Raw genomic sequence first — 72,089 nt, forward strand, 5'->3', positions numbered from 1 at the left:
AATAAGTGCAGGCCTCAGACACTGCCTCTCCTCAAAATGGCCCCTTACACCCCAAGCACATGTTGCCTGTACCAGCCAGCACTCAAGATGGCCACCACCACCACCCACATGGCCAGTCCACATCAACAGTACAACCCCAAAAAACAGAAAACCAGCCAGAAATCACCACAATCCAATGCCATCCATGATGTTTACATTAAAGAGAGTGAGACCACACCACAGGCACACTCAGTCCATGCACCACCACCCCTGGGCAAAAGGCCACACCAGCACCCCCCCAAAAACGACAAAAAACAATAAAATCAGCACAATCCCAGCCCATCCATGGCCTCAATTATGTTTAAATTCAAGAAGACACCCACAGAAAGACTAGGCCCATGCAACACTCACCACCCCTGGCCAAAGGGCCCCACCAGCAGGCCCAAAAAAACGACAAAAAACAATAAAATCAGCACAATCCCAGCCCATCCATGGCCTCAATGGTGTTTAAATTCAAGAAGACACCCCTCAGAAACACTAGGCCCATGCAACACTCACTACCCCTGGGCATAATGGATGAAAAGTAGGCAAAATAAGTGCAGGCCTCAGACACTGCCTCTCCTCAAAATGGCCCCTCCCTTACACCCCAAGCACATGTTGCCTGTACCAGCCAGCACTCAAGATGGCCACCACCACCACCCACATGGCCAGTCCACATCAACAGTACACCCCCAAAAAACAGAAAAACAGCCAGAAATCACCACAATCCAATGCCATCCATGATGTTTACATTAAAGAGAGTGAGACCACACCACAGGCACACTCAGTCCATGCACCACCACCCCTGGGCAAAAGGCCACACCAGCACCCCCCCAAAAACGACAAAAAACAATAAAATCAGCACAATCCCAGCCCATCCATGGCCTCAATTATGTTTAAATTCAAGAAGACACCCCACAGAAAGACTAGGCCCATGCAACACTCACCACCCCTGGGCAAAGGGCCACACCAGCAGGCCCAAAAAAAGGACAAAAATCAGCACAATCCCAGCCCATCCATGGCCTCAATGGTGTTTAAATTCAACAAAACATTTGTATCATGCACCCCTAACCAACCCTGGTCCTACTGGATACTGTGGCTACCCACAATATAATTTATTTAATGTTCTGAAAAAGTTCCAAAATTTTACTTGCAGCAACTGTAATGCCCCAAACAAACTTACTTGTGAAAGTTGATTTCTAATCCAAAAGTGATCCAAAGACAGTCAAAAAGGCCTCAAATCCAAATATCCAGCAGCACCCACAAAAAGTAATCCTCCCAGCTCCAGATCCAAATGAAAGTGACCAGGAGATGGACAAAGCACTGGGAGGAGCCTGCTGGACAGGAACAGGAAGTTGGAGACTGTGGGGCACTTCCTTCCTCCCCCCCCCCCAAAATGGACTCCTTGCAAAAAAAAAGGCCATGCAAATGTCAACCTGAGGAGTGATTCTGATAAAAATCATAATTTTCTGAAGGTTTATCCTGTTTGCTGGTGATTTTCTTGTGCGAAATTGCAAAATCTCTATTTCGCACGTGCGAGATTGTTCCTTTCCGCCGCAACTACATGTTCGCAATTGCGAACTCTCGCGAGGTGTGCTGTGCAAGGTGGCAAGCCGCGAGTACGTATTCGCGGGCGCTAAACTCCCGCGGGAACACGCAGCAAGATCTAAAATGGCGCGTCACTCGCAAAGAAAAACAACTCGGCAAACGCTAAATGACGGAAAGTGAACGCCGTGCACCACGCCGCGCGCCGCAACCAAGCAAAAAATCCGCCGCGAGCGGATTCACGGATTTTCGACAAATTCGCGAGCGTTCGCGGATTGCGAATTTGCCGAAAATCCGAAGAATCCGCGAGCGGAGCGGATTTTACGCCCATGCTTAGTGAGTGCCCTATGGTGGTGAGTTTATGGGGTGGTGAGTGCCCCATGCAGTTTGTTTTAGGGTGGTGAGTGCCCTATGGTGGTGAGTTTTTGGGGTGGTGAGTGCCCCGTGCAGTTTGTTTTAGGGTGGTAAGTGCCCTATGGTGGTGGGTTTGTGGGGTGGTAAGTGCCCTGTGCAGTTTATTTTATTTCTGGAAGTTTACTAGATTTTCATGCATTTATTGTTATGCTAGCTAGTGCCATTTATGCTTGTTTTAATTTTTTCCGAGGGAGGGGGATGGGCAATGCAAATGTTAAGTTTGAAAATGCATTGCTTATTTTGGGAGATAATGTCTTTCTCTTTAGAATGCAATGTAAATGCTTTCTTTTCACAATGCATTGTATATTTTCATTGTATATTTTGATGGTTGTTCACATTTCCTTCCTTCACTTGTGAATTGTTGTTTCCCTAAGGAAGCGGGATATGTTATACTTAACTTGGGTGACTTCCCTGCTACTCAGCTGGTGTGGCTCTTGGAATGCCTGATGACATAATAGAATCCTGGGTGCCTGGCTTGTGTGGAGTGGCAGTTGATGGCCGGCAGGCTGAGTGGCAGGGAGGCCGCTCCTGGTGGTGTATTTGTCATCTTGAGTTATTTACTTAAAACCTAACTTGGAACTAAGCTTTATTAAATCCAACGTGTTACATATACCTGGCTCAAGGACTTCTTTAATTACAACAGTGTGATTACGATTCTAATGTGTTTTGGATAGTACGAAGGCCATGTGTGGAATCTCTTTTGTGGTGTGCCTAGTGTGTTGCTGCGGTGTGTGTGTGTCGCGCAAACGCTTTACACATTGCCTCTGGGATAAGCCTGACTGCTCGTGCCAAGCTACCAAGGGGTGAGCAGGGGTTATCTTCAGCATGTAACTCCCTTGCCCTGCCTAGAGTGGTGGATTCTGCCTGGCTTAGGCGCAAGCCCTAGCCAGCCACAAATCTAATTTCTTTTTATTTTTTTTGTCCTCATTTGCCACCCAAATTCTAAACAAGCAATCTGTTGAGTTTAAAAGGCTTTGTGCTGCCACAGTTATATCAACTGGAGGGGACAATAGTGGAACCTGGACCTAGTCCCTCAGCAACTAAGCCTCAACCACAACGATCACCGGGATAAGAGCCATACAGAGGTAACCGTAGTACAGCCAGAATGTTGGTGTAAGCATTTATATACCGTTTTGCCATATTTCTGGGCTTAGTGGCTTAATCATTGAACCTGGGGACAAAAAAAACCCAGATACTCAATGATCCCATCTCAACAAACGCCAGAAGGATGTTTTCTCTGGGTTACATGCTCTGGCCAAGTCCAATTTAGACACCTGCAAGGTGGCATTATACCAGTCAGTGATAGTAGGGGGAGAAGGGTCTTTCCATTTCTTGCATATCTCCCTCCTAGCAAGCAAAATAGAGTAAAAATGAACTTCCTCTCAGAAGGGGGAACTCCTTCCACAAGACCAAAAATTACTGATACAAGACTCAGGGCAATATTGGAGCCAACCGATGCAGAAAGACAGCTGCTTATATCATTCCAAAAAAGAGACAGATGAGGGCAGTCGAAAAACATATGAGTGTCAAATCTAATTTCTAAATATATATTTGTATGTGTGTGCCCTGAGGAAGAATATAACTAATGATCATGTGTAAGACTCAGTTAATTTCCCTTTTCGAGTTCCTTCACAGACAAGCATCTCCAATACATCAGCTTCCCCACCTTAACATCGGCTGTGAATGCTACGCATTCATGCTGGCATTGACGTTGATCAGAGGTGTGTCACCTTCCATGCCCCCTCACGCCTACCGGGCAGTGGCACACGCCATTTCCCCCCAAAGATATTGCTCAGCCCAAGCCTTAGCTTGGCACATCCGGCCTCTTAAAAACAATCCGATCACCAGGACACATGATTATCCACATTGTATGCGATTCTCTGATTTGGAGTATGCCGTATGTTCCTCTCATGGCGCATTATTACAATATCCCATACTGGAACCTCCAGGTGCATTGGTCCAACTGCACTCATGGCTTACAAATCTAAAATGTTTTTATTCTTTAATATAGTTCACCAACTATGCTAGTATGAGCCGGTATGACCCTCCTAACACTTGTTCATTTGCTGTTTCAGGGTCAGTCCCATGAGTATGTTTCTCCTTAATCTTACACATTGGTAAATGGTAATTCAACTATTACTTTAATGGTCTTTGTTTTCATTGGCCCTAAGTTGCGGCAGTATCATCAGTGATACATCTATGGATCGACCTATATGTATATATAAACATTCCCTGTGAGCCTGATACTGATAGGGCCGGTTTCCACACTACCAACTTACTCAGGAACCCTCCACCGATAAACCTCTGTTGCCTGCTGAGAAGTGTAGAGGGGAGAAACAACTTATTTATACAGTCTAGTCAACTTTAGATAGAGGCTTAACTCTGAAGAACCACTGACTCCCACGTTCAAATTAGTGGGTTCATTACAAAGCCAAAAATAACGGGACATGCAAACACCTCAGGACAAGGTTTTAGAAGTACAAATGTCCTAATACAAATCCGAAACTATGGGCAAGAATAAATCTTTTGAGCAGGAAAAGAATGCCAATCTCCAGAACCAGGACTCAGTCAATAATTGCCACTACATCGAGGTCCGTCTTCATCTGCGGTTGATAAGGAAAAAAGAGAAAGAAAGCCATTAGTCTATCCTTAAACTCCCACTATTGTGACATCCCTACTTAGCATTCCCCAGGCAAGATCAGGAAAAAGGTCAGCGCGTGAAGACTTCCTAAGAAGTACACTCACGTTGGGTTAAGTAACCAAAGCTACAGAGCTCATTCTAAAATTCTCCTTCTCCCTCCCTCTCTCTCCTCACCTCTTCTCCTTCCTCCACCCTCGGGGCTCTGACCCTAATTCAAAATGCAAAAACGCAGAACATGCCCACTGTTGCACCAGGGTCACCTCATCCTCCTGGGCACTTCTTATAGGTGATTTTCCATCTAGCTCGATACTCCCAGCTACTGGCTCGATGACCTTGATTCCCAGGCCTCCTCCAGTGTGAAAGAACACCGACTCCCAAAATTAGCAACCTCTCAATGAAGTTAGGTTATAAACCTCATCAATTATAAGGTTTAGCTCTCTTTATGTGCTGTACATTTTCTTTAAATTATATCTTTCTTACTAGTCGAACATAGCCATAGTATAATTATCCCGTTGCAATGGCTGAAAATTGTGGGTTAGCCTTTGATGACAATGAGGTACAATCTATACTTTTGGACAACCCCAGTCTATTGAATACTATACCTCTAGTGGTTTGCAGGGATGTATGACATTACAACGCATGCTTTAACCACGCATGCTGTTACAACATGAAGAACCGGGTTATTTAGAACCCGGCGGCGCCAGGGGCATGCCCAAAGTCTTCGGGTTCACCTGTCTTAGAATACAGAGACACAGGACTCTTTGTGGTGACGTCAAAGATCGAATTTATTGACTGCAGCCAGTAACAGAAGTCCTAGAAATCATCACGGTATGAGTTCTCAGGAGACTGCTCAATTTTACAAAGCAAGTCATTCCTTTTTATGCCAAAAATCACATTCCAGACAAACACCTAACATTTACGAACTGTCCAATCACATGTATCCACACCAAAAGTATCGCATGACGATAAAACCCACTTTTCAATGGTCCGGCCCATGATCGATCATCGGACAAACCCAACATTCTTCTTTAGACAGGCCGAACAAACCCATAATAAAAAGGCCACGACCCATATCATAAATAGACCATAACGAAAGAAAGAAACAGAAACAGGTAAGAGTAGGATAAGGCATATTTGTGTGTAGTAAAAACTTTACGATGTCCTGCGCTCTGATCTTAGTCTTGATCAGCTAGCGGGCAAGAACTGGCTCAGCAAGGTCGGCTTCAGGCAACGAGGTCAGTTCACTTCGGGTCATGTAAAAGTCAGCACAAACCCCAGCAAAAGGGCATGAGTCTTAAAGACTCATTCAGCCACAGTCATCGGCCTATGTGAGAGCAACCACAAAATGGCTGCCTTACACAAAATGAAAACTATGGTTCGGAACGGAATCTTCAAATACACTGTGAATCCTTGTGTGTAACATGGCGAAAACACTCGTACTTGCCGAACTCATTAGTTACGGTTCATTGTTACCAAAATCGTAACGGAACCATGACATTCAAAACACGGGTTCAGATTTCACGGAACCTTAGACGCAGTTTTTACAACGCATGCTGTTACAACGCATATCGCTTTGGGGTGCTGGATAGTGAATAGTTTAATTTACTATTCCAACTCCAGTCCCCGTGGATAGTAGGAAAGGTGTTGGATAGTAAATTAAATGTATTCCCTATCCTAGAGCGCCCCCCAGCGCAATGCGTTGTAATGGTTTTCATTGTAAAACCTGCGTTGTAAAAGCACTGCGTTGTAAAAGTTTCGTTGTAAAGGATGTTTCCCGATTTGCAGCAATGAAGACGAGTGGGCAAAGGTTCTGGGCCTTAAAAATCCCACTCAGGCACGGCTATCCATGGGGCCATTATGGCCGAGTACTTACGGGGCAATTGTGCCCCTACAGGGCTGATAGTGACTTATGCTCCCAGGCTTTTTCTGAATGACAAGGAAATTCTTAAGGATTGGTCTCTGATAGATTGGAGGTGCACAAGAGATTGGCTTATCCTCATTATTAAAACTGCTAAAAGAGTTGTTGATACTATACTTATTGCGATTCAAGTCTTAGAAGCCCAAATAAAGACTACCATTACCAGTACCTTGTTCAAAAAAAGCCAAGAGGAGACTAACAAAAATAACAAAGAATTCAAAGATTCCATCTTATTCACTGAAATAGAGAAGTTTAGGAAAGATCTGGCTAGATTTTCTGTAGAGAAAATGTACCCGTACACCAGTGATTTGTATGTACCATCTGATTTCAACAAAAAACGAGTGTAGAGGAGGGTCAACGTATGATACTTCGAGTTCTGATGAAATCTCCAGCAACTCAGACCCTTGAACTAAAAGTAATACCTCAATGAGAGGTCAAGGTAGAGGAAACCAACAAAAGTGGAGAGTAGGATCTAGAACCAATTCCCTCAATGGTGGCAACCTAGTCCGTGGAGTTATGGAGACCCGACCTTTCCACAACAAATGGGCCCCTTTGTCCCGCAACAGTTTCCAGGAAATTTCAGTACCCAGCCTTTTTTAGGTTTTGGCCGAGGTCGATACAGGGGCAGGAGACAGGGGGCAACAGGCACAAGTACACTGGAACCCCCTACCACCACCTATGAACCAGAGGAGCGGCAAGAAGAAACCCCAAGACCAACCGGGGACCAGTGCAGAGACAGCCTCGTTATGAATCTTAGCTCTAGAACATTAACAGAGACTGAAGAGGCTGTTCTGAACAGAGGCCTAGGATTTGTAGCCACACATGTGGATGACCCTTTTCAAACTCACATTGAAATGGCCAAATTTTTTCGCAAAATTAGGCTACATTTTTTCTTTTTTAAACATACCAGAGATGAGAGGGAAAAAACGGATACTAATACTGGCCTCAGAAAGCAATCTACTTTTAATCCACCAACACAAGGAATGCCTGCCTAAGTATTAGCATTTGAGCAAGCGGTGGAGAAAGATATCACCACACTGTGCCAAAGAGAAAATCATTCCTTTGTCAACTTACCTAAAATTGAACAACAAGCCCTGCGTGTCTTATGTCTGATGAAAACTTGACAATCAAACCAGCCGATAAAGGTGGGGTGATTGTCCCACTAGACACCGCCACCTATCGGGCAGAGTGTCTGAGACAATTGGAAGACAGAAAAGCGTACCGTCCTCTTACTGTAGATCCAACAGAAAGAATTGGAACTACCATTACCAACATGGTAGAAGAAGCCATTGGCAGATGGTTGTATTACATCACAAGAGGCAGGATTCCTGCGCACTGAGCATCCTATCATGCCCTAATTCTACGTGTTGCCAAAAGTGCATAAGGTACAGAGACCTCCACCAAAGGGCCCTATCATCTCAGGAATAGGTTCTATTTTAGAACCTATGTCTACTTTCGTAGACTATTTCCTGCGCCCTATGGTTAAGGAGATGCCGATCTTCCTACAAGACACCAAAGATGTTCTCCGGTTTTTACCTGAGATTGAATTTGATATCATGACAGACCATCTGGTGTCGTTCGACGTAGAATCGTTATACACCTCTATCCCTCAGGATGAAACCTTGGAGGTGATTACCACTCTACTGATGGAGAGAAATCTTGATTTTATTACTCCGGTCCAGTTTATTATGGCATGCGCCAGTCTTACCATGAAGGAAAACTTTTTTCGATTTGAGGACACCATTTACTTGCAGACTTCGGGCACAAGTATGAGAAGTGTTTTCACTCCAAGTTTAGCGAATTTCTATGTCCACAGTTTTGAGCAGGAACACATATTAACATCTACAAATCCCTTTTGTGACTCAATACAAGTTTGGAAAAGCTATATTGACGATATTTTGATATTTTCGTCATATGGCGAGGAAACATTGACGACTTTCAACTGTTTCTACAATGGCTTAACAGCAGGAATGGATTTTTACGGTTCACAGTTGAGCATGACAAAAACCAGTTGGCCTTTTTGGATCTATTAATATCAGCCACCCCTTTGGGTCTTGAATCAGAACTATACAGAAAACCCATGGCACGTAATTTGTTGCTATTTTATGATAGCTTTCATCCCTAGTCCCTGAGGAATAACATTCCACATGGCCAGTTCTTGAGAATCCAAATGAACTGTTCCACGAAGGATGGATTTACAGAACATTCCTCTGCTTTAGCCGAACAGTTGAAATCATGGAAGTACCCAAAGAAGTTGGTGCGCCAATAGCTGAAACGTGCAGCTAATAATTACAGAGAAGCATTGCTCGAACCTGCAATACCAAAAGAGAACACACAAAGACTGACCTTTGTTAACAGTACAATGTCGAATGACATTCAGAAAGTCATCCGCAAGCACTGGTTGATTTTAAACACGGTGACGGGACAAGAATCCATACAGCCCCCTCTCTTTGCTTTTAAACGAAGTCCAAATATGAAAGATCAGTTGGTGAATACAAGACCTAGAAGTAGAGTACAACATGCTGTTGGCACACTGTGGGACCTACCAACTGTACAAGGCCATCATTCATGTGGGATGTGCGCAGCCTGCCCTCATTCACATAAATCAGTCACTATAGACATAGGTACAAGTCGTCCTTGGCAACAGAAAAAGTTCACTAACTGTAACAGTGATAAATTAATATATATGATCACTTGCCCATGCCAGTTAAGATACGTAGGCATGACGACACGTAAAGTTAAGTTACGAATTTCTGAACACAAAAGCACAGTACACTGTAGAAAACAAGAGACAAAACTGACAAGCCACTTTCTGGAAGCAAAACATGGTTCAACTGATTTTGAATGGACGGTTTTAGAACAACCCTTCATCCCAGACCATGTGACAGATATTTATAAATATCTGTTAGTTAGGGAACAGAAATGGGTGTTCAGACATGCGGCTGATAAAGAGGGTCTGAACGATGAGGTCCCTTGGATGTCACTATAAGGCCGGCACGTTAAAAGCAAACACACCACTCTGTAATCACACCTTTTTTTGCTAGACATCTTGCAGGGGCAGTTCTGAATAGATGGTCACACAATATACTGATCCATGTCACACAGTCCTTATTTTACCTATTGATAATGCAGATTGCATATACCTTTCTTGAGAGGAATTTCTAAATGTTTCTCCGTTTATTTTAGACAGGAGAAACAGTTATCATTAGTCGCAGGACCGTTATGAGCCAATACTCCGTACCTTTGGACATTATGTAGTCCATATTTAAATGAAGCAGGTCCATGCAAGATTAACAATATTGTCAATAAAGGTTTTTTGCATAGGTGGGCTTGTGACGGTTGTCATCTTATCTACTTTCGTTTTTAGTAATGGGAATGTTAGTATTGCACAGCGAAGATATAGTGTGCTGCTCTCGACAAAATGTGGGCAATAAACACGTAATCATCTCGGTGTGTTATTCGTTCAAATAGAAAATAAACAATGACTATAACAGCCAATGTATAGGAGACCTTACTAGCACGTAGCTAGCTCCTGTATAACCAAAAACAAATTGTCAATAAAGTTTTGTTGAGGGGTGAGACCCCGATAATTTCCCTTCGTTTTATAAATAGGACTGGTATCATTACACAGTGAATGATTTAAATAAATTACCACTGGTAAAAACAGATCATCTCAGAAGTTGATTGATATTTTATGATGGACTACTTGTGATTATGAAGGTGTACAACCTTTACAACGCAACTTTTACCACGCAGTGCCTTTACGACGCAACTTTTACAACGCAAACCATTACAACGCATTGCGCTGTGGGGCGCTCTAGGATAGGGAATATATTTAATTTACTATCCAACACCTTCCCTACTATCCACGGGGACTGGAGTTGGAATAGTAAATTAAATAAATCACTATCCAGCGCCTAAAAGCACTATGCGTTGTAATGGTATTCATTGTAAATACCGTGTTGTAAAGGCATGCGATGTAAAAGTATGCGTTGTAACGTCATACATCCGATTATGAACATCTGATCCCTTATGCCAACATAAGGATCACCTAGACTCACTTGTGAGATATATGATTTATATCAGGGATGGTATATTTTTTTATGAAATGCACAGACTCATTGTAAGAAGTAGGTCATGTAACATTGGTTATGTCTATGCCTTCTTTGATTTTAACAGATCAGTGAGCCGCAGCCAGGTGAGGTGAGGCCGTACCCTCCTGCAAACTAGGTAAGCGGGAATAGCTATATACTATATATAAAAATATATGTATACTGCCTGTTGTTGATCTTGATGCAACACGTACAGATGGTAATGATGCCAGATTAGGATGTCTATATATAGAGACACCAATTTTCTCCTTTTGGCTTTCCTTTTTGTGACATGGAACCAACATTAATTGTGCATCCCACAGCGGCTGAGTACTCCACATACAGGAGGAGTGACCAGACACCTAGGAGTCCAGGTGAAACGGTTCATTGATTTTATTTTATTATTTTTTTCACATTGAACTGTTCTATTGCAGTAGCAATTATTGATAAAGGTCATGACGAAGGCAGAGGATAGTACTGTCCTGATTTACTGTTGAAACATGTTGACCATATAATCATAGTGGCAGATATTTGTTAGAGCTGCCTTTCTTTTGCACTGTTTTTAATCTTGGGCAATTGAGCGATAATAATAAACTCAACTTACTCAATTTTAACTCACCAATCACTTCACATTTTTCACGCACTGCATTTTTTTCATTTTTTACCCATCATTTGACACCATTACTTAACATCTTTAAAGGGACACTAGATTCTAACACCTAACAAAGGTACAGGTGAAAATTTTTTAGACAGACAATCAGACTTCAAACATAAGAAAAGGGGGAGGGGGAAAAAGAATTACAAAGAAGCCTATAAATATACTTAAACAAATTTATAAAGACAATTATAATATATTATACATCATTTTTTTTTAATTCCACAAAAGAACAACAACGCTCATGAAAAAGTGTTGGCTTGAATTGTTTGTCTTTGTCATGCCAACACATTTTCATGAGCGCTGTTGTTCTTTTGTGGAATTTAAAAAAAAAATTATGTATAATAAATTATAATTGTCTTTATAAATTTGTTTAAGTATATTTATAGGCTTCTTCGTAATTCTTTTTCCCCCTCCCCCTTTTCTTATGTTTGAAGTGTGATTGTCTGTCTAAAAAATTTTCACCTGAACCTTTGTTAGGTGTTAGAATCTAGTGTCCCTGGTTCAGGGTTGTTGGACAGCCCCTGTAGTTTGTTAATAAGGCTTATCTCAGAAGCAATGTGTAAAGCATTTGTGCATGCATACAGTAACACAGCGAAAACACTACAAATGGACACCACAGCAGTTTAGAAAAATAAGCAAAACTTTATCTAAACCAACAAGACCAAAAATGACAAAAATCCAACATGCAATACTCTTAAAAATAGTTACTGTGCAACATAACCTTTACATTGCAGGAATAACGTTGAAACACACTTCCTCTGTCTCTGAAGCTCCTTCTGAGGCTACCGTAAGACTGAACAAGACCGAGTCTAACAATTCCAGCCAACCACGTCCATACGGGTTGACTAAAGCATTGACAGACTCGGAGACAGTACCTTTCTTGTTGCGCCCAACATGAGGATGCGAGTCGGTCGGGGCAACCGCCACGGGTGCTATGTGAGAGGGAAGTGTTGCAGCGTGCGGTTTCCTCACTGATCGGTGCAGGCAGCTGCTCGTTGACAAAGTTGTTGAGACCAAGGCTTGCATTGCAGGGTGAGACGGTGCTCGATGCGGTGCTGTTAGGTCACGGTGCGGCGATGGAGCCGGTTGATGTTCAAGTCGGGCAGCAACAGAGTCGCTGACATCTGTGCAGTGAGTAGCGAAGCGGTGCAGAGTGCGGTGCCGACATGACGCGGTGCAAGAAGTGGCTCATTGAAGAAGTCAGTGAGACCAGGGTTGCATTGCAAAATGAGGCAGTGCTCACTATGGTGCCTTCAGGACATGGAGTCTACGATGGACTCGGTGATGGAGTCAGCTGCTCTTTTCTTCTGCGGCGACTGGAAGCAGCGGAACCAGAGAGGATGGTGAGGCCTTTGCTGTTCCTGAGACCTCATGAACAGGGGGCAAGCTCCACTTCAAGTCCATGGAGATACTTTCTCAAGCAGGATGCACACAGAGTTCCTCTCCTTCGCAGAAACAGCCACTGCAGGCCAACCCCAGATAACACACAGCAAAGGGGCAGTACTACTCCTCTAGCTTATCCAGATCTTCTCCTTGGCAGAGTCCTCTTGAAGTCCAAAAGTGATCTAAAGTTCTGGGGTTTGGGCCCCGATACTTATAAAGCAAAATCCTTTGTTTTCTGATGGCAGAGAAGCCCTGTGCCCAGTCAAAACCAGTTCTGTCGTCTCTGGTGCAGCTTCCTGGCAGGAGGTGGAGACAGCATTGTGGAAGGCAGATCAGGTCCATTCAGGTGAAAGGAAATCTCCTCCTCCGACTCTAAATTCAGCCCAGGTCTATTCAGCCCAGCCCTGACTCATCCAGACTCTCTGGAGCCACTGCACCTCCCAAGTTCCTGCCACTCCAACGCTAGACAGTTAATATACATCCTAGCAGAGGCATACTGTCTGGCTAAGCAAGAAAAAAACTATGTTCTAAAAGCTCCTTTTCTATCCTATGGGATCAGATAGAATACATTAGTGAAAAATGAAATTGGCAGTATTTCACCATCAGGACATGCCACACACCCCAGGGCAAGTCCTACCTTTCACATACACTGCACCCTGCCCACAGGGGTACCTTGGGCCTACCTTAGGGGTGACTAACATGTAAGAAAAAGGAAGGTTAGGGCCTGGCAAGTGGGTGGATTTGCCAAGTCGACATAGCAGTACTAGACTGCACACAGAGACTACAGTAACAGATCTGAGTCACATTTGCAGGCTGCTTATGTGGGTGGCATAACCAGTGCTGCAGCCCACTAGCAGCATTTGACTTTCAAGTCCTGGGCACCTATGATGCACTGTACTAGGGACTGACTGGTAAATCATATGAGCCAATCGTGGAAACACCAATCCATAACAACAATTTACAAAGAAAGCACTTGCACTTTGGCACTGAGCAGCAGTGGCAATGTGCCAAAAGCATCTAAACCAGCAAAATGAAGTCCAACACACAGCAAAAACACAGGAGGCAAAGGCAAAATACAGGGGAAACCCATGCCAATGATGCCAGGCCTGGGTGCCTTAGCTAAAATGAAGGTGTCTTATGGGACTATACCTTCCCTCTTTCTTCGCTTCTTTCTGCAGGGCATCAAGGAGGGCTCCCTTAATGTCTGAATTTGCATAATTGCTGTATGTTTACAGGCTGATCTTTGTCATTTGTCGTGTTACAAACAAAGAAGAGAGTAAGGGAGTTCGTTCACTCGAAAGTGAACTAGAGACTTCTCCTATTCCCCTGGAGGAAATGTATCAAAAACAATGAGAGGAGTATCCCCTATGAGGTTGAAGAACAGACGTATCTGGAGGACCGGTTTTTGGCAAAAAGGAGGAAATTCATCCTTTTGTTTAAAACCCCTCACTCACCACCTAGTGGTGACATGCTTCATCATCGGGGTCCACCTTGGCGTCCTAGCGACACCAAGGTGTGCTGCGACACCTGGACTACAGTGGAGCGGGTTGTGACTGTGGGTGCAAAAAAATAAATGTTAAAAATTGTCCTGGTTGTACTCAAAAAATTAATTTTAATTGTAGAGCAACTGAACAATGTTTAAAAATATAAGGGCGAGATCCTGGTAGGGGGGTTACGACCAAAGGGATCTCTATATGTGTTGAGTGGTCAACATGTTTCTACCTTAAGGGCTATTGCCCGGTATTCGTCAGGACCAGAGTAACAGGAGGACAGGAGGTGCGTGCTCCCTAAAAAGCACACCCGTTCCTTGATCCCCTGTGTGCCTACTGGCAAAAATGGCCAGTGGTAAGTGCTGCACAAAACAATAAATGGGCAGGCGAATAAGCAAAAAAGACCTGTAGGGAGAGAAGAATGGGTAAAAAACAATCAGGTATTGAGTGATTGACTTACTCTCCTGTAACGTCGTGCAGTTTCTCAGTGAAATGGAAATATAGTGCCAAAAGAAGGGGGGGGTGGTCTCCAGATAAACATAATACCGTCGTGATGGAGTGAGATATTAGTCAACATCTAAGTCAAGGAGTAGGTGCACACGAGTTGCATGCTGTGTAAACACGACACTGCTGGATAATTATATCGAGTATATAAAGTGCCGGTATCGAGGAAATACTATGGATCGTATTTATCATGTGGTGCCTTTGCTACTTGCAGGGTGATAAGTAACATAACGGTTCCTCTGCCATTGTGGGTGAAAAAAAGGTGGGGTGATCTAAGGCATAGCGGTAACTCAGTGGTGCTATATGTATTTTGACAGCATCTGACTCGTACATGCGAGTGAATCACAATTAATTAACATACATGACGAACATACATGTAACACTGAGGGACAAACATCAGCCAAAATGGCATAAAACTGGGCTTACTCGGATAAGAGCTCTCAGCGCTTCAACGGGCAGGGCGTAGGGTCAATGCCTATAGCGTAACATATTTCTGTAAGGTTAAAGAAAGCGCGGGCGTTGTAAATCTCTGTGCCGCTCAAGGCGTTCTAAGAATGGTGAGCGGTGCCCTCGTGGACCCGGTACTAGATAGTGTACCCGGGTGCTAGTATCGGGATTCTACTTACAGTTACTGGCATGGGAGATCAGGTTTCGACCTACTCCTCGCGTCCTCTGCTCGGCTAGTAGTTGCGAGGGCAGCTGGACGCGGTAAAGAGGAGTTGGCCGTTTCCGCATTCGGGCGCGGCCTGGGCGGGTATGGGGGCGGGGCTTGCAGTACGTCATGGCGTGCTGTCGGTAGCTAGGCTACCGTAGGGAAACAAACAGCAGGTTAGGTTGTTACAAAACTCAGGACAGGTTAGGTAGGCTCGCGGAGCTACTCCGCAATGCTGGCATCGATGTAAATGTAGCGTGAAATACACGTCAAGGCATGTAGTGTAGAAGTTAATTACACAGCCTAGTGAATTCAAAGCGATAAGGAAGGAATACATTGCTGGCCTGACAGTGGAGCAGACATTAGTTGTATGACCGGTATAAGGTCAAAGGGCGGCATGACACCACAGTTTATGAAATCAGCCTACCATGGATTAATTGACATTGTTGGGTCACGTGGGGGCTGGACATGTATGCGGGCGCCAGAGTGGCGCAAAAGGCCTAGGGTAGATCATATGAAGGCCATGTAGTGTGAGGAACACTAAGTTAGAGGCTCAGCAGGGCAAAGGTTCGATATGTGCTGAGAGTATCATATGGCAGCTGTGCTCATTTCTTAGTCAGTGGTCGGGGCGACCAATGGGAATGGAGTTTCACTTCAGCACCGAGTTCCACGGAATATTATCGTTGAGTCCAATTTTGTGAGAAGAAAGACGATAAATCCATCACTGCTCTTTTTCAAACAGTCGTGCTTGTGCATTAGGGCCTGGTTGGATTTGCTCAATTACCGTCCATCTCATGTCGTTGGGGGTGTGATGCGCTGTAAGAAAATGGTCAGTGAGCCTGGTATTCGTTTTTTTGCATCGGATTGTACTACGATGTTCCGCTATTCGTTGTTTGACTTTCCTTGTCGTCATCCCCACATACGGCTTGTCACAACTGCATCGGATCAAGTAGATTACAAATGTACTGTTGCAGTTTGTGTGTGATCTTTGTTGCCAAATTTTGCCTTCCTCCAGGTTCAAAGTTTTTGTGTTATTGGTGAGGTGGCAAACGCTGCAGTCACCACATCTGGAATGTCCGATCACTGGGGGTAAGCCCCAAGCGTTGGTGATGGTTTGGTTGGTTGTTGTCATATTCTTTATCGGTCTGGTGTTTACCAAAGTGTCTTTTAGGCTCCGTGCCTTTTTGTAAGAAAACAGTGGCCTGTCCCACTTGTGATTCCCCGTGTGTAGTATTGACCAATGTTTTCTGATACTTTTGCTGACCTGGTTGGACACCGCATTGTATGTGGTCACGCATGTGAGTGGAAGCTCCTCCTCTGGTCTAGGTGTGTCCTCTAGCAAAGCTTGTCGTGGCTGGTTTCTTGCCCTTTTCTGGCATCTCCTTGTGATCTTTTCGGGGTAACCCCGGTTAGTCAGTTTCTCCGTCAGATCTGCTGCCTGGGTTTTGTAGTCCTTTAGTTCGCTGCAGTTCCTCCTGAGCCTGAGATACTGGCCGTAGGGTAGATTCTCCCTTAGGGGGCGGGGATGAAAACTGTCAAATCTCAGCAAGTTGTTTTTCGCCGTGGGCTTGAAGTGGGTTTTAGTCTTAAGCTTGTCTGTGTCTCTTTCGATCTCAATATCCAGAAAGACCATTTTGTCTTTGTCAACACTGTGTGTGAACCTTAGGTTAGGGTCACACGTGTTTAACCACCTAATGAATTCCATTAGCGTTTCTTGCGGTCCTTGCCAGATAGTGAAGACGTCATCTATGTACCGCCTCCAGAATTTGATGTGGTTGCTGTAAGGGTTGTTGGGGGTGATGACATATTTTTTCTCAAAGTCATACACGTAGAGGCCCGCTACGCTGGGAGCGAAGACACTACCCATGGATGTCCCGCCTATTTGGAGATATAGTTTGCCATCATGTTCAAAGAAGTTCCTTTTAAGAGCGAGGGTTGCACACTCTACAATGAACTCTATCGGTGTTGTGTGATCCCATGTGGAATTGTCCAGTGTTTGCTTGAGTACTGTGATGGTGGCGTCTTGAGGTATATTAGTATAGAGACTCTCTATGTCTAGACTCACAAGGATGTGGTCTGGTTCAATCTTGATGTCTTCCAACATTGTCAGTAGGCTTTTAGTGTCCTTCAGATAGGTTGCAGTATTTTGTACAATAGTTTTTAGGAAGTGATCACAGAAGCGTGACAAGGGTTCCAAAAGCGAACCTATGCCAGACACGATTGGTCTGCCAGGCGGCGGGATCTTGCCTTTGTGCATCTTCGGGACTACATAGAAGTAGGGAATCTTACCCTCCGTTTTGCAGAGGTAGTCCGCTTCCTGTTTGGAAATGTGGCCTGACGCCTCTGCTGCTTCCACCATATTAGTTATTTCCACCCTTAAGTCGTCGGTGGGGTCGGCTGTTAGCCTTCTGTAGTTGGTGTTGTCCCCCAGAAGGCGTTGGCATTCGATGTCGTAGTCGGCCTTGTTCATTATTACCAACCCCCCGCCTTTGTCGGCTGGTTTTATTATGATCGAATCGTCATTTTTTAAGTCAGCTATGGCTTTGGTCTCCGCTTGGCTGTTGTTGTGGTATTGTTTAGTGACTGCTAGTGCTTCAATGTCGTTGAATACAGCTTGCTCGAAGGTGTTGATCTCCACCGGGATTGAGTGTGGCGGGGGCGTGAAGGTGGACCGCAATCTAAGGCCTGTTTCATTCTTGATTTCTTCAGATTCAATGATGGTGGTTTTTTCAAAGTATGCTTTCAGTCTGAGTTTCCGAAAGAAAGCGGCCAGCTCACAATGTAATTTGAACTTGTCCAAGGCTGCAGTGGGCACAAAACCTAGACCTTTATTTAGTACATTGGATTCTGTAGTTGTCAGTGTACGTGAAGATAGGTTGGTTACTAGTTCCTCGCTGTGCTGGGGCCTGCTTTGTTGGCTCCCGATCTGCTCCTGGTTACGCTGCCTGTTGTGTCTTCCTCTTCCCAATGGACGTTGTTCCCTCGTCTGTTGCGTCCCCTTCCGCGCCTGCCTCTGCTCTGAAAAGGAGGGCGGGACTGGTTTTGTTGGAAGGGGAACTGTTGGAATGGTGGCTGCCAACCAAACATTGGGTACTGTTGTGGGTGTTGGTAAGGGTGCATCAACGGTTGTTGGAATGGATGTTGAGGGGGGTGGTTAAATTGTAGCCATTGGTAATTCCCTCTGTAGCCTCCTTGTTGTCTTTTTCTGGGTGTCCCACTGTTGGAGCTACCGCTGTTGTGGGAACTGTTAGTGGTATCACTTGATGCGTCTGAGTCCTGGTCCGGGACTCCGGTGCTTTTGAAATCAGGGTCCGAGTATGGATAGACTTTTACAAAAGAGAATTTCTTCAAATCTTTCTGAAATTTTTGAACCTTTTGTTGGGTAAGGTTTTCCCTGTATTCGGCTATTTCTTTATTTAAGTCATCTAGCTTTTTTTTGTATCCAGTGATACTGGCTTTAATTTGTGTCTCGGTGACTTGGATCTCCACTTGGATCTTCTCCGACAAGCGTATGGCCGTTTTCAGAATTAGTATGATCCAATCGTGGGTACAGTGCCACACAATAAGTGCCCAATCTTTTCTAAACTCGGGGTCATCTAGGAAGATGCGTGGAGCGTTTGTAACCAAGAGGCCCTTTGGAGCTATTTTGTTGGTAACATATTCCTTCAGTATTGTTCCATGTAGGATAGTCCTGATACGGTTCCTTTTCATTTCTGTCAGTTTTTCCCATTCACAAGTTTGGGATATGGTGTTACTAATGTTGGCGTCCGCAAAGACACTGAGATCACTCATGATGGAATCTATCTCATCGGTAGAATACGTAAGTCCAGTGTATTCCGCCATATTGGCTGTAGGTGTGTTCCTCAGAAAATACAGTGAAAAACAGTTTAAAAACTCAGTGGTAAAACCGTGATGAGCTTAGTAAAAAACTCTCGCAGCTGTGCGCTGCCAGGAATGTTACAAACAAAGAAGAGAGTAAGGGAGTTTGTTCACTCGAAAGTGAACTAGAGACTTCTCCTATTCCCCTGGAGTTAATGTATCAAAAACAATGAGAGGAGTATCCCCTATGAGGTTGAAGAACAGACGTATCTGGAGGACCGGTTTTTGGCAAAAAGGAGGAAATTCATCCTTTTGTTTAAAACCCCTCACTCACCACCTAGTGGTGACATGCTTCATCATCGGGGTCCACCTTGGCGTCCTAGCGACACCAAGGTGTGCTGCGACACCTGGACTACAGTGGAGCGGGTTGTGACTGTGGGTGCAAAAAAATAAATGTTAAAAATTGTCCTGGTTGTACTCAAAAAATTAATTTTAATTGTAGAGCAACTGAACAATGTTTAAAAATATAAGGGCGAGATCCTGGTAGGGGGGTTACGACCAAAGGGATCTCTATATGTGTTGAGTGGTCAACATGTTTCTACCTTAAGGGCTATTGCCCGGTATTCGTCAGGACCAGAGTAACAGGAGGACAGGAGGTGCGTGCTCCCTAAAAAGCACACCCGTTCCTTGATCCCCTGTGTGCCTACTGGCAAAAATGGCCAGTGGTAAGTGCTGCACAATACAATAAATGGGCAGGCGAATAAGCAAAAAAGACCTGTAGGGAGAGAAGAATGGGTAAAAAACAATCAGGTATTGAGTGATTGACTTACTCTCCTGTAACGTCGTGCAGTTTCTCAGTGAAATGGAAATATAGTGCCAAAAGAAGGGGGGGGGGTGGTCTCCAGATAAACATAATACCGTCGTGATGGAGTGAGATATTAGTCAACATCTAAGTCAAGGAGTAGGTGCACACGAGTTGCATGCAGTGTAAACACGACACTGCTGGATAATTATATCGAGTATATAAAGTGCCGGTATCGAGGAAATACTATGGATCGTATTTATCACGTGGTGCCTTTGCTACTTGCAGGGTGATAAGTAACATAACGGTTCCTCTGCCATTGTGGGTGAATATAAGGTGGGGTGATCTAAGGCATAGCGGTAACTCGGTGGTGCTATATGTATTTTGACAGCATCTGACTCGTACATGCGAGTGAATCACAATTAATTAACATACATGACGAACATACATGTAACACTGAGGGACAAACATCAGCCAAAATGGCATAAAACTGGGCCTACTCGGATAAGAGCTCTCAGCGCTTCAACGGGCAGGGCGTAGGGTCAATGCCTATAGCGTAACATATTTCTGTAAGGTTAAAGAAAGCGCGGGCGTTGTAAATCTCTGTGCCGCTCAAGGCGTTCTAAGAATGGTGAGCGGTGCCCTCGTGGACCCGGTACTAGATAGTGTACCCGGGTGCTAGTATCGGGATTCTACTTACAGTTACTGGCATGGGAGATCAGGTTTCGACCTACTCCTCGCGTCCTCTGCTCGGCTAGTAATTGCGAGGGCAGCTGGACGCGGTAAAGAGGAGTTGGCCGTTTCCGCATTCGGGCGCGGCCTGGGCGGGTATGGGGGCGGGGCTTGCAGTACGTCATGGCGTGCTGTCGGTAGCTAGGCTACCGTAGGGAAACAAACAGCAGGTTAGGTTGTTACAAAACTCAGGACAGGTTAGGTAGGCTCGCGGAGCTACTCCGCAATGCTGGCATCGATGTAAATGTAGCGTGAAATACACGTCAAGGCATGTAGTGTAGAAGTTAATTACACAGCCTAGTGAATTCAAAGAGATAAGGAAGGAATACATTGCTGGCCTGACAGTGGAGCAGACATTAGTTGTATGACCGATATAAGGTCAAAGGGCGGCATGACACCACAGTTTATGAAATCAGCCTACCATGGATTAATTGACATTGTTGGGTCACGTGGGGGCTGGACATGTATGCGGGCGCCAGAGTGGCGCAAAAGGCCTAGGGTAGATCATATGAAGGCCATGTAGTGTGAGGAACACTAAGTTAGAGGCTCAGCAGGGCAAAGGTTCGATATGTGCTGAGAGTATCATATGGCAGCTGTGCTCATTTCTTAGTCAGTGGTCGGGGCGACCAATGGGAATGGAGTTTCACTTCAGCACCGAGTTCCACGGAATATTATCGTTGAGTCCAATTTTGTGAGAAGAAAGACGATAAATCCATCGCTGCTCTTTTTCAAACAGTCGTGCTTGTGCATTAGGGCCTGGTTGGATTTGCTCAATTACCGTCCATCTCATGTCGTTGGGGGTGTGATGCGCTGTAAGAAAATGGTCAGTGAGCCTGGTATTCGTTTTTTTGCATCGGATTGTACTACGATGTTCCGCTATTCGTTGTTTGACTTTCCTTGTCGTCATCCCCACATACGGCTTGTCACAACTGCATCGGATCAAGTAGATTACAAATGTACTGTTGCAGTTTGTGTGTGATCTTTGTTGCCAAATTTTGCCTTCCTCCAGGTTCAAAGTTTTTGTGTTATTGGTGAGGTGGCAAACGCTGCAGTCACCACATCTGGAATGTCCGATCACTGGGGGTAAGCCCCAAGCGTTGGTGATGGTTTGGTTGGTTGTTGTCATATTCTTTATCGGTCTGGTGTTTACCAAAGTGTCTTTTAGGCTCCGTGCCTTTTTGTAAGAAAACAGTGGCCTGTCCCACTTGTGATTCCCTGTGTGTAGTATTGACCAATGTTTTCTGATACTTTTGCTGACCTGGTTGGACACCGCATTGTATGTGGTCACGCATGTGAGTGGAAGCTCCTCCTCTGGTCTAGGTGTGTCCTCTAGCAAAGCTTGTCGTGGCTGGTTTCTTGCCCTTTTCTGGCATCTCCTTGTGATCTTTTCGGGGTAACCCTGGTTAGTCAGTTTCTCCGTCAGATCTGCTGCCTGGGTTTTGTAGTCCTTTAGTTCGCTGCAGTTCCTCCTGAGCCTGAGATACTGGCCGTAGGGTAGATTCTCCCTTAGGGGGCGGGGATGAAAACTGTCAAATCTCAGCAAGTTGTTTTTCGCCGTGGGCTTGAAGTGGGTTTTAGTCTTAAGCTTGTCTGTGTCTCTTTCGATCTCAATATCCAGAAAGACCATTTTGTCTTTGTCAACACTGTGTGTGAACCTTAGGTTAGGGTCACACGTGTTTAACCACCTAATGAATTCCATTAGCGTTTCTTGCGGTCCTTGCCAGATAGTGAAGACGTCATCTATGTACCGCCTCCAGAATTTGATGTGGTTGCTGTAAGGGTTGTTGGGGGTGATGACATATTTTTTCTCAAAGTCATACACGTAGAGGCCCGCTACGCTGGGAGCGAAGACACTACCCATGGATGTCCCGCCTATTTGGAGATATAGTTTGCCATCATGTTCAAAGAAGTTCCTTTTAAGAGCGAGGGTTGCACACTCTACAATGAACTCTATCGGTGTTGTGTGATCCCATGTGGAATTGTCCAGTGTTTGCTTGAGTACTGTGATGGTGGCGTCTTGAGGTATATTAGTATAGAGACTCTCTATGTCTAGACTCACAAGGATGTGGTCTGGTTCAATCTTGATGTCTTCCAACATTGTCAGTAGGCTTTTAGTGTCCTTCAGATAGGTTGCAGTATTTTGTACAATAGTTTTTAGGAAGTGATCACAGAAGCGTGACAAGGGTTCCAAAAGCGAACCTATGCCAGACACGATTGGTCTGCCAGGCGGCGGGATCTTGCCTTTGTGCATCTTCGGGACTACATAGAAGTAGGGAATCTTACCCTCCGTTTTGCAGAGGTAGTCCGCTTCCTGTTTGGAAATGTGGCCTGACGCCTCTGCTGCTTCCACCATATTAGTTATTTCCACCGTTAAGTCGTCGGTGGGGTCGGCTGTTAGCCTTCTGTAGTTGGTGTTGTCCCCCAGAAGGCGTTGGCATTCGATGTCGTAGTCGGCCTTGTTCATTATTACCAACCCCCCGCCTTTGTCGGCTGGTTTTATTATGATCGAATCGTCATTTTTTAAGTCAGCTATGGCTTTGGTCTCCGCTTGGCTGTTGTTGTGGTATTGTTTAGTGACTGCTAGTGCTTCAATGTCGTTGAATACAGCTTGCTCGAAGGTGTTGATCTCCACCGGGATTGAGTGTGGCGGGGGCGTGAAGGTGGACCGCAATCTAAGGCCTGTTTCATTCTTGATTTCTTCAGATTCAATGATGGTGGTTTTTTCAAAGTATGCTTTCAGTCTGAGTTTCCGAAAGAAAGCGGCCAGCTCACAATGTAATTTGAACTTGTCCAAGGCTGCAGTGGGCACAAAACCTAGACCTTTATTTAGTACATTGGATTCTGTAGTTGTCAGTGTACGTGAAGATAGGTTGGTTACTAGTTCCTCGCTGTGCTGGGGCCTGCTTTGTTGGCTCCCGATCTGCTCCTGGTTACGCTGCCTGTTGTGTCTTCCTCTTCCCAATGGACGTTGTTCCCTCGTCTGTTGCGTCCCCTTCCGCGCCTGCCTCTGCTCTGAAAAGGAGGGCGGGACTGGTTTTGTTGGAAGGGGAACTGTTGGAATGGTGGCTGCCAACCAAACATTGGGTACTGTTGTGGGTGTTGGTAAGGGTGCATCAACGGTTGTTGGAATGGATGTTGAGGGGGGTGGTTAAATTGTGGCCATTGGTAATTCCCTCTGTAGCCTCCTTGTTGTCTTTTTCTGGGTGTCCCACTGTTGGAGCTACCGCTGTTGTGGGAACTGTTAGTGGTATCACTTGATGCGTCTGAGTCCTGGTCCGGGACTCCGGTGCTTTTGAAATCAGGGTCCGAGTATGGATAGACTTTTACAAAAGAGAATTTCTTCAAATCTTTCTGAAATTTTTGAACCTTTTGTTGGGTAAGGTTTTCCCTGTATTCGGCTATTTCTTTATTTAAGTCATCTAGCTTTTTTTTGTATCCAGTGATACTGGCTTTAATTTGTGTCTCGGTGACTTGGATCTCCACTTGGATCTTCTCCGACAAGCGTATGGCCGTTTTCAGAATTAGTATGATCCAATCGTGGGTACAGTGCCACGCAATAAGTGCCCAATCTTTTCTAAACTCGGGGTCATCTAGGAAGATGCGTGGAGCGTTTGTAACCAAGAGGCCCTTTGGAGCTATTTTGTTGGTAACATATTCCTTCAGTATTGTTCCATGTAGGATAGTCCTGATACGGTTCCTTTTCATTTCTGTCAGTTTTTCCCATTCACAAGTTTGGGATATGGTGTTACTAATGTTGGCGTCCGCAAAGACACTGAGATCACTCATGATGGAATCTATCTCATCGGTAGAATACGTAAGTCCAGTGTATTCCGCCATATTGGCTGTAGGTGTGTTCCTCAGAAAATACAGTGAAAAACAGTTTAAAAACTCAGTGGTAAAACCGTGATGAGCTTAGTAAAAAACTCTCGCAGCTGTGCGCTGCCAGGAATGTTACAAACAAAGAAGAGAGTAAGGGAGTTCGTTCACTCGAAAGTGAACTAGAGACTTCTCCTATTCCCCTGGAGGAAATGTATCAAAAACAATGAGAGGAGTATCCCCTATGAGGTTGAAGAACAGACGTATCTGGAGGACCGGTTTTTGGCAAAAAGGAGGAAATTCATCCTTTTGTTTAAAACCCCTCACTCACCACCTAGTGGTGACATGCTTCATCATCGGGGTCCACCCTGGCGTCCTAGCGACACCAAGGTGTGCTGCGACACCTGGACTACAGTGGAGCGGGTTGTGACTGTGGGTGCAAAAAAATAAATGTTAAAAATTGTCCTGGTTGTACTCAAAAAATTAATTTTTATTGTAGAGCAACTGAACAATGTTTAAAAATATAAGGGCGAGATCCTGGTAGGGGGGTTACGACCAAAGGGATCTCTATATGTGTTGAGTGGTCAACATGTTTCTACCTTAAGGGCTATTGCCCGGTATTCGTCAGGACCAGAGTAACAGGAGGACAGGAGGTGCGTGCTCCCTAAAAAGCACACCCGTTCCTTGATCCCCTGTGTGCCTACTGGCAAAAATGGCCAGTGGTAAGTGCTGCACAATACAATAAATGGGCAGGCGAATAAGCAAAAAAGACCTGTAGGGAGAGAAGAATGGGTAAAAAACAATCAGGTATTGAGTGATTGACTTACTCTCCTGTAACGTCGTGCAGTTTCTCAGTGAAATGGAAATATAGTGCCAAAAGAAGGGGGGGGTGGTCTCCAGATAAACATAATACCGTCGTGATGGAGTGAGATATTAGTCAACATCTAAGTCAAGGAGTAGGTGCACACGAGTTGCATGCAGTGTAAACACGACACTGCTGGATAATTATATCGAGTATATAAAGTGCCGGTATCGAGGAAATACTATGGATCGTATTTATCACGTGGTGCCTTTGCTACTTGCAGGGTGATAAGTAACATAACGGTTCCTCTGCCATTGTGGGTGAATATAAGGTGGGGTGATCTAAGGCATAGCGGTAACTCGGTGGTGCTATATGTATTTTGACAAAAAACAACAAGTGATGGACTGAATGTGGATCAATGTCACACACTCCCCCAGTCAAAAGATCTGGGCCCAAATCCATCGTTTTTTTGCACTCCACACCACCCTGGGTCAGATAATGGCTTTATGCAAATCAGCTCTGACCCTGTTGCCCCATGGGAACAGTCCAGTCCGAACTACAACAGCCATATCTTTCCCAGACCGGAATCAAGCATCCGAGGACCGGACCGGTTTCGAGGTAACACCTCTCTTCAGCCCGGCTAGCTTGACTCCAAGTGGTGTGGAGTGCCTGGGACCCACGTCTGGGCATCCCCAGCGCACTTAGGGCGGCAATTGCAAAAAACAACAAGTGATGGACTGAATGTGGATCAATGTCACACACTCCCCCAGTCAAAAGATCTGGGCCCAAATCCATCGTTTTTTTGCACTCCACACCACCCTGGGTCAGATAATGGCTTTATGCAAATCAGCTCTGACCCTGTTGCCCCATGGGAACAGTCCAGTCCGAACTACAACAGCCATATCTTTCCCAGACCGGAATCAAGCATCCGAGGACCGGACCGGTTTCGAGGTAACACCTCTCTTCAGCCCGGCTAGCTTGACTCCAAGTGGTGTGGAGTGCCTGGGACCCACGTCTGGGCATCCCCAGCGCACTTAGGGCGGCAATTGCAAAAAACAACAAGTGATGGACTGAATGTGGATCAATGTCACACACTCCCCCAGTCAAAAGATCTGGGCCCAAATCCATCGTTTTTTTGCACTCCACACCACCCTGGGTCAGATAATGGCTTTATGCAAATCAGCACTGACCCTGTTGCCCCATGGGAACAGTCCAGTCCGAACTACAACAGCCATATCTTTCCCAGACCGGAATCAAGCATCCGAGGACCGGACCGGTTTCGAGGTAACACCTCTCTTTAGCCCGGCTAGCTTGACTCCAAGTGGTGTGGAGTGCCTGGGACCCACGTCTGGGCATCCCCAGCGCACTTAGGGCGGCAATTGCAAAAAACAACAAGTGATGGACTGAATGTGGATCAATGTCACACACTCCCCCAGTCAAAAGATCTGGGCCCAAATCCATCGTTTTTTTGCACTCCACACCACCCTGGGTCAGATAATGGCTTTATGCAAATCAGCTCTGACCCTGTTGCCCCATGGGAACAGTCCAGTCCGAACTACAACAGCCATATCTTTCCCAGACCGGAATCAAGCATCCGAGGACCGGACCGGTTTCGAGGTAACACCTCTCTTCAGCCCGGCTAGCTTGACTCCAAGTGGTGTGGAGTGCCTGGGACCCACGTCTGGGCATCCCCAGCGCACTTAGGGCGGCAATTGCAAAAAACAACAAGTGATGGACTGAATGTGGATCAATGTCACACACTCCCCCAGTCAAAAGATCTGGGCCCAAATCCATCGTTTTTTTGCACTCCACACCACCCTGGGTCAGATAATGGCATTATGCAAATCAGCTCTGACCCTGTTGCCCCATGGGAACAGTCCAGTCCGATCTACAACAGCCATATCTTTCCCAGACCGGAATCAAGCATCCGAGGACCGGACCGGTTTCGAGGTAACACCTCTCTTCAGCCCGGCTAGCTTGACTCCAAGTGGTGTGGAGTGCCTGGGACCCACGTCTGGGCATCCCCAGCGCACTTAGGGCGGCAATTGCAAAAAACAACAAGTGATGGACTGAATGTGGATCAATGTCACACACTCCCCCAGTCAAAAGATCTGGGCCCAAATCCATCGTTTTTTTGCACTCCACACCACCCTGGGTCAGATAATGGCTTTATGCAAATCAGCTCTGACCCTGTTGCCCCATGGGAACAGTCCAGTCCGAACTACAACAGCCATATCTTTCCCAGACCGGAATCAAGCATCCGAGGACCGGACCGGTTTCGAGGTAACACCTCTCTTCAGCCCGGCTAGCTTGACTCCAAGTGGTGTGGAGTGCCTGGGACCCACGTCTGGGCATCCCCAGCGCACTTAGGGCGGCAATTGCAAAAAACAACAAGTGATGGACTGAATGTGGATCAATGTCACACACTCCCCCAGTCAAAAGATCTGGGCCCAAATCCATCGTTTTTTTGCACTCCACACCACCCTGGGTCAGATAATGGCTTTATGCAAATCAGCTCTGACCCTGTTGCCCCATGGGAACAGTCCAGTCCGAACTACAACAGCCATATCTTTCCCAGACCGGAATCAAGCATCCGAGGACCGGACCGGTTTCGAGGTAACACCTCTCTTCAGCCCGGCTAGCTTGACTCCAAGTGGTGTGGAGTGCCTGGGACCCACGTCTGGGCATCCCCAGCGCACTTAGGGCGGCAATTGCAAAAAACAACAAGTGATGGACTGAATGTGGATCAATGTCACACACTCCCCCAGTCAAAAGATCTGGGCCCAAATCCATCGTTTTTGTAGTTCGGACTGGACTGGACTGTTCCCATGGGGCACAGGGTCAGCGCTGATTTGCATATCGCCATTGTCTAACCCAGGGTGGTGTGGAGTGGAAAAACGATGGATTTGGGCCCAGATCTTTGGACTGGGGTGAATGTGTGACATTGATCCACATTCTGTCCATCATTGTTGTGTTTGCAGTTACCGCTCTAAGTGTACTGGGGATGCTCAGACGTGAGTCCCAGTTACTCCACACCACTGGAATCAAGCTAGCCGGGCTGAAGAGAGGTGTTACCTCGAAACCGGGCCGGTCCTCGGATGCTTGTTTCCGTTCTGGGAAGGACATGGCTTTTGTAGTTCGGACTGGACTGTTCCCATGGGGCACAGGGTCAGCGCTGATTTGCATATCGCCATTGTCTAACCCAGGGTGGTGTGGAGTGGAAAAACGATGGATTTGGGCCCAGATCTTTGGACTGGGGTGAATGTGTGACATTGATCCACATTCTGTCCATCATTGTTGTGTTTGCAGTTACCGCTCTAAGTGTACTGGGGATGCTCAGACGTGAGTCCCAGTTACTCCACACCACTGGAATCAAGCTAGCCGGGCTGAAGAGAGGTGTTACCTCGAAACCGGGCCGGTCCTCGGATGCTTGTTTCCGTTCTGGGAAGGACATGGCTTTTGTAGTTCGGACTGGACTGTTCCCATGGGGCACAGGGTCAGCGCTGATTTGCATATCGCCATTGTCTAACCCAGGGTGGTGTGGAGTGGAAAAACGATGGATTTGGGCCCAGATCTTTGGACTGGGGTGAATGTGTGACATTGATCCACATTCTGTCCATCATTGTTGTGTTTGCAGTTACCGCTCTAAGTGTACTGGGGATGCTCAGACGTGAGTCCCAGTTACTCCACACCACTGGAATCAAGCTAGCCGGGCTGAAGAGAGGTGTTACCTCGAAACCGGGCCGGTCCTCGGATGCTTGTTTCCGTTCTGGGAAGGACATGGCTTTTGTAGTTCGGACTGGACTGTTCCCATGGGGCACAGGGTCAGCGCTGATTTGCATATCGCCATTGTCTAACCCAGGGTGGTGTGGAGTGGAAAAACGATGGATTTGGGCCCAGATCTTTGGACTGGGGTGAATGTGTGACATTGATCCACATTCTGTCCATCATTGTTGTGTTTGCAGTTACCGCTCTAAGTGTACTGGGGATGCTCAGACGTGAGTCCCAGTTACTCCACACCACTGGAATCAAGCTAGCCGGGCTGAAGAGAGGTGTTACCTCGAAACCGGGCCGGTCCTCGGATGCTTGTTTCCGTTCTGGGAAGGACATGGCTTTTGTAGTTCGGACTGGACTGTTCCCATGGGGCACAGGGTCAGCGCTGATTTGCATATCGCCATTGTCTAACCCAGGGTGGTGTGGAGTGGAAAAACGATGGATTTGGGCCCAGATCTTTGGACTGGGGTGAATGTGTGACATTGATCCACATTCTGTCCATCATTGTTGTGTTTGCAGTTACCGCTCTAAGTGTACTGGGGATGCTCAGACGTGAGTCCCAGTTACTCCACACCACTGGAATCAAGCTAGCCGGGCTGAAGAGAGGTGTTACCTCGAAACCGGGCCGGTCCTCGGATGCTTGTTTCCGTTCTGGGAAGTACATGGCTTTTGTAGTTCGGACTGGACTGTTCCCATGGGGCACAGGGTCAGCGCTGATTTGCATATCGCCATTGTCTAACCCAGGGTGGTGTGGAGTGGAAAAACGATGGATTTGGGCCCAGATCTTTGGACTGGGGTGAATGTGTGACATTGATCCACATTCTGTCCATCATTGTTGTGTTTGCAGTTACCGCTCTAAGTGTACTGGGGATGCTCAGACGTGAGTCCCAGTTACTCCACACCACTGGAATCAAGCTAGCCGGGCTGAAGAGAGGTGTTACCTCGAAACCGGGCCGGTCCTCGGATGCTTGTTTCCGTTCTGGGAAGGACATGGCTTTTGTAGTTCGGACTGGACTGTTCCCATGGGGCACAGGGTCAGCGCTGATTTGCATATCGCCATTGTCTAACCCAGGGTGGTGTGGAGTGGAAAAACGATGGATTTGGGCCCAGATCTTTGGACTGGGGTGAATGTGTGACATTGATCCACATTCTGTCCATCATTGTTGTGTTTGCAGTTACCGCTCTAAGTGTACTGGGGATGCTCAGACGTGAGTCCCAGTTACTCCACACCACTGGAATCAAGCTAGCCGGGCTGAAGAGAGGTGTTACCTCGAAACCGGGCCAGTCCTCGGATGCTTGTTTCCGTTCTGGGAAGGACATGGCTTTTGTAGTTCGGACTGGACTGTTCCCATGGGGCACAGGGTCAGTGCTGATTTGCATATCGCCATTGTCTAACCCAGGGTGGTGTGGAGTGGAAAAACGATGGATTTGGGCCCAGATCTTTGGACTGGGGTGAATGTGTGACATTGATCCACATTCTGTCCATCATTGTTGTGTTTGCAGTTACCGCTCTAAGTGTACTGGGGATGCTCAGACGTGAGTCCCAGTTACTCCACACCACTGGAATCAAGCTAGCCGGGCTGAAGAGAGGTGTTACCTCGAAACCGGGCCGGTCCTCGGATGCTTGTTTCCGTTCTGGGAAGGACATGGCTTTTGTAGTTCGGACTGGACTGTTCCCATGGGGCACAGGGTCAGCGCTGATTTGCATATCGCCATTGTCTAACCCAGGGTGGTGTGGAGTGGAAAAACGATGGATTTGGGCCCAGATCTTTGGACTGGGGTGAATGTGTGACATTGATCCACATTCTGTCCATCATTGTTGTGTTTGCAGTTACCGCTCTAAGTGTACTGGGGATGCTCAGACGTGAGTCCCAGTTACTCCACACCACTGGAATCAAGCTAGCCGGGCTGAAGAGAGGTGTTACCTCGAAACCGGGCCGGTCCTCGGATGCTTGTTTCCGTTCTGGGAAGGACATGGCTTTTGTAGTTCGGACTGGACTGTTCCCATGGGGCACAGGGTCAGTGCTGATTTGCATATCGCCATTGTCTAACCCAGGGTGGTGTGGAGTGGAAAAACGATGGATTTGGGCCCAGATCTTTGGACTGGGGTGAATGTGTGACATTGATCCACATTCTGTCCATCATTGTTGTGTTTGCAGTTACCGCTCTAAGTGTACTGGGGATGCTCAGACGTGAGTCCCAGTTACTCCACACCACTGGAATCAAGCTAGCCGGGCTGAAGAGAGGTGTTACCTCGAAACCGGGCCGGTCCTCGGATGCTTGTTTCCGTTCTGGGAAGGACATGGCTTTTGTAGTTCGGACTGGACTGTTCCCATGGGGCACAGGGTCAGCGCTGATTTGCATATCGCCATTGTCTAACCCAGGGTGGTGTGGAGTGGAAAAACGATGGATTTGGGCCCAGATCTTTGGACTGGGGTGAATGTGTGACATTGATCCACATTCTGTCCATCATTGTTGTGTTTGCAGTTACCGCTCTAAGTGTACTGGGGATGCTCAGACGTGAGTCCCAGTTACTCCACACCACTGGAATCAAGCTAGCCGGGCTGAAGAGAGGTGTTACCTCGAAACCGGGCCGGTCCTCGGATGCTTGTTTCCGTTCTGGGAAGGACATGGCTTTTGTAGTTCGGACTGGACTGTTCCCATGGGGCACAGGGTCAGCGCTGATTTGCATATCGCCATTGTCTAACCCAGGGTGGTGTGGAGTGGAAAAACGATGGATTTGGGCCCAGATCTTTGGACTGGGGTGAATGTGTGACATTGATCCACATTCTGTCCATCATTGTTGTGTTTGCAGTTACCGCTCTAAGTGTACTGGGGATGCTCAGACGTGAGTCCCAGTTACTCCACACCACTGGAATCAAGCTAGCCGGGCTGAAGAGAGGTGTTACCTCGAAACCGGGCCGGTCCTCGGATGCTTGTTTCCGTTCTGGGAAGGACATGGCTTTTGTAGTTCGGACTGGACTGTTCCCATGGGGCACAGGGTCAGCGCTGATTTGCATATCGCCATTGTCTAACCCAGGGTGGTGTGGAGTGGAAAAACGATGGATTTGGGCCCAGATCTTTGGACTGGGGTGAATGTGTGACATTGATCCACATTCTGTCCATCATTGTTGTGTTTGCAGTTACCGCTCTATATGTATTTTGACAGCATCTGACTCGTACATGCGAGTGAATCACAATTAATTAACATACATGACGAACATACATGTAACACTGAGGGACAAACATCAGCCAAAATGGCATAAAACTGGGCCTACTCGGATAAGAGCTCTCAGCGCTTCAACGGGCAGGGCGTAGGGTCAATGCCTATAGCGTAACATATTTCTGTAAGGTTAAAGAAAGCGCGGGCGTTGTAAATCTCTGTGCCGCTCAAGGCGTTCTAAGAATGGTGAGCGGTGCCCTCGTGGACCCGGTACTAGATAGTGTACCCGGGTGCTAGTATCGGGATTCTACTTACAGTTACTGGCATGGGAGATCAGGTTTCGACCTACTCCTCGCGTCCTCTGCTCGGCTAGTAATTGCGAGGGCAGCTGGACGCGGTAAAGAGGAGTTGGCCGTTTCCGCATTCGGGCGCGGCCTGGGCGGGTATGGGGGCGGGGCTTGCAGGCCAGCAATGTATTCCTTCCTTATCTCTTTGAATTCACTAGGCTGTGTAATTAACTTCTACACTACATGCCTTGACGTGCATTTCACGCTACATTTACATCGATGGCAGCATTGCGGAGTAGCTCCGCGAGCCTACCTAACCTGTCCTGAGTTTTGTAACAACCTAACCTGCTGTTTGTTTCCCTACGGTAGCCTAGCTACCGACAGCACGCCATGACGTACTGCAAGCCCCGCCCCCATACCCGCCCAGGCCGCGCCCGAATGCGGAAACGGCCAACTCCTCTTTACCGCGTCCAGCTGCCCTCGCAATTACTAGCCGAGCAGAGGACGCGAGGAGTAGGTCGAAACCTGATCTCCCATGCCAGTAACTGTAAGTAGAATCCCGATACTAGCACCCGGGTACACTATCTAGTACCGGGTCCACGAGGGCACCGCTCACCATTCTTAGAACGCCTTGAGCGGCACAGAGATTTACAACGCCCGCGCTTTCTTTAACCTTACAGAAATATGTTACGCTATAGGCATTGACCCTACGCCCTGCCCGTTGAAGCGCTGAGAGCTCTTATCCGAGTAAGCCCAGTTTTATGCCATTTTGGCTGATGTTTGTCCCTCAGTGTTACATGTATGTTCGTCATGTATGTTAATTAATTGTGATTCACTCGCATGTACGAGTCAGATGCTGTCAAAATACATATAGCACCACCGAGTTACCGCTATGCCTTAGATCACCCCACCTTATATTCACCCACAATGGCAGAGGAACCGTTATGTTACTTATCACCCTGCAAGTAGCAAAGGCACCACGTGATAAATACGATCCATAGTATTTCCTCGATACCGGCACTTTATATACTCGATATAATTATCCAGCAGTGTCGTGTTTACACTGCATGCAACTCGTGTGCACCTACTCCTTGACTTAGATGTTGACTAATATCTCACTCCATCACGACGGTATTATGTTTATCTGGAGACCACCCCCCCCTTCTTTTGGCACTATATTTCCATTTCACTGAGAAACTGCACGACGTTACAGGAGAGTAAGTCAATCACTCAATACCTGATTGTTTTTTACCCATTCTTCTCTCCCTACAGGTCTTTTTTGCTTATTCGCCTGCCCATTTATTGTATTGTGCAGCACTTACCACTGGCCATGTTTGCCAGTAGGCACACAGGGGATCAAGGAACGGGTGTGCTTTTTAGGGAGCACGCACCTCCTGTCCTCCTGTTACTCTGGTCCTGACGAATACCGGGCAATAGCCCTTAAGGTAGAAACATGTTGACCACTCAACACATATAGAGATCCCTTTGGTCGTAACCCCCCTACCAGGATCTCGCCCTTATATTTTTAAACATTGTTCAGTTGCTCTACAATTAAAATTAATTTTTTGAGTACAACCAGGACAATTTTTAACATTTATTTTTTTGCACCCACAGTCACAACCCGCTCCACTGTAGTCCAGGTGTCGCAGCACACCTTGGTGTCGCTAGGACGCCAAGGTGGACCCCGATGATGAAGCATATCACCACTAGGTGGTGAGTGAGGGGTTTTAAACAAAAGGATGAATTTCCTCCTTTTTGCCAAAAACCGGTCCTCCAGATACGTCTGTTCTTCAACCTCATAGGGGATACTCCTCTCATTGTTTTTGATACTTTGTCATTTGTCCCCATTGGATTTGGGTTACTGTAAACACAAGATGTGGCATGGATAGTGGGGGAACAACATTTGTGTTGTTTAAACTTGTGGCTTTTTGATAATAAATATTGTATCTCAGTCACCTCACTACCGCTATGTTTTCTTTTCCTCCACTCATGTATTCCTCTAGGCCCAGCCTGTGCCCTTGACCCACTTGTCTTTCAAATTACATGTTTCTAGTAATAGGGTATTTACTAGAGTACGGTGGACAGGCACTGTGTCACAAATGTGACGGACATCCCACCCATCTAATTATAAGCGCCTTAGGATTTAATGGATTTAGTGACAGAGTAACCCTTCCACCAAACTCTAAATCAGGCCCTTGCATTGAGTGAATATTAGTTTTGAAAAATTCTGAGCATTTCTGATAAATGAGTTTGTTCTTCTTTCCTAGCTTGCAATGTAGTATTACTTGTGTTGACCTGCTGTGCTGGTTGTTCTGTTATGATATCAATAAAAACATTCAGACCTAATTTTAGCAGATGAGAACAACAACCATGCACCAGTCAACCGACAGGGAAGGAGTAATGTTGGCCCGTGATATAGAGCAAGCGCATGCTGAGGTCATCCGGGTAGAACACAATCGTGCTGAGGACAACAGAGGTGAAAAAAATCATCACACGGTCAAAAAGTGAGATTAACCATCTCCCAGCCAAGGAACAAGCGCCCTGACCAGGAACACGCATAGACCATCAGTTGAGAAGAATTGCACAAATATCAAAAGCTGGGAACATGAGTGACGTAACTGCTGGTCCTTGAGAGGAGCCATGATATGGTCAACATGTAAAAAGACGCATGCTGACATCTGCCACTAGGGAGTGTTTAACTCAAGGGCATCACACTGTAGTCAATTTGTAGAAACAAGAACTAAACCGCGAAAACACAAGAGAACAAGAATTATGCAGAGGATGTCAGGTTAGCCCATGAACCATGTCAAAGTTATCAGGTAGAGACTAATATCATGCTGTGGTCATGGTGCCCTTGTGCTGCGCCCCATAAAATGGCGTCTTTGTGTAGAGCGGCACAGGGATAGTGCGCACTGTTCTTTTAGTTCTCTCGCCACAAGAATTCAATTACATTCAACATTCCTTCCATGCACTCTCGACAGATAGTTCTTATCAAGTGGACCCTTGGTAAGTGCTCTCTGATTATAGGGTCGGAATTCCGCCCTGTCAATGCCGTGCAGCTCTATAATTCCCTGTATCTTCAATAAGGCCTTTTTTTTATCAACTCTGGATTATCCTTTGGTTCTTCGCAGCCTCAATGTATTAAATCGCATGCTGTACACCAATAACTGTTTCCCGCTGCCTTGTGTGTTTAAATCAGTCTTTTGCAGGCTTCATTCCTAAAGGGCAGCAAAAAATGATTAACGCAGAAGGCACCAGTGACCTGTGCAAAGAGTGCAACCTCGGGGAAATAGTATAGTCTAAATTCGGGCCAGCGCAGAATGGACGTCATTTAGGGTCACTGCGACCCCTGGCTTGCCCTTGCTACCCTTAACACTGCCTTTGGGACCCCTGGCCTCAGAATTGGTCAATTCTGTGCCAGGAACACCTGGGCAATTGGGGCCCACTCTCTTTATTTTTTTATTACAATAATAGTGAATAAATAAAATTAATTATTCACTAATAGTGTAATGCAAATGAAGTACAATAAGCTCGAATGTGCCCTTCCACGGCAGCTGAGGTAAGTAAAAAAACGCTTTCAAATGTATGTTATGCGCGTGCTTGCGGGTGAGAGTGGGTTTGTGTGTGAGTGTATATGTGTGAATGTGTGTGTATGTGTGTGTGTGTGTGTGAAAGTGGAGGTCAAAGGGCGTATGATGTCACTTCCGCTACCCCTGGCATTTCGGTGAATTGCCGTCCATGCAGGACGGGTCACATGCTGGGTTACATGTGTGGGCCTGATGTACGAAGGCCAATAACAGCTTGCACCACCTCACTTTTAATATTCATTAGGGCTCACAGAAGGATGAAAGCCAGTTCCACATTACAGGGAAAAAAAGGGATGAAATGTTTGAATGTATCTCAGCCATTGGTTCCTCAGGCTCATATTCCAAGGACGCTCTAACAAGGTCTCTGGTGCATGCGATTATTTATGAATCAATTGTCATGTATAGTGCACTGTGTGAAGCGAATGCCTCCTAGCCCCAGAATGCCACTGTAGGTGTCAAGACGCTCCTAACATTTTCACTGGGTCTTCCTGATGCAGTTGCTGACAAAAATGACCAAATCACATCTATATGCCTCAATGCTGTGCCATGTCCAACATGCACTTGATCATGTAACCCATCAAAATGGAGCTGAAAAGAGGTAATGTAAAACCCTGTCCATGCAAATTCAAGGCCATGGCTGTTAATTAGGCGTAGCTAGGGGTATTAATTGCTGCTCAGGAACAGCCCCTTGGTGTCTCTTGCAGTGCCTTTGCTATCCTCAGTCGCAATTGTCATGAAGTCAGGAATGCGGCGAAATAAGGAGCAATGAGCATGATTCAGAGTTTGGCAAACTGGTTTACTCTGTCGCAAATGTGATGCCAAACTACAAACCAGGTGATATGAGCCATATTTACTTCCACAAGTGTTCATGCTTGCCCTTCCCGCAGCTGCAAAAAGAAGTCTGCCGAGGACCATATGGGACAAACATTCATCGGCAGTCAAAGGGTGTGTGATGTTACTTCTGCTATGTTGGCACTTTGAGCATTAGCGCCATGCCCAATGTGCACAAGTCCTGCTTCCGCACGGATGAGGCTTCTTTTCATCTGATGTACACTTTTAGGCAGCATTATGCTTATGAGACCACGCATGTTCTCTCCTGGGTGGAGGCCGCCATTATCCTAGATAAGTGGGAATTCGCAGGTGTCGCCTTCTAGCCCAGGGCCATGATTTGGATTAAGCACGTCTGGTACAGGAGAGATCTGGTGCCTCACTACTGACAGAGAGACTAATCCCCCTCTCTGACTGATCCTCAACCACTTTTGTTCAAATTGCAGTAGAATACATTCCGTATTTGATATCTTTCTGTCCGTCAAGTTCAAGGTGAGCCCTGTAAGCCAGCATTGCCACCCACTGAGGTCATCTCATGCCAAATGGCAGAGCGAAATCTTTCGTGTAATTTTTCTAGACTGACAAAAAACAGCAAGTTTTTGTTTTGGGGAATTCTCATGAAAAATGCGTATTTTTGTTGTTTGTCTGCCCCATTATATACATGCAATTTGCAAGAACATTGGGAGGAAACATAACAGAATTTAGAAACAAAAATGTAGAAGAAATAGTAAGGTAAGAATTGCGTTTTTAATCAAAAAAATGTAAAGCGTATTTTGGTGGTGAAACATTAACACTAACAAACAGAGCCAAAAGTGGAACTAAACTGGGAATGTTATGATATGCTATGTTATGTCAGAGAATTTTGTATATTGTACATTAGCATGGCCGTAAGGCACTGCTAAAGTTCTGGTACCCTGACATCAAGACCTTGAGGATCCTGTTTCAAACTAAGTTGAGTCATCAGGAGAGTTGGTGAGGTTCTGTGAGCTTGACTCAGTCCTATTAGCGTGATAGGGGGTAGTTCGTGATGGATGCAAGTCGTCGGAGTTGTTTTTCCAATTTGGGTATGTACCGTCTGGGTGCACTAGAATGCATATTGTCATGCTAGCAATCTGTGCATGAGGCAATTGCAAGTACGGTTGTCGAGTGAAAAGTCCACAGTAACTCTTTAGCAGACAAATAGATGTAGTGTTTGTATTTTCTGTACTATGAATTGTTGTGGCTTAGTAGATGGTTTTAGGGGGCTTAGGAGATGTCAGCCGTTGTTGTATTTGTGTGCAGTGTTGTGTTGGGAGTGGTTTGTATTGTTTCTATATGGTTGAAGTCCTTGTGGGTATGGTGCTATCACAAGCTATTTGGCTGTGTTGGATATATGCATAATGTTCTGTCTAATGTGGTCTCTTGGAGGTTGCATGTGTTGTTTATTATGGTTAACACTGCTGTGAGTTCCTGAACGCACAGCTATGTGGCATACCTGGGCTGTTGGATATAAGGTTAGAGTTCTGTCTAAGGTTTTCTATTGGATGTTGTGTGTGCTGTTTCTCAGTGGTTGTTGTTATTGGTATAGGCACCGTGATATTCGACTGTATGGCCTGGGGTGATCTTTGACATGGTCGTCTCTAACACAGGCAAGCTATGGATTAAACTGGTTAAGGTAATCTAGAGTACTATCTGCTTCTCTCTGTGGGCTGATAATTCCTTCTAAGCTCTTTATTGTGTTCTTTAAGAAATCTTATGCAAGTATGTTGTCCTGTGATTATTGCTTGATTTACACATTGTTACTAATTTTGTTTAGCAATGTGTATTTATACTTTTAATTGCCAATCAATGTATCTGTTAATGTTCTGTCATTGTTGGTATTAATCAAGATGACTGATTCCTGTCTTGGTCGGCCGTGCAAGTGACCAAGTCATAAAACTTAAAATAGTTATTTGGCACACTGCTATCGCTGGGATGACCTTGATCCAGAGTTGGCAAAACGAATTACTTCATTATTTCAAACAAGTCTCCTGGTTGATTGTACATTGCGGAACAGAAACTAAATAAAAGGTGAAATGATGGTTGTTTGTCAAAGAAATAGCCGCAGGGACTGCTTCGAGAACAGGAACATTGCAATGACATTACCCCAATGCAAGGAGCCTCCATTTTGGACTGTATGTATCGTGTCCTTGCAGAGGGCATAATGCATGCATACACACCTTAGGTAAGCAAAACAACACAACACAACACAACACACACTCCTGTGGAAATGAGGGGGTCACAATTACGGGACATAGTACAGATTGTATAAAGAGGGCCTACAGACAACTTTCCCAGGGGATCAGGAGAAAAAGTAAGGAACTGGAGAGAAAAAGAGACAGAACGACCTAAGAGAATGAAAAATAGAACGACACTGTGCCTGAGAGAGAGAGACTGAGAAATGGATAGAGAAAGAAATAGAGAAGGAGAGGAACAGAGGAACAGAGGAATGAGTCGGGATGTATCTGAGAGAGAAAAAGAAAAGGATGGGCTAGTTTGTCCTTTACTCTTCCAAATGTGACTGACCTCGCGTTTATCTTTATTTCAATACTAATCCCCTCCTCACCGCCACCAATGACATCCACATGCTACTCGGCCAGGGACACCCCGCATCCCTCATCCCACTAGACCTCTCTGCAGCCTTCAACACCATCTCACACCGCACGATCACAGCCAGACTTCACAACGTGTGGATACGAGGAACTGCCCTCAACTGGATCTAATCCTTCCTCTCCGGCAGAACCCAGACGATCAGACTCCCTCCCTTCCTCTTCAAACCAACAGAGATCAACTGCGGAGTACCCTAAGGATCGTCAGTCAGCCCCAGGCTCTTCAACATCTACATGGCCCCCCTCGCCGCCACCGTTAGACAGCACGGGCTCAGCATAGTCTTATACCGCGACGACACCCAGCTCATCCTCTCCCTCATGAAGCACCCTGAAGACACCAGACTCGGCTTCCAGGAAGGAATGAAGGTCGTCCCGCGCTGGATGAAAGACCGCTGCCTGAAGCTCAACTTGGAGAAGACCGAGGTCCTCATCCTAGGACCCTCCAACTCAGCCTGAGACAACACCTGGTGGCCCTCTGCCCTCGGGAGTCCCCACACCTCTACAGACCACGCAAGAAACTTCAGCATCATCCTGGACTCCTCCCTCCACCAGCTTCAACTGCCTTCGCATCCTCCGAAAGACCTTCAAATGGATACCCCCTGAATTCAGAAAGACCGTCACCCACTGACTCATAACCGTCAGACTGGACTAGGGCAATGCCCTTTATGCCGAATCAACAGAACTCTGCTACACAAGTTCCAAACCAACCAGAATGCTGCAGCAAGACTCGTCCTAGGGATACTACGACACGAACACATGACCCAACACCTACGAGACCTCCACTGGCTTCCCGTCGAGAAGAGAGTGCCCTTCAAACTTCTCACCCATGCCTACAAATCCCTCCACAACACCAGACCCAAATACCTCAACGAGAGAGTTTCCTTCCACGTACCCAAAAAGAACCTCCGCTCCGCCGACCTCACCCTGGTAGAGACCCCCCGCGCCTGTAGAAACAGAGCTGGTGGGTGAGCCTTCTCCTACATCGCAGCCAAGACCTGGAAGGGACTCCCAGCAAACATCAGATGCTCCCCGAACCTTCAAGAAGAAGCTCAAGACCTGGCTCTACAACTGAACGGGAGCTGCGCCCCCACCCCCGCCCCCAGCGCCTTGAGACCCTCACGGGTGAGTAGTGAGCTTTATAAGCCCCCTGATTGATTGATTGATTGAATTTCAATCACTGGGGCTGTGTGGGGCTGTGCTTCAGTTTAAGTAATCTGGAGAGTGCATATGCCTGGAGGTTCCAAAGCACAAGAGGCAGAGTGGCTGAAATATTACTAGGATGAAATCTGTGGAGATATCTCCATTGCGAGGATGAGACAGCCCATTGGACAAGGAAGAGGCAAGTCATATAGCGCAGAGCAGGAGACATCTGAGGCCTGTAGAGTCTACCCTCAGGGTCCAGGTATTCTAGGACATGAAAATCAGCTGCAGTCATGAGCCCAAGCAGCAAATTGTCTCACACCAAGGAGTGTAGATAAGTGTTATTTTTCCCCCCTGCCACCAGGCCCAAAGACCAATTGCCCTCCTACCTGCTGCAATATCGCATCAATTAGCTTCTGAAGAATAGCTGTTGGGGAAGAGTGGGCGGCACAGACTACTGGCAACTGGGTTGTGTGAAAAAGGCCGATTTATTGAAACAGGTGCATATTACACCATAACCTGGGCCTTTGCATTATAAAACTATAGCCTCAGTGTACATCTTTACGCGTCTACGATAAACTACCCCACCCCTAAATTAACCGTCCCCAATAATCTCTTCAAACTTGAATAACATACATGCATCAGAGCTGCTGAACTGAGAGTGAGACCTCTAAAATCCATACACTTTTCCTACCTCAACTACCCTGTGAACCTCATTGAACTTCCTACCTAACCTTTTAACTTTCTATGTCATCCAGGTGTGAACTTCCTACCCATTCCCTTTCAGCCTGAACTGCCGCTGACAAACAATAAACTTCTGTAAATCATTGCAACTTCTCAGCCAACAGCTACTGCACCTGAATGAAGCGACAACTGAAACACATAACTCCCCTTGTGCACCTGTCCCAATGGAAATTACCAAAAATAGAGGAGGAGGGGGGAAAATCGGGCTAAAATATAGCCCAAAGGAAGCCCAATCCACCATGCAGTCCTCTGGACAGCACCACTTCCCCAAATCCCCATTAAGGAACAGGGGGAAGCACAGACCACTGACAACTGGGTTGTGTGAAACAGGACGCTTTATTGAAACAGGTACACATTACAACATAACCTAGGCCATTGCCTTACAAAACTATAGCCTCACTATACATCTTTACTCACCTACGATAAACTACCCCACCCCTAAATTAACCCTCCTGAGATAACGTCTTCAAACTTGAATAACATACTTGCTTCAGAGCTGCTCAACTGAGAGTATGACCTCTAAAAAACACAGTACCCTTTTTCTACCTCAACTACCCTTTGAACGTCATTGAACTTCCTACCTAAACTTTTAACTTCCTGTGTCATCCAGGCGTGAACTTCCTACCCGTTCCCCTTAAGCCTGAAACTTCTGTAAATCATGGCACCTTCTCAGCTCACTGCCACCCAGGGTCAGGTGGGGAGCTCCCTCCTAACCCTGCCCCCTGCTTACCCCGTCAATCGCAGATTTATTAACTGAAATGTCCCATTCACTCGACCCCTAAAACCTTGGCTAATGATAACCTTAACTGGAGCAGGTAGAACTCCATCCCCATGAAAAATAAGTGAACCCCATCCCCTCTAAAAAAATTCAGCATCCTCAAACCTCAAATCTGAATGTTGTGTCCTGCCAATTCCATTGTCCCAGCAAAGTGCCCTCATTTCTTTATTTCATTTTTTCCTGGCTTTGGCTAAGGCTGACGGTTTCACGGCCCCTCCCACACTCTCCTGGGTATAAACTCTGTCCACATGGTATGGCAGCCGGCACACAGCTTGCAAGTCTGCCGAAGGTCCCATTTCATCTCTTTTATTAACACTAACCCCTTTTGAACCACCAGTTAATTTCTCCCCAAATGGATGATAAGCACAAGCGGACATTTGCTGCCCCCATATGCTTGTTCAAACACGGTATGATCTTCCATCGCATGCCGCCTTTTCCTATCCATGTGATCGAGTATAAGTCTGTATTGAAACCCATGTTGACACCATGAAAGTTTGCCGGAGCATGTCATTCTGCCCACTTTACTCACACCAGCTATCGCCATTCACAGTTATTGCCTTGCTGTGAGTCTTCTTGCAGTTTTTAATAACAGTTGATCAATCACGAGGATGGTGTTTCACACTTGGGCTGGTCTCTGACCCCCTCTACAGCACACTATGTTACCGTCTGTATTAGACGCTCCCTAAATCTCCTTCCCTTCTCCTCATTTTCCACAGGCAATCTCTAATTATTCAGGCTTGTACCCTTACTGTCCTGATGATCATCCTACTATTTTTCAAATAGGATCAAAACGTCGTCGACTAATGTAAACAGTTTGCACATTCATCGAGTCTGATAAAAAAGTGTAATTACTGTTTCCTCAAGCTTGTTAGAAATTGTGTTCAATATTCCATGTGATACCCTCTCTTGCCTGATATGTTCCTGTCCTAAAGTGTACTTGTCGTTTGTTTATGTAGGAGGCAGGATTGTGTCCCACTCTATTGATGTGTTTATACTTTTGGTTTTGAAAATTTTGAATGATTAAATTGAGTGTCCGGCTGGACACTCTTAATATAGCACTGATTGGAATCTATATTTATCTTGATGACCATACTGTTCTTTTTGAGTACCATTGTTCTAATACTAAACTGTTACCCAAGGTCCTTATCTACCTTTCGGGTTCCCTTCTGTTTTTGAAAATATGGTTAGCGCAATCGCTGGATTGCAAGGGAGTCACTCCCTATTCCCCTCCTTGTGAGTGGGCTACTCCTGCTTCCCCTTGTTTCTATTTACTTTCTTCAACTCTTGTCTTAATACACCGTTCGGCATAACTGCTATGGCAGACCACACACCCCTTTAGTCTGACGAATATATCAAGAAAATACTCGAGGGACCTTCCCTGTTCACTGATTCAGCAAATACCCCGACTCATACAAACATATCCCTCTCTGACCAACAAGAGAAATGTAAGAAGAAGCAAGTCCGCCTTCAGCTGAGGATTCACATGCTTACTGAATATCTGAAAGCTGACGTAATTCTGCTCGGCTTGCAAGTAAGGAATATACCCGGCATCTTTACAGATAATCCCAAATACATCAACAACTTCAGTTACATAGGAACCATTTGCTCCAGACACTGGTTAGTACTAGGCATTGATACAGCCACAGAAACTCTTAAAAAACTAGCAGAAGAAATTAGTGATATTGAAAAACAGATCAAAGACACTTGTTCAGTCCCTGACAGCAAAAAATTGCTCGAACAAGTCCAGAAGACAGTTGAGGACTTCTACAGATTAGAGCAGAACAAGAAATCGCTTAAAGTGAAAAAAGATATCAGAGTATACAGCACTGAAAGCACATACCCATATCTACAGAAAGATTTCTACACAAATCGCTCATATACCAATCCTCAGAACACTAGACCCTGGGGTCATTTTAATAGAATCAACAACCTGGTGGGTTTTTCTGATACCTCTGCTGACTCATATGAAAACTCAGACACAGGAGAAAACACTAGCACCTCTACAAGCAACCCTGGTTCCAATTTTGTAGGGAGAGGCCAAGGTGGCCCACCCAAACGCGGGCGCATGAAATAAACCCAACGATGGGACAACCCTTCAGGCGAGCGACAGACACGTCAGAAGTTTTACCAATTGTAAACTTTGATAACAGTGACTCTGCACCCTCACAAATCAAACCCATCTTTAATCTGTCTAAACACATCCTTGCTGACTTTGCACTGTCTCTTGTCCCTTCCATCCATCCAAATTTGCTGGAGCTACATTCTGAACTATTGAGATTTTTTAGACGTCTACGTTTGCATGCAATTTTTCTGCTCAATCCTTCATCCACTGCCATTTCCAACACTCCCTTCCGACCACCATCTACGTTCTACCCCTGAGGCAACATGATCCCAGGCATAATATCCACATTCGAAAAATTGGTATTGAATGATTTGGCCATACTTGAGAGCAAGAAACGTTTCATTCCATACAATATTTCCCTTAGTGAAAAGAAAGCTATTGATTCTCTTAAAAGAAACTGATCTTTTAATTATCAAATCTGCCGATAAAGGCGGTGGGATTGTCCTGCAGGAGAAGGAAACATACAAGTCTGAAATCCTGCATCAGCTCTCAAATACTGACCACTACTGCAGACTGCCCAGTAATCCAACAAGGGAACTGCAAACCCTAATCTTACAGATTACCACAGATGCAAAATCTGAAGGTTTTCTTAGTCAAAGGGAATTTCTTTTTTAAATGTGAAATTACCACGCAAGCCAGTGATCTACACACTTCCCAAAGTACATAAAAAACTCACAACCCCCCCTGGACGTCCAATAGTTTCGGGGTGTGGCTCTATACTTGAACCTTAGTGTCAATACATTGACTGCTTTATCAAGGACTTTGTACCTGGGACTGCATGTTATGTAGGGGACAGTATGGCGATGATTAACCTAGACGAACACCACCCTTTTGACCCCACCAGGGATATACTCTGTACAATAGATATAGAATCCTTGTACACTAACATCCCGCAAATTCTGGCGATGACGGTGATCCAGGGAGTGCTTTACTCCAGACCCCTCCCCTATACTGTCCCTACTTTGTTCATTCTGCAACTACTGGAACTGTGCCTTACTAGAAATTTCTTCTCCTTCGAGAGGGAATATTACCAACAAGTCAAAGGAACATCCATGGGGGCCGTTTTTGCCCCCAACTTAGCCATACTTTTCATGGACCACCTTGAACCGACTACCATCCTATCTCCCATTAACCCATTTTTTACCGGTGTCACATTATGGCGTCAGTATATCGATGACATTTTCATGATTTGGCACAACAACGTTGAGACCCTCGACCTATTTCTACACTGGCTGAATAATAATTGTCTAGGCCTCAATTTCACCCTCACTCATGACAAATCTTTGATTCCTTTCCTTGATCTCACCATATTTCATTCCAATGGTGAACTACTAACCAGACTATACAGAAAAGCTACAGAGCGTAACACCTTGCTTTGTTACGAAAGTAATCACCCACTAGCACTAAGTGACTCTTTACCTTACTCCCAATTTTTGCGGATAAGACGTAATTGCTTCACTAAAGAGGACTATTTTCATGAAGCCTCAATCTTATCTACCAAGTTGAAAGCACGTGGCTACCCTAAACGCTTGGTACGAACTGCACAGAAGCGAGCCTGGTATTGCCCAAGAGAAATCCTGCTTTCCCCCAAAATCAAGTCTGATAACAATCGTATAGTCTGTGTGACCACAGTCTCCCCTACCTCCAACCCCATCCGTAAATTTATCATCAAACACTGGCCCACTGCGAACGCAGGCAATTTGAACATCGAGCGCCCTCTATTTGCTTTCTGCAAAAGCCGCAATCTCAAAGACCACCTGGTAGGGGCTGCTCTACCCAACTCCAGACCTTCCACTACTCCTGATGCATACTTTAATAATGTGTCAATCAAATCAAAATCATTTTCCAACAGTAATAATTGCAATGTCATTTACTTGATTCAATGTCCCTGCTTGCTTATTTACATTGGTCAAACAAAACAAAAAGTGAAGACTCGAATCGGACAACACAGGAGCAGAGTGCGCTGCATAACTCCCAACGCACCTTTAGTGGATCATTTTACCGAGGCAGGACACAATGAAGATTGCATTAAATGGACAGTCATGAACGTTGTAAAACAACCCCCAACAGTTGGAGACATTGCACAACTTCTGAATAAAGAGGAGCTCAAGCTTATTATCCGCATGAACAGCATCAGGAATGGACTGAGCAGGAATGAGGACTGGACCACCTTGCTCTAGACCACTCCTTGCACAAAGTACTAAGCTCCGCCTTCACTGCTTCTGCTTCTAGTTTGTCATTTGTATGTTTTTACTACTAACTGTGTTGTTGCTTGCAATTACCATGGTTCCTGAACATTTGACCATATTTTACCAAGTACACCCTGTTATTCAAGTTGCCTGGTCATTTTTCCTGTTATCTCAATAATTATGTTTTTTGTTCTATATGCACTAATCCTCTATTTTGTTCTATATGTATTAATCCTCTAAATCTGTTTACTGTCATCAATTGGCTCTCTAGTGGTTCCTCTACCGCACCAAGTCTGTCTTCCATACCCCTTAAAAACCTCATCCAATATGGCCACCCCCGAGTTCTGCTGAGTCACCTGTTACTCAACACATAAATAGGAGTGTTCCATTGGCCGATGGTAATCCCTGCTATCGAGCCTTGGATCAAACATCACAACGGTAAGCGTGCTGCCTTCCGTAGTTTCCCGACTCCCTGCTAGTCCTTCCGTATGATTCCTCACTCATCCCTCCACTCCTTTTCCATGTAGTGCATCACCACTTGCTGTTTTGGAACTCGATATTTCACAGTTTAAGAGCCAGGTTACTCATCCTCAGATGAGATTTCCCGCTGAGTTATCTCCTTGGTTGCCAGATGTAATCCAGTAATTCTGTTACCTTTACGCTTAGTTTTTGAACTTTCACAGAAAATCCTAATCATTCGGCCACCGCCAACAAATGCGTAGTGCAACGTATGCGGCTTAACCTTCCAGAAGCCTAACTGAGGTTAGATAATTTCCCCTTGCGAGCGGGCGTCACCTTAAACGTGATGCAGGCACCTGGCCCATACACATGTGTAGGTCTTTTCACCTTGCTTACTCTTGTACTGCCCAGATTGATTAGCTTGTCGCCATCCTGGGATGAATGATGTGAGCGAGTGTCAACTTATACTCGATGCGGGCACTCGGTCTATATACAATTGTAGGCCTTTTCATCTAGCTCACGCCTATACCGCCCAGATTATTTCGCTTGGCACTATCCTGTAATGAATGATTCTGAGTGTCCTTGGTTCCGCGCTTGGTTCCACTTACATCATATTCTATAATGTAGCCCTGACGCTCATGTTCACTCACACTAGCCATCTCCGTTCACAGTTATTGCCTTGCTGTGAGTCTTCTCGCGGTTTTTAATAATGGTTGTTCAATCACGAGGACGGTGTTTCACACCAGGGCTGGTCCCTGACCCCCTGGACAGCGCAATGTTTTATGGTATGTGTTAGACGGTTCCTAAATCTCCTTCCCTTCTCCTCATTTTCCACAGGCAATCTCTAATTATTCATGCTTGAACCCTTACTGTCCTGATGATGATCCTACTATTTTTCAAATAGGATAGGCACGTCGTTGACTAATGTAAACAGTTTGCACAATCGAATCTGATAAAAAAAAGTGTAATTACTGTTTCCTCAAGCTTGTTAGAAATTGAGTTCAATATTCCACAAGCTACCCTCTCTTGCCTGGTATGTTCCTGTCCTAAAGTGTACCTGTCATGTGTTTATGTAGGATGCAGGATTGTGTCCCACTGTATTGATGTATTTATACTTTTGTTTTTGAAAATTTTGAATGATTACATTGATTGTCCGCTGGACACTCTTAATATAGCACTGATTGGAGTCTATATTTATCTTGATGACCATACTGTTCTTTTTAAGGACCATTTTTCTAATACTAAACTGTTACCCAAGGTCCTTATCTACCTTTTGGGTTCCCTTGTGTTTTTGAAAATATAACAGTTGGACACCAGCGGGTGTTTCGGCAACAAACGGAACGCTGACTTGATGTCGCTCTTCGCCATCAGCACCACCCCATCTGACCTTTTCCAACAGTATTGAGGCTATTTCCACTGACTAGTACGTCACTGGCACTTGCTCCATGGGAATGAAGTCATTAACAGACTGGCCTTCAGGCCAGGACAAGGGTTGAATCAGTCAATACTGTCCTGGCTCCTTCTTAGGCACTACCCCAATAGGGGACACTCCCAACTGGTCCATGGGCCACGTATAAAAAAGACCTAACATCCTCCCCTCCTGTATTTCCTTAAGCAATTTCTCCTTGACAACCTGAGGATGCTCCGATGATTAAGATTGGGTTCCCAATGGCATACTCTCAGGCCATTATACCCGAGCCTGAAACCCTCTTTGAACCCTTGTAGCAGTATCGCAGCATTGTCTGTCCTGCCGTAAAAGGAGATCCAGAATGCCAGTTTTCCAACATTAATGGGCGTATAAGCCTTTCCCTCCAGGTCCTTGTGCCCCACTACCTGACCTACCCCCCCTCCCTGTATTGATTCTCCTGAGGCATTCCTGCATGGCCACCTGCATACCTTGCTGGTGTTCATACCAGTGGCGGCAGTGTTGCCCACACTGAAGCAGATGACCAGCGGGTGTCTGCCCGAACATTTCTAGCATTTGTGGCGGTATTTGCAAAGTTCCCTTGTACATAATCCTTTATTATAGTCTCAGCATGCCCCAATCTGAGTCCCCTGGTTCCTGCTGCTACCTCCCACCATGCCTCGGGTGGGTTGACCCTGAAAGGGCTTGTACACTATTGGCAAACCACTGACTGTGAATATGGTTTTGCCAAATTTCGCCGGACCTATATTGTGCTGCCATAAATCTGTGTCTTGATCCCCCCATTGGGAGTCCCGGTCCACCACTAATCAGACTCATCCTTATCGAATTGGACCCAGGCATTCCTCCCAAAATTTAAATTCACCTTCCTAATGACGTCCATGTACTTGAATATACCTACTGCCCGATCTGGGAACTTTTCGCAGTATACACTAGCATATATGAGGAAGGCCGCCGTCCAGTTCTCAATAGTCACTGGAACTTTCAGGTGTTTGGCTAGTTCTCACTCTTCCTTCTTGAAGCCCTATTTTGACCTGAGTTCCCTATGTAGTAGTTTTAGGTTCTCGAAATGCTCCCCTTTCTACATCATCCTTTTTGTAGACTGCATGAGGTGTGCCCCAATGGTTTTATGGTCCCATGTACGGTAACTTCCTAAATTTCACTTCCTTATTCTATTTTTCGTCTCCTGAATCCTGCTGGTCACTCACCCTATTGCCCAACCTCCTGTCCTACCACTGTCTCCCCCCTGCGTTCCTCTGTCTTTGCTGGTGCTGGCCCTTCCTGGGCTGTGCACACCAGATGGTCCTCCGTCCAAACACCAGTGTCCCAAAAGTAGCGCCCTTTCCTTAATCGGGCCTCCCAGCTGGCGGGGGCTCTGCAGCCTCAACCCCTATTGACACCATGGTTAAGTCCCCCCCCACTGGCCGGAGGCTCCTTGGCTTCAACCCCCACCAAAACCTTCAGCAAGCAGGCCTCTCTGCCGTACGGGGCCCCTCCCTCCCTGGGCCCTTCATGACCCTCTTTAGCTGCAAGCACCTCCTGTTTTGTCTTCTTACCTGGCCCCAAGGTCAGTGCCCGCTCCGGGGCCTGCTGTTTCGCTGCCAACAGTGGATGACCTGCCCTTTGCTGCTGGGCTATCACATCCTGAAAAATACTAGGTGCACAGACATTACAGGAACCCCCACAGCTCCCTCCTCCGACAATTGAGCTTCAGTCTCTTCCAGCAGCTCCCCTTCCTCTAGCCAGTACTCATCATAATCCAGCACTACGTGCGTTAAACCTACACCAGATTGTTCGCCGCTGCTATCACCCCAACCCCTTGATGGGGCCTTAACCGGGAGGGCCTTACCTTGCCCCCCACCTTCTTACCGATGCAGGGCACATATTCCCCTGATTACTTTGGTGGAGTATGATCCGAATCCTTTCACCAGTCTACCGCCGGAGTTCATGCTGTACCCACTTGTGGCAGTGATCTTGGGTTCTAACGTTGCATGCCAGCTAACCGCACAGGGCTTTGCTGACTCTTCTTGGGCTGCTGAGCTACACTTGGCCGACCCAAGCGGGCCCCACCCTTACGCTGGTCAAACTAAACCCCTTGCTTAAGGGCTCTCACAACCCATCACGTGTCCCACCGCTTGGGGAGAGCTCTGGTGCTCCGGAAAGAAGTCTGCCCGTGACCCTGCCAATACCCCCTTCATAGCCCCCCCTGTCGGCCAATCGGCACTCTGCTGTGCGGTCTAGCGCTCGCAAGCACCACCCTGACACGAGCCTACTTAGCCAAATGCTCCTCCGGCAGCGCAGCGGACGAGCGCAGCGGGCGTGCCGGAAACGCGCCGAAGTTGCGCCAAAGTCAAGCCCGTCTGCGCCCGTCCGCGCCGGGCCAGCGCCTAGCGCTAGGACCCCTGCCCAATCTTCGCCACTCCGTTATTCAGCTATTTCAGCTTAATCGTCCAACCTGCAACAATCCCGTCAAAGTTAACTGCTCAAACTTCTTCTCAGTCCCCAAGTGCCTGACCTGTGGGTTTCAACCTATCATCTGTAATCATCACAGTCGGGACGCCTCCCCTGCTATTAGGAGAAGGACCCTAAAATGTATCCTATTAAATACTAGATCCATGCCAAAGCACAAATGCGATATCGAGGCGTTCATAGTGGATCATGACGCAGATGTAATGTTCCTCACTGAGACCTGGTCATCAGAGGCCTCCGGTCCTGATTGGAACGTAGCAGTCCCCGAAGGCTACTTTGTAGAGTACCTCAACCGACCTAGAAGAACAGGCGGGGGCATTGGTATTATCTACAAGTCCCATCTAAAAATATTCTGCCAACCAGAGTCAAATATGGAGGCTGAAGCCTTGAACTTCAAAATCAAATGTAACAACCGTCTGATTTTCTCTGGCATGCTGCTCTACAGACCCCCTGGGCCAAAAACTCCCTTCATTACTGCTCTCCACACATATTTGGAATCCACCACGGACTCCGCCACTTTCACAATTCTAGGAGATTTTAATTTTGATCTCGAAGCCACCAACGACTCTGATTCCACAACTCTTATTGACAAACTGCTTAGCTTTGATATGAACCAACTAGTGTGTAAGCCCACCCATAATGCAGGACATACCCTCGATGGCATTTCACTAATAACAATAACCTAAAATTTTCTTTTATTTTGCCTGTTCCATGGTCTGACCATATGGCTGTCTTTTTTAACCTAAAATTCAATGACTCTGCCAGACACAGGAGACGCTTCCTGCTCCCGGAAAATAAGCGCTCATGGAAGAACTTAGATTCGAAACTGTTAACAGAGGCGCTTGCTAACAATCCACCAATATTTGAGCAATGTAGCATCGACACCGGAGCTTCCAACTTTAATAGATGGATTGCTCAGGCTGCCGATGAGTTAGCTCCTCTGGAGTCCCGAGTGCCAAAGAAACGGTCGGCCACCGCCCAGTGGTACACGGCTGACCTGAAATTAATCAAACTTAAATGCCGCAAAGCCGAGCGCATTTGGCGATCTAACTACTGCGTTCTCAAAAAGGCTGAATACTCCAAAGTTCTGCAGGAGTATAAAGCAGCGATTATTCAGGCCAAATCTACATTCTACACCACCAAAATCCAAGAAGCCCCTAATTCTGCCTGAGAGCTCTTCAAAACAGTTACTCTTCTGGCAAAAACCCCGCGAGACACTATATTTACACCTGACCAGAACTTTGTCGGGAATATTGATGCTTTTTTCCAGAACAAAGTACAGGCAGTATATGATGATCTCAGCACTGTAGCTACCAACTCCAATACTGACTTTAACATCTCTGTCACTCCCACTCAGGTCCTGGCAGCGGGTACTAGGAAATCATCACCATCTACTCTCCCTGCCTACCCCAGGTTTTCCATGTTAAAGGAGTCGGAGGTCGGGGACCTTCTCCTACAGATGAAATCAGGATCCCCATTGGATCCATGCCCTCCGCACATACTGCACTCTATTCCACTTGCCATAACTGGAGTTTTGACCTCCCTACTAAACAAGGCTATCTGCTCGAGCTCTTTCCCTTCAATCTGGAAGAAAGCCTGCATCCGCCCGATTCTTAAGAAAGAATCACTCAATCCCTCCGAAACTAAAAACTATCGGCCCATTTCCTGTCTGCCTCGACCAGCTAAAATCCTCGAGAAAGCCATGAACTTAGAACTGATGACTTTTCTAACGAAGAATAACCTTCTTGACTCTACACAACATGGCTTTCGAGCTTGCCATTCAACTGAGTCAGCTCTCATCATGGCAACAGAGGATATCAGGAAGACAATGGATTAAGGTGGAAGAACGGCCCTCATATTACTTGACCTAACCGCGGCGTTCGACACCGTCAACCACTCAGTCCTACTGAGCCGGCTGGAAAATCTGGGTATCTCTGATGCCGCTCTGGACCTCTTAGCATCATTCCTGACAGGCAGAATCCAACAGGTTTATTGGGATGGCCTTAAATCAGAGGAATTCACTCTTCCTGGAGGAGTCCCACAAGGGTCGGCGTTATCACCAACCTTGTTCAATCTATATGTCACCCCCTTGGCGGATCTGATAAAATCTCATGGCCTGAGATTAGTGTCTTATGCAGACGACACACAAATCATAGTGTCTGTCTCCGATTCTATTGAAGCAACTGCAGGGCGTTTCAGGAATTGCCTTCTCAGTGTGAAAAACTGGATGAGCCAAAACTTTCTCAAATTAAATACTGAGAAGACTGAAGTCATAGAATTCGGTCAGAAGCCCTCGATATGGAGTCAGCTATGGTGGCCCCCGGAAGCCGGCTGTTGTCCAACTCCAGCCGAGAAGGTCAGAAATCTTGGATTTCTATTGGACAAAAGCCTCTCCTGCACGGCACAGGTTAATCAAGTCACCTCTGCCTGTTTTCATACGATGAAGGTACTTAGAAAGATCTTGCCCTACATCCCACCCACCTTAAAAAAGTCTGTTATTGCCGCCCTGGTAATGTCTCGGGTTGACTATTGCAACTCTCTCTATCTTGGTACGGGAGAGAAGCAATTGATCAAGCTGCAGGCTATCCAGAACGTGGCCGCCAGGGTTCTTTTGAACCTGCCAAGGCGTCATCCCACCTCCCGTGCTATTCGAGAGCTACACTGGCTGCCAATTAAGCGCAGAGTTCAGTTTAAGGCCCTCTGCCTGGCCCACAAAGCCGTTCACGGAAATGGATCGGATGACCTGGCCAAACTCCTCCCGCGATATGTGCCCAACCGAACTCTAAGATCGGCCAATCAAGACCTGCTCTGTGTACCTAGAATTCGGAGAGTGCGTTGGGGTGGAAAATCTTTTTCTAATCAGGCTTCCAAACTTTGGAACTCACTGCCTGCTGAACTTCGCTCACAAGCCTCCAAACTGAGGTTCAGAAAATCCCTGAAAACATGGCTGTTTTCCCTACCCTGATTTGCCCCACATCGCCTTCGAATCTACAGCGCCAAGACGCCGCGGCATTCGAGCGCTTAATAAAACAAAATTTCAGTCAGTCAGTCTGATGTGACATAGACCCTGCCTAGAGGCTTTACCGCCCACGGACTGACCAGCGACTCCAACCCGCATGTAACCTCCCGCCCGCCTTCCCCCTGGTCTTCCCCTTCGCTCAACTCCAGGGAATCCACACCCACGCCGACCTGCCCTTGAATCCCCTGGTCACTTCCTTGGAGGCCCCCCTGCAAAACCCCTGCGCAAGGCATGCCTGGCTCCTGTGGGAGCTCCATCCAGCCAAGAGTCCCTGCCCCATGCCACGTCCTGACCCTCTCTTCCCCCTTGGCCCTGATGAGAAACCTCTGCCTCCTCCGCCCCCATGCGAACCATTGGCTATATACCTCCCTGAAATCCACTTTGGGCCATGGTCCGTCTTGTTACCTCATAGCCCTCATCTAGATGATTCTTTCGTCTAGGCCCTTGCCTCCCCCTCCTGCTGACCTTACAAGGCCCTCTGTGGTCCTCGTCTGTCCTTGCCTCTGCGCAAGGCTGCGTACACCTCAGCGGTGGCCCTCCTCTGCGAGGCCTCATGCTGTTCGGCCCCGCACCAGAAGCGTCCTGCGAGGCCTCCAATGTCTTCCAGGCTGCCTCGCACCACCGTTCACCTGCTGCCTTTGATGAGGTCTCTCCTTCCCCGTGGGAGGCCTCACCCATTTCGCTCCTGCTGCGACCCGTCACCCAGGCGGGGCACAGCCCACACCAGCACTCCGTCTGCTTTCCAATCCGGCTGCCTTATGCCCTGAATGCTGGGCCGCTCTCCGGTCCCGAGAGCGGCCCCTCCCTCTCACCTGAGACAGGGCCGGTGGCCTGCACTCTGGTACGCAGACCAGTACCGCCGCCCCCCCCCCCAGCAGACTTCTGCATAGGTCGCCCAGATGCCGCACCAACCCATCCTTCAGGAGGTCGAGCCTTCCTGATTCAGCCAGCAGGCGGACCGCCTGCACCACACTATCATCAGCTGCCATAGGTGGGTGCACAGGAGCCCTGCCAAACTGCCTGAACAAGCTAAATGTCTGACTGGGGACAAAAGCTAGTGATAGGTGGCAGCCATCTTGCCACCACGTTAGAACGGTGGCTGGCACCCAAAATGGAGGACCTATATATGTTGGGCTATAATATATATCCCAATGGAAGCCCAACCCGCTGTGCAGTCCTCTGGACTGCACCACTTCCCCAAAGAGCCCGTGGGCAGACCTCCTTCTGATCAGCTGCCCCCCAAATCCCCATTGTGACTTCCACTAAAATATTTACTTTAGAAGCTGGTTAAAGATAGGCAGAGCTCAATGTGTGCCTGTGGTTGCAGGTGGTGGGCACTGACACTCATCCTTGGGGACCAAAACCTAGTTTTTATTAACAAACTTTGTCCCAAAGCAGACCGAAAAAATGCAGAAAAGGGAGGAAGGATGAGGAAGACAAAGGAAATAAACAGTGGTAACAGGGTGGAGCAGGGATGAACCTGGGCCTTTACTAAATAGGAGTGTGTAGGGCAGTTGTCGAAGTGGGGGGAAAAGTAGGGGAACTGTGGGTGGAGAATTAGAGGGCAGGAATAATCAGTGGATGGAGTCAGAGGTGTAGCCAGAAAGAGCCAAACATACCAATTTGTAGTATTTGTTTGGCATTTCACTGACCAAATACAGCTTATTACATTATTTAATACAACCGATGGATACACATGTTTATTTACGGTTTAGTATTAGTAATTAACTTTAAAATAAACTCAAAAAGTGGGATACATTTCCAATCACAGAATGTCCCAAATATGCTTAAAAGTGGAATCACAAGCCATTTGTGACTGAGCCATGCAGTTTCTGTCACCAGCACTTCTCCCTTTTTCCACCAGAGCAGTTCAAACATGAATGGCAAAATATCCTAGTTTGCAAATGTTTTCCACATAATTATGGCTCAGCCATATTTGCCACATAATATATCATCTGCTGCATAATCTGACGATTTCAACAACAAAATTGTTTGAAGCTCAAACGGATCAAAAGTTACAAAAAGATGTAACTTGTGTAGCTGCGATGTGGATGGCCCTTTGCAAAGATTGACTGGTCACCTTTCTCACTGCTGTATTTGTATGTTACACTGGTACTAATGAGGCAAAATCCTGCAGTGACTGTTAGTATGTGTAATGATGTCAAAATAATAAAGCGTCAGAAAATGTACTGCATTATGCTGCAGCCTTTTTTGCAGCATAATTTAGTCAACACTGCAGCATAATTTTGTCTTCCATTGCTGCATAATTTCAGTGGCCCAAAAGCAGGCAGCACATGTTAAAAGTGCTTGTGCATGAAGCAGAGAGACCATGACGTTTGCATACTATAGTTTGGTGTGCATGCAAATTCTGCATTGCCAATCCCTGGCGAGTTGCACTACTATTGCTGAAACAAGGCTAATGGAGGTACAAATGGGTGAGGCGGACTCGCCTCAAGGGTCTTGTGACCACAGTGACAGAGTCACTGTTGCTCTAGGGTGTGCTGCTTCGTAGGCCTGACTACAAGACTGGAGGTGAACTTATGTATGGATTGTGGTGGACAGGCTTTCAAGGTTAACCCACACGTGCCACCTCTAGGGTCCACCTGTCACTACTAAGTCACCAGGGTTTCTAATGTCTTGCGGGGCCTTCTAAGGTCTAGCATGGGAATGTACTCCTTAAGGAGAGGGGTCTGGAAGACTGGTCATGAAAGCTGAACCTGATTCCCCAGTTCCAAATTCAGCAGCTCTGGCCATAGTGCCACATACTCTCCCTCACTGAAGACCATACAGCACCACCGAGAGAAACTCACACTGCCGTAAGCTATAACCCAATTGTGCCGCGCTATAAATACTTGGATGCAACTCAATTCACATTATGCACCAGACAAGATTAATATGCAGCCTGGAAAAAAAATGAAAATTGTGAAAAATCGAACACTCATAGGGAATGCAAGATTAATTAAAGCATGTGAAATGTAAGCAGGAACAGCATGGATATCTTAACGCTTTTACACTCATTATTCAGTAATTAATTAGTGTTTTTGCCTGGAAAGTTAAAGACATGACTACAGAGCCCAGAAGGGACCCATTTCAGTCCATTGCTTATATCCTTACAAAACATATGCAGTATGGTTTAAAAAGATCACATCCCTGAACACAGAGCTGTGGCACACATTTTATAAACTAAAATAAGGAAAACAGCTGATAAGTATCACATTAAACGTTTTCCACTCCACGTATCAACCAGATATTGCAGTAACTCCAAGAATGGTGCACTCACCTTCCCCCTCCCCCTCCCCCCCCCGTCCCCCCCAGGGAAAAGAATATTGTTCGAAGAAAGACGAGAAAATGAAAGTAGTGCTTCACTGACAAACTCTGTAAAGTGGCGCTAATGTGTTTGGGTGTGAATAAAAACCAATCTGGCCACTTTGCAACCACTATACCATGCTTTATTTAGTTATTTATTTATTTTTTATGTTTTGAACTTTTTTTCTCTCTGTCCCAAGGCTGCACTTTGGAATAGGAAAATTAAAAAAGATGACATTTCCAGCAAAAGTGTTTCTTTCTTTTTTTGATCCATTTTACAGGGGAACGGAAGAAAGAAAGGAGAGAAAAGAGAGGCTAAGAGACGTTTCTTGAAGACACGGTTTTCAGCAAGTGGGAAGGAGTGAGAAAGAGATTGAAAGAGAGAGAATAAGTGGGGTAGAAAAAAAGAAAGACAGGAGGGGGGAACATATGCCAGAGGCTCAGCACGAGAAGTGGATACTGTCCTTGACTTCTCTGGGCAAAAAGAAAAATACAGATTCCTTTTCCTTCTCTGCCACCAACCCGTCCCTGAACGGCCAAGCCTTATCTATAGGCCTTGGCTATTTCTGCCATCCTGGGATTCATTTTTAAAATAAAAAAGTAGGGGAACAGATTCTATTAATGTAAACGCCCTCCCAATCCCACCCACTTTGACCACTGGTGTAGAGTGGTGGGAAAAAAAACTATGTGGTAGAATCAGGATGAGGCACTCTCACCATTCGGCAAGCCTGTCATTCCCTAGCACAAGTTGCATAATTATAAGTCCAACTTTATGCCCCTGCGCTTACGTTTTTTTCTGAGAATGAAGCACTGGAGGGAGGACAGCAGCTGACATGGAAGCTGGGATGGAGAAGGACTTGTAATGCGGGATGCAAAGCAGAATTGTCATCTTGAATGGAGATTGGTTGACATGAGGAACTAGTGGGCTGAGCTGGGATCCGACAGTTGTCTCTCAAAAGTACCCTCATAAACCATGGGGCGTTTGATCACTCGCCGAAGAGTCCATCAGTAAGTCTTAGGTGAACAGCACCAACAGGGAGATGACCCTTTGACTGTAGAACATTGAAGACACCTCGGTGGAGATCTTGGTCGCTGGCTTCTGCAGGAGTATCATGGTTTTGTAGCTTTGGTAATTGACTCTGACGTCATGCTTTTGTAGCAGCTTCTTGAAGTAAGATGTTTTCTGGTTCAATAATTTAGCGGGGCGTTCTTGAGCTGGATATATGATCATTGAATAAGCAGGTGTGCCAGGATTCAATTGGAGAAATTTGTCTGAAGTGGGTTTAGTGGCATTACAGTAGTTGTACAGGTTTGCAGTTGTAGGGGCACTGACAAAGAATCCTCAGTGTAGAAACGTGATTTTCTCATCTCACTGTGAAATCCCAGACCCATCATTGAATGGGTAAATATACCTACTTTAAAGATATGAGTATATCCTGGAAGACATAGGGCCAGATGTAGGTCGCCAAATACCGGTCGGTAACGGCCGAATTCGGCCGTTACCGACCGGTATTTGGCTTTTGAGATGTAGGTGCCTGAAAACAGGCCATTTCGGTAATTTTACCGAATCTGTAAATATACCGGTCGGTAAATTTACCGACCGGTATATTTACAGAATCGGTAAAATCGAGATGTAGGTGGGACTCTTCTGAGTCCCACAAGCCCTACAAAATCGGTATTTTACCATCAAATACAAGTTGATGGTAAAATACCGATTCAGGTGTGCATGCACATGTGTGCATGCACACCTATGCCATATGACAGGCAGACCTGCCCTTAGGGCAGGTATGCCTGCCACATGGCACCTGAACCCGTTTTGGAGGTGCTAGAGGGTGTCAAAGTGACACCCCCTGCACCCTTGTGAAATTCGGTATTTACCGATTCGGTAAATACCGACCGGTAAATGCCCAATCATTCCTATGGGCTTCAAAGCCCATAGGAATGAATGGGCATTTACCGGTCGGTATTTACCGAATCGGTAAATACCGAATTTTACCGATTCGGTAAATGCACATCTGTATTTACCTACATCTCGGTACTTATATTTTACCACTTCTTAAATACCGAATCGGTATGATTCGGTATTTAAGAGGTGGTAAAATAATTTTACCTACATCTGGCCCATAGAGTTTAATCCCATTGTGAAGGCTCAGTGGGTTAATGCACCAATTGCAGTGATCAGTGTTTCATTTATATGTTACAGATGACACTCCTAATCAGGTAACTCTGTCTGAACAGTGCAGTGGCAGTGTGAATGGTATTTACCTTATGGTTAAAAAGAAGAAGCTTAGCAGACTTGGAAACATACTCCTAAGCTGCTTCTGCATCACACACAAGGCTTCCTCAAACTCTATTTTTCCAAAGATAAGGCCCTTTTTCAGATCATGGACGTAGGCAAAGCATTCTGTCAGTCTTGCCCACATGACCCATCTTCTGCACACATGCTAACTCGGAGAATGTGATAAATGCATATTCACAGATCATTATCTAGATCCAATCTCCATTTTGAAAGCTCCGGATAGAGATTTGTCAAGGTAAACTGATTCTTGATAAGCACAACTGACCAGCAGCGGCATTGGCACCTTGCTGGCTTTGCCACCGATTGGTTCCTTTCATAGTAGCACAGGTACTGACTGAAGACCTAACCAACGCTACAAATGACCCTGGTACATTCAGATGTTCCACTACCTCCAAATCTTCCTGCTCTCCCCATCCTTTCAGTGCTTCCAAGGACATTCAGGTCCTTTTCTACCTTCAATCCACTTCTCGACGCCACCATCGCAGGTCCAACCAGTGAGTCGCAGGCAGTGCTTTAAATGGGCCGGTACTGCCTGGCACGGAGTACCGGCACTTTTTCTGGCAGGCCAATGGGCCTGGGCCAGAGCCAGTCACACATCTCCCATGCATTTCTGTTTTCCAAGATATTCATGGAAATCGACATGGAGGGGAGCAGTTCCATGATTGAAGAAAGCAGAGCAAGCCTACGGAAAAAAAATATGCAGTGCATTATAATCATTTCTGGAAGGGGATATGGAGCTCTAGTGAAAAGAAGAGCGCTCTTGTGGAGAAGTGTGGCTCAAGTGGAGAAGTGTGGCTCAATGGTTAGAGCGGCAGACCCTGATGCAGAGGTCTAGCCCGGGACCAGGGTTCAATTCCCCGCCTCGGCGGGTCTTGGGCTCAAATTTCCATGGACCTGATAATTCTCGCCTTGGTGCCTATTCCAATCATGGAGTCCCACTCTGCAACTCTGGGCAATAGCTTGCTTAATCTCCACAACGGCCCCCACAATGCTAAGGATGCCTGGCCTCCACCTTGGGGGTGCCCAGGAGTGGACACCTCACAGGGAAAGCCAGGATGGGTTCCACAACGGTATTCGTACAAGCGCCTTGAGACCCTTGCGGGTGAGTAGTGCGCTATACAAGTATCAATTTACATTTACAAAAGAGTGCGCACAGGACAGGAGGGTCTTACATTTAATATCAGAAGGGCCTTTATATGAATACCGAGTGTACGTTGTTATTATAAGGTTTACTATTAGTACACAAATAACAACATTAATGACTATTACTGTTGTTGATAGTGTTGTGGTGGGGATTGTGGTTGTGAAGGTGGTGGTCGTTGTTGTTGTGGTGGCGGTATTACTCCTGGCAATAATAAAATTAAACATTGTGAAAACACCCATGCACTAGGAATGCTATTATAAAAAAAAGAGCCCTGGCTTGCCCTCGCATTTCCACGAAGAGGCCTTGCCCACGCCGTGATGATGGGCATTGCAGACTCCCATCAAGTACACAGGTGCTTTTAATATACATGTCTGCATTTGACCTCATTTGATGGGTTTTTCAGCGGGAAAGAACAGACACGTCCCCGAGGCCTGATTTACAGGGAAATACAAGCAATTACAATGAGGAACATTTGTAAAGACTTGCCTCACCCCCATGGGCTGCTTCCTCTCACCCCAGCGCGGGGTGTCTCCGGCACAGGCAGGCGTGTCCCGGGGTGTACCCTGGAAGGCGCCGAGAGGGCTGACGAGGGGCAATGACAGCTCACTTCAAACGGGGAGGGGTCAGACCTTGAGGGACGGAAGATTTTAAGACTAGGCGAGGAGAGTTGGGGGGAATCTCAAGAGTATCTGTGGGGCAGGGTCCCGGCGCTGGGAATGCGGGGCTGGCGGATGGGTCGGGTGGAATCGTCTACTACTTGATATGTGGCTTTACAGTATTGCTGTCTTTATCTTGACAAACCGATAAGATTGAAGGAACAGGCAGAGCAGGGCTCTCATTGGTTTATCAGATGGAGTGGCTCTGGGGCCTCGGCGTGTGTGTCGCTCACTGCACCCAATTATGGATGCCTTTTCATATGTAATCCAGGAGTACGGTGGACGGTTTCCCAAAAGGACCCGTGACATCCTGGCTACTCCACTGGACCAGGCGGGATCGGGGATGTGAGCAGTGCTCGAAATGGAAAAATAGAAGTGCCGACAGTACTTGCGTGTTTCTGAGAAGTGCAGGTACTCTCTAATTAAATATATTATGTCACTCTTAAAAAGTGCTGGTACTCTCCCTTTCAAAATAAGCTCAGTACCGGGCAGTACCAGCCCATTTAAAGCACTGGATATGAGAGAAAGGCACATGAGTTAGACCCAGAGTGCCCCTCTATTGAGAAGGCGCTGTGTCTGGGTCACTTCAGGTGGCTGCCCCACTGTTTCCTAACAGTGTAGAAAAATACAGGTAATGCAGCGATACTGCAGATCACTTGTGTGCGGCGTTGACTCGGTATAATAATATATGTGGCTATTTTAAATCCTGGATTTGTCGAAGTGCGGGCCTTAGATATCATGGCAGGATGGCTTGTTAACTCTGCGCGTCCCCCCTGTGATAAGTGGGCGCTGGGCACTATCCCGAATTCTGCTTAAACGCTACTACGACAGGATTGTTTGTTAACTCTGCTCGTCCCCCCCCCCGCCCCCCCCCCCCCCCCCCCGGTGACAAGTGGGCGCTGGGCACTACCCCGAATTCTGGTAAAATGGTACTATGGCAGGATTGTTTGTTAACTCTGCGCGTCCCCCCTATGATAAGTGGGCGCTGGGCACTATCCCGAATTCTGGTGAAATGCTATTTTTACGATCAGTTAGGGTGACCAACTGGCATTGGTGCAAATTCAGGACGGTGAGTGTAAAAATTCAGGACAAAGGGTCAAAATTCAGGACACAAATTCAGGACAGGAGGTCAAAATTCAGGACAAAACTTCAGGACAAAAGGTACGTTTTACAGACACATCAGAGGTCGCGCAATAGTATATAAGTAAGCCCAGCCATTTCCAAACATATTCAACCGTTTGCAAACCTATCCATCATGTATCCTTCCATCTATCATTTCACTCATCCATCCCTTCATCCATTGTTTCACTCATCTCCATTATCCATCCACCCACCCTTTCACCCTATCCATCTGTACACTTATCCATCCACTCTTCATCCCATCCATCCATTCACTCATCCATTCAGCCATTTACCCTTTCACCAATCCAGCCATCCTTTCACTTACTAATCCTTCCACCCATCCACTATTTTATTCATCCATCCATCCACCCTTTCTCTCTCCATCGACCCTTTCACTTAGCCATCCTTCCTTCCATCCATCCATCCACCCACCCATCCATCCATCTACTCATCCAATCATGAATCCATCCATTGACCCCATCACTCATCCATCTATCATTTCACTCCTTCACACATCTATTCATCCTTTTGTCAATCTACCCTCCCTTTCACTCACTCATCCATCCTTACATCCACCCTTTCACTCATACGTCCATTCATTCACCCTTGCACTTATCAATCCATCCATCATTTCACATATCCACCCAACCATCCACCCACCCACCCATCCATCCTTTCACCCACCCACCATCCAATCCACTGATCCATCCTTTCACCCACCCACTATCCACCCATCCATCCATCCATCCATCCTTTCACCCACCCACTCATCATCCATCCATCCTTTCACCCACCCACTCATCATCCATCCATCCACCCACCGACTCTCCATCCATCCATCCTTTCACCCACCCATCATCCATCCATCCATCCGTCCTTCCCCTCATCATCCATCCTTCCCCTCATCATCCATCCATCCTTTTCCCTCATCATCCATCCATCCTTTTCCCTCATCATCCATCCATCCATCCTTCTACCCACCCACTCATCATCCATCCAATCTTCCCCTCATCATCCATCCATCCTTTCACCCACCCCCTCATCATCCATCCATTCCCTCATCGTCCATCCATCCTTTCACCCACCCCCTCATCATCCATCCATCCATCCACCCTTCCCCTCATCATCCATCCATCCACCCTTCCCCTCATCATCCATCCATCCACCCTTCCCCTCAGCATCCATCCATCCATCCCCTCATCATCCATCCATCCATCCTTCCCCTCATCATCCATCCATCCATCCTTTCACCCACCCATCCATCCATCCTTCCCCTCTATCCATCCCCTCACCCATCCATCCATCCCCTCACCCATCCATCCATCCTTCCCCTCATCCATCCATCCATCCATCCCCTCATCCATCCATCCTTCCCCTCATCCATCCATCCTTCCCCTCATCCATCCATCCTTCCCCTCATCCATCCTTCCTTTCATCCATCATCCATCCTTCTCCTCACCCATCCCATCCATTTATCCGTCCCCTCATCCATCCATCCATCCTTCTCCTCATCCATCCATCCTTCCCCTTCATCCATGCTTCCCCTCATCCATCCATCCATCCTTCTCATCCATCATCCTTCCCCTCATCCATCTTCCCCTCATCCATCATCCAGCTACCCTTCCACCCATACATCCAGCTATTTACATTTTCTCTCCATCCTTCCCCTCACTCATCAACCCATCCATCCTCTCTCATTATCCATTTATTCAATCTTTCATTCATCCATTCACCCTTTCACTAATTCATCCAGCCATTCACCCATCCCTTCACTTACTTACTCGCCGACATTTCCATATTAATTGAGCTGAGCCCTTTTCAGAAGAGGCCCATCAAGAACTTCACCCTCGCTGCAGGGGCCGTTCCAGGACTGGGACAGAAGCCACCCAGGGCGGAGACAGGATCCACCACAGGGGGGGACAAGAGCCATCACAGGTGGGGGTGGACTGGCGCCACAACATGGGGGGACAGGAGCCATCACAGGCGGGGGGAGGGCAGGAGCCATCACAGGAGAGGGAACAGGATCCACCAGGGTGGGCACAGGGGTGGGCATGCAGTATTCTAGTATCATCTTGGGCTCCTCGCCCCCTCCTGCACAAGACAACGAGAAGACAGGCTTTCTGTCCAAAATGCCACCCCCCACTGTGATGTACAGTACTTACAGGAGATACTCTAAGAGAACTGATTTAACTGATTGTCCTCCATACTTTGTTAATCAGTGTGGGTGCGATTGTGCCATTTCTTTATTTTCTTACATTATAGACTGCATGTTTGAAGAACCGAGGTTCGCTTACAATTTAGTGACAGTAATTACGCTCTGTGAAGAGAACCACGTGCTGCCTCGGTGTAATCAGGGGTGTAATCTGGCCGAGTCTCGGATGTTTGGGGCCCTGTGTAGAAATGGAATGTGTGAGCCCCCCCTCTAAATAGCAGAGACATGACACATTCAGGGCTGTTTGCATGTGAATATATGTCGCTGCTCCTCAACCTGCAGCCCCTCCCTCTCAGTCACCTTCGAAGCACCTCTTAACAGGTCATCAAGGGCTGGAGGTGCGAGGGTGCCATCCCGCTGTGCCTCTCCAATGCTGCGCCTCTCCAATGCTGCGGGGCATCTGAGGAGCTTTGGTGCAGCATCGGAGTGAAGAAGGGAGGTGGGTGCAAGCTGTGCCGGCTTTAGGGTGGGGCAACCGGTGCCCTGTTAAAATGACGGACAAATGGCGTCCGTTAAAGATTCCTTCACGGACAACGGACAGACGGCCGAAATTACGGACTGTCCGTGAAATTTACGGACGGTTGGTCACCCTACAATCAGTATTTGAATGGAGACCTGCACTTAGGATAATTATGTCGTGTACCCTAAGTTACAATTTATGGGGTAGGCTCTCATATTGTTATTATGTACGTTTAGCACGGTTCGACTAGTACCTTTCTCTACATATTAACTGAAATTCAGTAAACTAGCTGGCTATAGGCATATGTTGTCCCACAGATTATAGTGGGACCCGTGTTCTCTGTTTCTATGTTATCTTTATGCATATCATTCTGCTCATATACATATATAATTTTTGTATGTTTGTTTCTTGACAGTGTTTTCCCTTAATATGGGGCGATCTTTACTATAACGGTGTATAGGATTATTAGATGCCACACCGCTTGCTGGTTCTCCGTACATGGAAGGTAGATGATCCTTCAGTTACTATTTACCTGGGTTTATCTGCTCTACCTTTGTACTTTTGTGGGGTGAGAGTGTTTGTGTACACTCTGTTTTGTTATGTTTTAGCTCCTGATTGTTGTCTGATATATTTAAGCTGACAATATCACATATACATATATACGTTTTTGTTTGCTTGGTGATTATCACTACAGATTAATAACCTTGAATAATCTAGCTGTTGCTGTAGGAGCGACAACCCGATTGCTTGTGACCTTTACAATCAACGGTTCACTCTAGGTAAGGGGGTTGTGCCATCCTTTTCAATTCTACTTTTTATTTCTTTTGCGCAGTACTTTATTCCGGGATTTGGTCTTAGAATTTATGACTTATCCATGCATATCAGTTTTCTTCACTGTATTCACTACCCTTGAAGTCCATACTCATGGAAGGCCATTAGCCTGTGTTGGATTTTGGTTAATACATACTGTCATGCTCATGCTTTTATCGTGTTCGTGCAGGGATTTTAACTCAAGGTACATGTTACATGTGTTCTCTTGATGAATTCTTAAGTGTGTTTTTTCTTCTTTGTGCTCTTCTTTTGTTAGTTTTCTCCGTTTCTTTTATTTTGCATTACTTCCAATGTTTGACTTTACTTTTTATTCTGCAATTCTTTTTTAGTTTTGGCTCCAGATAACTTATTTATATATAAGTGCGGTATATACCCTTGATGATGTGGACCAATTAGTAGATTTGTTGTGGTTGTTTCATTTGCAATTGTATGGTACCCATTTGCTTTGTCTGTTTCTGTATTGTTGTTGTATTTTTTTTTCTCCCAGGTCAACACAATGCTAACAATTCAAAGTGTTCTATATTCATGATTCGTATTGTTGTTGTATTTTTTTCTCCCAGGTCAACACAATGCCAACAATTCAAAGTGTTCTATATTCATGATTCGTGGTGTTTCTTCTTTTTTTTTCCCCGTGGTTTTTTGTATTTTGTCACCTTTATATGTGTGTTTTTTGATAATAGCATATGTCTATCAGTGTATTGCTGGGATATATGTTGTGCATGTAGTCCGTGGACATATGGTTTCTTGTTATAATTTGGTCATATGAATATTTTAATGTATTTATGTGTCCTTGTTTCTGTTCTTTTCAGCCCTGACGAAGTCCCCTTGGGGACGAAACGCGTTGGCTGAGGCCTTTTTAACATTTGAAATAAAGGAACTTTTTCAAAATTACTTTGCTGTTCATGAACTAGTTCTTTCGGTGCACCATCCTTCATTCACATAAAGTGTAGGAAAATAGTACAAGGTTCCGGGGTGCTAGGTCCAAAGGGAGAAGTGTAAGTGTGGCCACACAAAGAGAATTATGGCAGGTCTGAAGGCCACATGCGGAGTATTTGATCTCAGTGGTGTAACATAGCTCCCCCCAGCCCACACGGCGGGGAGGGGGGAAGGGGCGCGCGCCAGGTGGCCCCCTCAGCACAGTACCCAGGCCCGAGAGCTTCTGATTGAATCCAGCGGGGTGCCCCTCCATGTACCTTGAAGGGGGCCGCCTCACGTTTTGTTACGCCACTGTTTGGTCCAATGTGAAGTCCACACACTCTGGAGATTGAAGATAGATGACACGTGGCACAGACACGCCTTACCACATTGGAGCAAGGTCTACACCCTGGGGCACATATACAACTAAAGTGGCGGTGGTACTGTGTTAAGCCAAGAAGGCTAATGTCACGCTCCGTCACTTTAGGAACGCCGGGCTGCTCGGGGAGCACACATAGAAGTTGCAACGCGTCATTTTTTTAAATGATTGTTTATGTGCAGGAAGGCACACCTGCACATAAACAATCATTCATGGCGTTTTGCTGTTTCTAATAATAATAATAATAATCCACATTTGTAAAGCGCACAATCACCCGTAAGGGTCTCTAGGCGCTGGGGGCCGTCGGGAAGATTAAGCAAGCTATTGCCCAGAGTCACATGGTGCTGGGCTAATCTGCCGCCGGTGCTGGGGATCTATGTGTGCTACCCAACACTGAACACATAGAAACAGCAAATATGAAGAGAAATAAAGCATTTCTCTTCGTTTTGCCTGTTTAAGACCAGGTTTTCCCTGGTCTTATCTTTGGCGCTGCCCCATATTTACACCACCCTTGTAAATACGGGTCAGCGTCAAAATGTTATGTTATGTTAATTTATTTCTTCTATAGCGCACGGCTACTCCAAGAGCATCCCGGCGCTTTGGTGAAGAAAGAGCAGCCAGAAAACAACAACACAACAACTTAAAAGCAGACACAGGAAAAAGATCACGTTTATTTAGTAAAAAGCCACGTTTTTAGCTCTCTTCTAAAAGTAAGAAGATTGGGAGCCTGTCTGAGAGAGAGTGGTAGTTCATTCCACTCCTTCGGGGCTAAATAGCGAAAGGATCGACCACCAATCCTTGCGCGCCTGATCACCGGAACTGTCATTTTAGATAGACAGGATGATCTCAAAGATCTGCTAGGTACATATCGGGAAAGGCGTTTCCTTATGTACCTAGGGCCAGATCCTTGTAGAGCTTTAAAAGCAAAAGTCAGACACTTAAAAAGAATTCTTTTGAGGGGTGTGGCTAGCAGCCAAGCATGGCGGCAGCATAGCGTGAGAGCTCCTGAGGGCACTGCGTCCTAAACATAAATCCGGTACACAAATCCGCTACACTGCACACCTGAAGAGGCGGCGTTCGGGTCCGGGCACGAAGCGGTGTCACCGGACCAACTTTCGGAGGAATCTGACGGCCGGAACCTAACTGAATCCTCACGAACGTGTCTGGGCCTACACGTAAGACGTGAGCACCGGGCTTGCGTAGCACACCGACCCCGGCGGAAGTGAGACCGGGCCGGCCTGGCTGGGAGGAGGCGTCCCGACACCCGCCTGACGGAGAAAAGTAGCGGCCTGACACTCAGCATAGTGGTGTCGCTCCACGGGGCGCAGGCAGACATCTGTGCACCGCTCGTGTAGGGCTGGTGTAGAAGGCGGCAGCGAGTGAAACCCGGAGCGGCCGAGGGCGCACTGCACAGCGGTGGTGCCCCCCCCCCCCCCCTCCGGCCCCCCGGGGCCCTGACGAACTACACGGGACAGCAGGGGCGATCCTCGCGCCTCAATTGACCGCGAAGACGGAATGAACACGATTGCAGGCCCTGACCAGAGGTGAGAAGCGCAGGCACCCCCGGGGGACAGTGGCTAATAGTGGTTACATACAGCGACTCTCAGGAGGGGCCCAGGGATCACGTAATACCCCAGAAGTATCAGCGACCCTGGCGCTGTGAGGAGACGTATACGCCTAGTGAGGGCGCCATCTGGCCTGCCTGGCCTATCAGCGGTGTCGCAGTTACATAGGACGGAACCTCCGCCGTCCGAGGTGCACGACTGAGGTGGACCTGCCCAGGTGGCCAGAGCTCGGGACGGACTCACTGAGGGGCAGGAACGCAGAACACGTGGCGCGGCCTGCAGTGAGAAGAACCGCAATCAAAGGAGATATCACGCGCCGCAGACAATCTGTCCTGTGCAAGAGGCAAGAGATAGTATTCAGCGGGTCGCGCGCCGGACATCTACTCACTGAATAGTGGTTACGAACCGCGGAGCACAACGAAGCGCTACTACCGACTCGGAAGGGATCGACTCCGATATCCACGAGCCCCAGAAGCATGGCGGGCAAAGGCACCAGGAGCGGGTCCACGCAGGCCAAGCTGGATAAATTTGCCTACGGACAGCAAAATCACGCGCACAATACGGGGCGCACCTCCACGGGTAATGCCCAGGACGCGGAGGGGTCCAAAAGAATAACGCTGGAGGACATTATGAAAACCCTTTCGGAGGTAAAAACTACAGTGGGCGCCATCTCCTCCGAAGTCACGCTGTTGCGAGCTGACTTCCACAAAATGGCTGAAAGAGTTTCCCAGGTGGAGGTGGTCACGAAATCTCTTGTAGAAGATACATCGGACCTGCAGGTCACCATGGAACGCATGCAGAAAGTCACCAAGCTCCTGCAAGACAAGCTGGATGACCAAGAAGGACGCTCGCGAAGAAACAACGTCCGCATCCTTGGACTTCCGGAGACGGAGGGGAAGGTGGCCATGGACCTCTACATAGAGAATCTCATTCAAAACGAACTGAAACCCAAAGGACTGTCCCACTTCTTTTCAGTGGAAAGGGCGCACAGGGTTCCGGGAGGGCCGCCCAAGACAGGAGCGGCACCACGGCCTGTGCTGGCCAGGCTTTTCAATTTTAGGGACAGGGATGCGATCCTGCAGGCAGCTAGAAGCTCACCGCCTATTAAGATCCAAAATGCGACCTTGGCTTTCTTCCCGGACTACACGGCTGAGGTGGCCAGACGCCGTAAATCCTTCACGGAGGTGAAAAAAGCCCTACGAGACAGGGAATTGCCGTACTCTATGCTGTTTCCTGCTAAATTGCGAATTGTGGCCGACGGTAAGACATGGTTCTTCGACACGCCGGAGATGGCACAAGACTGGCTGGATGGCTGGAGGCCGGTAGGACAGCGACATCGCCCGCATCGAGATCGACCTGCTCATCGAAACGGATCGACCATGAACAGTCAGGCCTCTCACTCACCCCGTCAGGGGGGCGCCGAAGAAACCGAATCTGACCTTGAAAGAGACCCTCTTGAATCTGGACAACCGGTTCCGGTCTGAAGGCAGACTGTATCTATACGGGACTATGTGTGGCACAGAGGGCCTTGGACCTGGCGCAGCTGAGTAAGGTGGGCACAGTCAGTGCCCGTAAGGGACTCACCAACCCCACGAGCAAGTAAGATAGTTGGGGAAGGACTAAAGCACTCTGCAAAGTTGGGGAAACGGGCGGGGGGTTGTCCGTGGAGCAGGGTAGCAGGGTGGGGGGAAGGGGATGAAGTTTTCTTGTTGATGTTCGTGTTCGTGTTTTTCTTCATAGTCATCATTCACCCATTACGTTGTACTACTGCCCCGAGTATCGGCATGCTCCTACGCAATGTATTACGACACACTACATGCACCAGCCCAATGGACGCACTACGTGCGACACACACACACCGACTCAATGGCCAGGCCACCTTCTGACACACCCGCTGAGGGCTCCCCTGTGACTAGGGGGGTGCCCCCACTGCGCATACTGACCTGGAATGTCAGAGGACTGGGGGACAAAATAAAGAGAGGCTTAGTGCTACAGGCCATAAAACGGCAGGACCCTGACCTGGTCCTGCTACAAGAAACCCACCTGGCGGGGACGACCTGCAAAGCACTTGATAGGCGCGGCTATGCCATGGCAGTACATGCTGAATTCACTTCTGGCTCCAGGGGGACTGGGATACTAATGAAAAAGTCATCTTCCTTTATCATAACACACCGCATAGCGGATGATCAGGGTCGCTTCGCTGCAGTGCATGGTCAGTGGGAGGGCAGACCTCTTAATATAATATCTGTATATATCCCCCCGGCACTTCACTCTGTGGCCCTGCCTGCACTAGGCAAATTCCTCCTTGACCTTCCTGAAGGGGATACGATTGTGGGGGGAGACCTGAATGCAATCATTGATCCAACAATGGACACCTTGCCCGCTAGAGCCCGATCACGGGGAACCACATTGCTCTCGGAATTTTTAGAAGCCCTGGGCATTATAGACATCTGGCGACACCTGCACCCCGAAGACACTCAATACACTTTTTACTCAGCAGTCCATAATAGCTTATCCCGTATAGATTACTTTCTATCCATGGGGTTAGGTTTGGGGACGGTGGACAAAGTAGACATTCTACCCAGAGGCATCTCTGACCACTCACCGATTATTTTATCTCTTACCACTAGGGAAAAAATGTGCGCAAGAATTTACCCGATATACCCAAACTTTTTAAAAGTCCCGAAGATTCGTAAGACACTTAAACTGGTAACAACGCACTATTTTGCTGAAAACACAGCGACAGTGGCCTCACCATCGATCCTGTGGGAGGCATACAAAACAGTCCTCAGGGGGGAGGCTATAGCAGCGATAGCGGGGCACAAACGGGATTCCCGGAAAGAACTCGTAACGTTGGAACTAGCCCTCAACGACGCCAACACTGCGCACATGGCGACCCCGTCCCCGGCCACAACACACACACTCATGCTTCGGCAACAGCAATACCAGGCCCACCTTACGGCGACAGAGAGGGGGTACATCGCAAACACTAAACATAGAATATATGAAGTGGGGGACAAAGCGGGGAAAATGCTGGCCTGGTTAGATAAGCGAGGGGGTGGAGCGAAAGGCATTCAGAAACTACACACGGAAGAAGGACAGGAACTGACACACCCAAGGGACATAGTATGCGCATTGGCTCAGCATTATCAGGCAGTGTACACCCCGGGCCATGTAGTCACCGAGCAAATGGCAGCGGCATCACTGGCGGACATTGCCGTCCCCAGCATCACGCACGAAAATATGCAAGCCCTAGAGGTAGACCCGACGGAAGAGGAAATTCAGCAGGCAATTCAGACACTACAG

This window comes from Lissotriton helveticus, chromosome 3_1 (genome assembly GCF_964261635.1).
Source record: "Lissotriton helveticus chromosome 3_1, aLisHel1.1, whole genome shotgun sequence".
Taxonomy (NCBI): domain Eukaryota; kingdom Metazoa; phylum Chordata; class Amphibia; order Caudata; family Salamandridae; genus Lissotriton; species Lissotriton helveticus.